The following is a 56,510-nucleotide window of genomic DNA, read 5'->3' as shown; positions in this document are numbered from 1 at the left end:
TGGACAAAGCTGGTAAGGAAATAAATCCTATTTCCTGTTCATGTGGAGTCATTTGTTCAAATCCCACCTCTAGCACCAGCGGACACTGACTGAGCTGGGTTACATTTGCAAATAAATGACTCATAAGTTGATTTTAAGTGTTGAAGTAAGACAATAACAAAATACATAAAATAAGAATGAGATATAACTTCCCAAAAGTACTGGAAACAGCCAGAATCTAGACACTCTAGACATGTCATGCGTCTGACGAAGTGGGTATTCACCCACGAAAGCTTATGCTCCAATACTTCTGTTAGTCGATAAGGTGCCACAGGACTCTTTGTCCCTTTCCACTGCCATAGTAAGTCCACCTCCCCAGGAAGTGGGAGATACATCGATGGAAGAATTCTTCCATCAATCTAGTGCTGTCTACATGTGGACTTAGCGTGGCTTAACTACATCTCTCATTGTTCACACCCCTGAGCAACAGAGCTAAGTTTTAGGTGTACACCAGGCATGAGAGAGCTCCCTAGACATGGATCACTTCCCCGTCTTCCCCATCTCAGCTATGCTGGCTGCTGTTAAGGCTCTACACACAACCACATGCCTACACTGCTCTCTCCTACTTTGTGGGTGGCTCATGCAGGGGAGTTCGTTCCACTTCCTTACTCACCTGTGTAGGTAAGTCCCATGGGTCGTAGCTTGGTCTTCACTGACCTGCCCAAAGTGACATAGGAAATTTAGATCACAGCCAGGAATTGAAGCCTGGTCTCCTGCAGGCCTTTGCCTTAACCACAAGTCTCCCCTTCTTCCCCCAAGAGCTCTGTGTGTTAATCTAAGAGCATGTGTTCATAGAATCATAGAATATCAGGGTTGGAAGGGACCTCAGGAGGTCATCTAGTCCAACCCTTTGCTCAAAGCAGGACCAATCCCCAACTAATTCAAACCTCCTAAACCACCAGGAAGACAAAACTCTGGGGTACTAGGTGGGTAGCTTTACTGCAGATGGGCGACACCTGGCTTAGTCCTGTTGTACAGTGTCTTAAATCCTTCCAGGCTGCAGGAGATACCTGAATTTCCTCAGTGCAACAGGCCAAAACTAAAGCTAATCTTAGGTCCCAAAAATCAGATCAGGACCTAGATCCAGATTTCAAACACACTAAAATTGGATCCAGACTTTTGCTTCAAGCCATTAAAAACCAGGTGATTTGCAAAATTCAGTTCCAGGTTTGGCTTCTGAGCCACTCACAATTTGTGGTAATTAGATCTGAGGGTCTGGTTTGAATCTTCTCTAGTCAAAACCATGAAGTGAGTTTGACGTGAAAGGGGTATTTTAGCAGATCTGTCCAAGGGAAACTGCAGGGAGACAGGCTGGGACCTTAAGCACAGTAAGCCAGTATCAGGGGGACACAGGCCAGGTTTACACCAGAAACTTTAGCTGGCATAGTAATGTCCGTTAAGGGTGATTTTTTACAACATTTCAATACCGGCAGAAGAAGAAGCCCTTGTGAGGATGTAGTTATACCAGCATGAAAGCTGCATCTACTGATATAGCTGTACCAGCAAACCTCTTCTAGTAGATATTAGCCTTGATATTCTGACAGGGGATTTAGTCTGTACAATCATGGATGTGTGGGGGGTGGGTGGGGAGGGGAGTTAGACTAAAACAAACAGTCTTTATCTTGATTTTCTTGCATGACTAAAAGTCTGGTTTGGGGGTATCCGTCTGAACCTTCTTTACAAAAGAACAAGTAATAAAAGGCATTTTGGGTTTGGGAAGGAACGATTAGCTTCTCCACTAGTTTGCTGGAGCTCTATGTGGCTATATCATTGCTGCCTCAGTAGTATTCATCCCACTGGGCTTTAGGCAGTGAGTAATATTGTTCTGAGATGAATTGTTCTCTGCCATATAGATTCTCTAAAGGGATATACACATGGAGTGAGGGGGGCCTGATTCTCAGTTACATTTAGGGTGACCAGATGTCCCAATTTTGTAGGGACAGCCCCGATATTCGGGGCTTTGTCTTATATAGGCACCTATTACCCCTCACCCCCCTGTCCCGATTTTTCACACTTGCTGTCTAATCACCCTAGTTACATTAAGGCCTTTTTATGGCACTCTAGCAGCATAAAGGAGCCATAAACTGGGCTAAGACTACTACCTGTGCAGAAGGCTTCCCCAACCAGTGCAGAGCTGTCATAGAGGTGCTATCATGACCCTGCTTCTGGATCCCTGGTGTAAGGGGTAGATGGAGGGTGTGGGTGGACTGCTCTGTGAGGGAGGGATACCTCAGTGGTTTGAGCATTGGCCTGCTAAACCCAGGGTTGTGAGTTCAATCCTTGAGGGGGCCACTTAGGGATCTGGGGTAAAATCAGTACTTGGTCCTGATAGTGAAGACAGGGTGCTGGACTCAATGACCTTTCAAGGTCCCTTCCAGTTCTAGGAAATAAATAAATTAAATGATGTTAAATCATCCCTGAGTCTGCAGTCTAACTTATACCAAGAGCCAGCCAGCCTCCTGCTAAGCCCTAAACTTGATCACGTTCATTTTGACAACCTGAAGAATTGAATTAGTCAGCTCATGAGGGACTGTCCTATCCGGGGACACTGCCAAATCCATTCCAGCAGCATGACTCCTCTGTTACAGGATATCTCCTCTGGCCTACAGATTGTTCCCATGGCTGTATACAGGTTGCAGCCAATGATTTTTTTAGTATTCATTTATTGTGTAATGTGATAATTAATGTTATATTACATTAATTAACATACAATGAATGTTAATTAGAGTTGATTTGTAGAATTATAAAAGTATAAGATTAATCAGGATTTAGAGGAACCAAGTATTAGACATAAGTAAGACAAGCTGAAATGCAAGACCTGTAGGCCAAAGCCTGCAAGACTTTAGCTTAGCTATTTTAGGCCTTGGAGACAAGAAATGATGGCTCAAGACAATAACCAAGAAATAACCCAAGACATAATGGAAAAGAGGCATTAATCGGTAACATTGCAAAAGTATAGCTGGAAAGATTAAAATTAAATCATTAAATGCTGTAATAAATACGGTCTCTAACACGTGCCCTAACTGCTGACAAGGGTGGTACGTCAATATTGATCGGAACCTACCCAAGCTATAAAATTTGGGGTCCCCTGTGTTTCCAGGGGACAAAGCAATAAAAAAAAGAGAGGGCTGACACTTTCATGTACATGTGCAGAATGTAGGTATAGACAAACTCACAGTATAAAAAGGGATGCTCAGAGTAGGAAAGTGGGCTTCCTATGGGAAACTCCAGCAGGAACCACTCTCATATTGATGGTCAATCCATGAAAGGGCCAACAGACTACCACCATCTAGGACAAGGGTGGGCAAACTTTTTGGCCTGAGGGCCACATTGGGGTTGCAAAACTGTTTGGAGGGCCGGGTAGGGAAGGCTGTGCCTCCCTAAACAGCCTGGCCCCCACCCCCATCCGCCCCCTCCCATTTCCCACCCCGACTGCCCCCCTCAGAACCTCCAACCCATCCAACTCCCCCTGCTCCTTTTCCCTCTGACTGCCCCCTCCTGGGACCCCTCACCCCTAACAACCCCCCAGGACCCCACCCCCTATCCAACCCCCCCTTCTCCCTGTTCCCTGACTGCCCCGACCCCTATCCACATCCCCACCCCTGACAGCCCCCCCGGGACTCCCACTCCCTATCCAACCCCCCTGTTTCCTGTCTCGTGACTGCCCTGACCCCTATCCATACCCCCACCCCCTGACAGGCCCCCGGGACTCCCACGCCTATGCAACTCCCCCTTGTTCTCCATCCCCTGACCGCCCCCCCTTGGGAACCTCTGCCCCATCCAACTGCCCCCTGCTCCCTGTCTTGTGACTGCCCCCCCAGGACCTCCTCCACTTATCCAACCCCCCTGCTCCCCTCCCCCTTACCATGCTGCTCAGAGCAGCATGTCTGGCAGCCACGCCCTCCGGCCGGAGCCAGCCCTGCCGCCGTGCTGCCCGGCAGGAGCTCGCAGCCCCGCCGCCCCCCAGCCCCTCGCTGGCAGCACGGCAAGCTGAAGCTGTGGGGAAGGGAGGGACAGCAGGGGAGGGGCTGGGGGTTAGCCTCCCCGTCGGGGAGCTCAAGGGCCAGGCAGGAGGGTCCCGCGGGCTGGATGTGTCCTGCCGGCCGTAGTTTGCCCACCTCTGATCTAGGAGGATGGGAGTATGTCTGTAGGTATAACTAGTTCATTATACATGTCTATAAGAATTGTATATGTTGTAACATTTATAGCTTTGTTGGTAACTTTAATAAAATTTCTAAAAGACAGATGCTCTTGTAATTGTATGCCTATGGTTTCATGTGTTCCTATGAACTCTAAATCTAGAGCCACCGGAGGGGATTCTGTTGAACTTGAGACTGAAGCTGCCAGAGCCGAACCTGCTGAGATATGATTAACATTAAATAAAATAAAAGGCTACAAGGTCCTACCGTGGCTGGTGTCTCTGGAAAAACAGAGACCAAGGCAGAACCAGCAAGAGTGGGGAAGACCATGCTGATGAGCCAAACGGAGACCAACAAATTGGAAGAGGCATGGGAGTAGCAGATAAAATAAAGCCCTACATCCTTGTTAGCCTGAGTGACTCTGTGCCTTATAAAAGGTTGTAGCTTTGCTGTTTCAATGTGCAACCAAATTCTATGGTAAGGGAATGGTTGGCTGAGTTGGCCCATGTGTTGTAATGAAGGCAGAAGTCAGGCACACATGAAAGCTGATGCTCTGCCTCTATGGTGTGCATAGGAGCTCACAGTCCCTGTACCAGAATAGGACATTGCTTTGGGGACACACTAGTGTCATGTTCATAAAGAATCACTAAGGACATAGCTGCTAGGTGGCATACCATTGACTTCAAAGGAGTGACACTGGTGTCAATCCAGAATCAAGTCAAAATCTGGCCCTTAGTGATTAGAGCAGAAAACCGCCTGGGTTCTATTGCCAACTCTCCCGCTGCTGATTAACTTTAAGCAAGTCATTCTAAACGTCGTGCCTTGGTTTACCCTATTGCAAAATGGGTTCCCATGTCCCTCTTCTCCCAGCAATGTTTTGAGGCTTAATTCATTAGAGTGCTTTGAGAGGTTCAGATGAAAGGTGCTTTGTGAGATTTAAAATATTAGTTCTATCATCCAAACAGAGAACCTGTGTATGTGTGAAAAGTAGAATTAATTGTTATTGTTGCTGTCAGATATGCTAAGATAAGACATAAGCTGCAATAGAAAAGTGGGATACTGTATGGGCAAAACAGGAGGAGGAATATTTTACAAGGGGCATTTGGCAGTGGTCCCTAATAACAGTAATGCCTAACTCTAATATAGCAGAAGTGGCTTGCCCAAACTCATACAGCATGTCAGTAGCAGAGGCTAGAATAGAACCTAGAGCCACAATACTGTGCTCTACCTACTGACTTCCCAGAGGAAAAAAACACTTCCCAGTCTTCCCTAAGGTTGGACACCTGTGGTTCATCAATTTCCCTCTGGAAAAGAGATCTAAAGTGTTTCCCAAAGCAGCAGCACAGAGGTAAATGAAAACAAATACCCCAACTACCAACCTTTCTTGGCTGCTTTCCTGATCACAACCCCCTGAGGATTTTCATAGCTTATGTGCATCTCAAGTCACTGGGAAATGGGCATGGGGAGAAGGTTGCTTTCACTTGGGCATGAAGTGCTGAAAAAGCATTTGACTGTGCTGAGTGGAGCGTTGCTCATGGGGTTCAAGACTCTGGCAACAAGGGGCTGATCTGAATCATTAATTTGCTGCAAGAGGAACACAATGGTGGAACCCCAAAGTTCCACTGTTGCTGGCAATGCAGTCAGAGTAATTGGCAAGAGACGAGTAAAGCCCAGCGGGGCCCTGAATTGCCTGTGGTAGCAGCTTGCTGTAAAAGAGCCTGCAAAGACACTTCCTAGTGATCTAGTGCATCCCTCTCCCAAAGGTTACCCATGCTCCCCACTACGTCCCCTCTCGTAATTCTATTCCATCCACCATCACAGTCTTTATTGTCCCTACTGACCCAGAGGTAGGTTGCAGCAGGGCATTGAAAAGAAGGGATCAGAGTCAAGGAGTCAGGGTTCACAGAGTTAAGATCAATACGGGGTGCGCAGCGCTCCTCCTCACAGCTGGCTATCACAAACAACTGCCAGTCTCACTTAAAATCAAAGCGCTCCATCTTCACAGAAAGCAACCAGCAGGAGATTCGTACAGCCCCCTTCCTCTCACTGCCCTTGGGCCAGCCTGCCGAGTTTGTACAGTTGTGTGGTTTTCTCTCCCTTTGTGACAATAACATAAAATGCCTTTCAAAAGGCAGAACAATTGTACTTTAAAAGGATTTACCAGTGCCACAGATTTTTCTTTCCCGCAGCCTTGAGAGGGGCTCAGGAGATGTAGAACTATTTGAGCAGCAATGACTATCTCCCCCATCACATACAAACATGTATGCACACTCATAACACATATACAGAGCCAGCCAATGAAACCCTGCATGGAACAGTTTCTTTCAAGCCCACATCAGAAAATAATACATCTCTCAGCTTATTGTTCTGAGCATGTTAAAGATCTCCTGTGTATCTAACATAGCAAGTGCAACAGGGGCATACGCTATTTCAAAATAGGTCGATGGTGATTTGGATGTACAGTAGAACCTCAGAGTTATGAACACCAGAGTTACAAACTGACCAGTCAACCACTCTCCTCATTTGGAACCAGAAGTACACAATCAGGCAGCAGCGCAGAGGAAAAAAAAAAGAAGCAGATACAGTACAGTACTGTGTTAAACATAAACTACTAAAAAAAATAAAGGTAAAAAGTTTAAAAAAAAGATTTGACAAAGTAAGGAAACTGTTTCTGTGCTTGTTTAATTTAGATTAAGATGATTAAAAGCAGCATTTTTCTTCTGCAAAGTAAAATTTCAAAGCTATATTAAATCAATGTTCAGTTGTAAACTTTTCGAAGAACCATAACTTTTAGTCCAGAGATACAAACATTTCAGAGTTATGAACAACCTCCATTCCTGAGATATTCCTAACTCGGAGGATCTACTGTATAGTGCTGATGTCCATCACTGCCCTCCACCAGGTAGAAGCAGAACTGCTTAGCTGTGGGTCATACGTCCATGAACTGCACAAAGGAAGCCAAGCCATCTGCGGTGCACTAGAACAGTATGTGGTGACACTTGAGAGGTGCAAGAAGGATCACATGCCCCTCCCCAGATGCCTGGTGGGGGCACATTCAGCAGGGATCCGCAGTGACAAAAGGAGCAGAACGTGGCCCCAGGCTGGGGGCAGGGAGGAGCCACATGGGGGTCACGTGGGGAGGTCACGTGTCCCCCCCTTTAGCTGGTGCCCCCCTTTGTGTCCCTCCCATGAGTCATCATTTCTTCAGTGCCATCTACTAGCACATATCTATTCACTGTCTACAGACAGACATCTCCTTTTCCTGGAGAACTGTCATAACAGTGTGCTGAAGTAAGCCACTGAGTTCTTGCAGTTTTGACTGTTTGGTTATTACTTTTTTTAGCTTTGTTTTAATTACATCACTAGATGCAATGCTAGTAGGGTTTTATTTTCAACCTCTAATTGGTATTTTCTTCTCTTTACTTTACTTCCCCCACCCCAATATGATTTATTCCTTAGATTGATGCTTCTTCTGATTTGAATTTGACAGCAGCGATTCTGCAATATTTTTGATTTACTGTTACTAACATCAGTCATGAAATTTTAATATAAAATGACTAGGCAGGTAGTGAGTGGGGATGAGGCTGCTGATATATTTATCTTGAAAATGTGGCTTTGTGTATTCACCTGCTGTGAACTTAGATAGAGGAGCACAGTTTACAGAAAGGAAGAGTTTGGAGGGTGCACCAGGAAATCAGTCTGTGCGCACATGGCTTGAATACCAGTTGCAGCATCTCTGTAAATACTTCTCTTAAGAAAGAGCCAATTTAGTGTTACAAGCATGGAGTCCTCATGTTGTTACACAGAGCACACTATATAGACAAACTAGCTGGTATATGCAAAAAGTGTCTTTGGTGTTCTGTTGCCCATTCCGGCCTCCCATTTGTTGAATTTGGGCTTGAACTTGGGTTCCAAGCTGTTTTAAGTGGCAGAGACTATCCTTTAACTATGTGTGGTAGGGCACCTAAGGCAACGAGTGCCTGAGTTATTTGCATGCCTCCATGATACAAATAATTTCTGAGACCTACTGTCACAGGGTGCTCCACTCACCACTTGTCTGGCACCTCCTCCTGGTCACTCTGGGGATTAGCTCTCAAGGTCAACACCTCTTCCTGCAGTTACATACCATCATACTATCTCTCTCAGGTCTGCAGCTCCTCTCTCATCCCAGGAACTGCAGCATCCTCTTCACATCTCACTCCTCCAGCAGGTCACTCAGTGTTCCCCCTTCTGAGGTATATCAAAGTCTTTCCTTCAGCAGCCCTAGGCAGTCTTCCCATTCACTACCTCAGGTACCACTCCTTCAGTGGCTGGTAAGGGAACCCAGCCTGCACTATACTCTGGGTCAAATCTGGGGACTCTCCACCCAGCAGTTCTGGGCTTCCTCCCCATCCCTCACTACTCCTTTCCTGGACTGCTTCACTCCTGGCTCCCCACCTTATCCTGGGAGTACCAGCTCCAAACCCTCCTCCTTCTTCCCAGGGAGTAACTACTGCCTGTGTCTGGTGCCAGCTTCCTGGCTTTATAGGCCCCGCCTGTTCCTGCCCAGTTGAGCCTGCTTGCCATCAATTCCCTGCTCCCTGGCTCTCCCTCCAGTTGCAGCCTGTGGAGTTAATAGGCCTACCTGGTCCATTAACCCCTCCCAGTCCTGGGTGGGTGGACACCCCAACACCCCTATAAATAAAAGAAAAGTATGCAGAAAATGTGTAATTCATATGTTTTTTTATAGGGATGGTGTTTTTGTTTCAAATAAGCTTTATTACAGAGAGACTGATGCCTTATTGTTATTATTTATGCTGCAGTAGTGCTGAGGAGCCCCAGCCACAGACCCAGACCCCATTGTAATAGGCACTGTACAAACACAGAACCAAAAAAGACAGTTCCTGCCCCCAAAGAGATTACAATCTAAGTCGAAGACAAGAGACACCAGATGGATACAGACAGATAGGAGAGCACAAGGAAACAGTTAGACAGTATTGGCCAGCATGACAGGCAGTGGTCTGAGCACACCAGCAGCCTAAGCAATGGCAGGTTTTTTGTAGGCATCACAGCAAAGGTGAATCTTAAGGAGGGATTTGAAAGAGCACAATGAGGTTGCTCTGTGGGTGTTTATGGTGCGCTCCTCCCAGCTTAGCACAGGTTCACTGCTGGCTGGCCTGCTGTGCTGTCCCAGTCACCAGCATCCACACCCCATAGACTTTGCCACATACTGCCCCCCTGTAGTGTTCCTCATTGACATACCCAAGCACTGCTATTCTCTCAATAGTGTTGCCACCATACAGCCGAGCATGCTGTAAAGGCCTCAATCCTGCTGGTGACGGGAGCAGGAGCAGGCCCCTTATAGCTAAATATGAAAGCCTCTGCCCCATCAAAGAGGTACTAGCCCATGGTACTTTCTGATGCTCTGGGGATGTACAGGAGCAAATGGCACCTCTCCTCCACCAGAGCCCTGGCAGGGCGTGCGGTGGTGTGTAGCACACAGACAGAAGCATAGCATTGTCCTGCACTGTTTCAACTCACATCCCACATCTGCTAACTCAGCTTTGTCAACACCCCCGTAGCTAATCAGCTCTATAAGGGAGAGGGAGTCAAGCAGTTTGATTCTGAGGAGGGGCAATAGAACCTCTGAGACCAGCTGGAAGGGAAAGTGAGAAAATGTGTCCTTCTGCAGTCATGAATGGAGCCAAAATTAGTCCCATTTGTGCTGAGTTTTCATGAGCAGTGCTGGCTCCTCTTACAGATCCCTCTGTGTCCTCTTCCTGCCCCCACCCCACCCCCAGTGCTGGGCTAGTCCATTGTTTCTGGCTGAATCTCACACACTTCATTCTCCATTAAAGAATCTCCCCAATAGCGAGACCCACGGGAAACTGGAATAAGAAGAAAGTTAAAAGATGTCATTTCTGCATCATCGGGCTCTGGACTATTGGGAGCTTGGTGATCAGAGCTGCATATGGCTTGCCATGCTCAGAGAAAAGAACATAAGAATGGCCATACTGGGTCAGACCAATGGTCCATCTAGCCCAGTATCCTGTCTCCTGACAGTGGCCAGTGCTAGGTGCCCCAGAGAGAATGAACAGAACAGGGCAATGATCGAGTGATCCATCCCTTGTCATCCAGTCCCAGCTTCTGGCAGTCAGAGATTTAGGAACACCCAGAGCATGAGGTTGTGTCCCTGACCACTTGGCTACAAGCCATTGATGGACCTTGTCTCCATGAACTTACATAATTCTTTTTTGAACCCAGTTATACTTTTGGCCTTAACAACATCCCCAGCAACATGTTCCATAGGTTGACTATGTGTTGTGCGAAGAAGATCCTAGAGCAGTGGTCCCCAACCTTTTTGTGGCCAGTAGCACATTCATGTTTTCAGAAGAGTGTGGCAGGCGCAAACAATTTTTCAAGGCTTATTTTGTATTTGTACATTAAATAATACGAAAAACATCATATTTAATATTACATAATATATTAATCCAGAGAGAAGAGAGAAGCCGCGAGGACAGAGAACACTGGCGCCCGCAGCCTAAAGCCCTGGAGTATTCTGTCCCCAGCAGGCGCGGGGCCCCGGCTTCTCTCCCCTGCTGGGCACTAGGTGGGCCCTGCACCTGCCGGGACAAGACCGGCTCTAGGTTTTTTGCCGCCCCAAGCAAAAAATTTTTTGGCTGCCCCCCACCCCAGCCTTGGGATCTCCCCCTCCCACCAGTGCCCTCCCCCACCCGCACCCAAATGCACATGGAAGGCATAGGGACTAACCCTCAAACTTGTACCTGAAAAGGGATGGGGATCTAGTAAAGAGGGTTCAGGCAGAGGAGCGGGTGTGGGGGTGCTTGGGGGCTCTACACTGGCAGAGAAGCAGGGTGTGATGTATTCGTGGAGGAGGGTGGAGGAGGAGAGGGGATATCAGGAGGGTTGCGGGAGAAGAGGTGCAGGGGAAGGGGGAGATGGGGGAGGAGAGGGCTGGGGGAGAGTACAAGGGGAGAGGTGTGGGTGAAGGGAGAGAACAAGGGGAAGGGGTTCGGTGAAGGGGCAATGGGGGGAGGTACAAGTGAAGAGGCTGCGAGCGGGATGGGGGGTGCAAGGGCTGAGAGGGGCAGGTGCTGACAGCTGCTTCTCCAGCCCCATGCAGGCAGAGCCGAGAGGACGGACACTGACCCCCAGGTGCAGAGCCGTGGGGATCCTCCGGTGGGACAGTATCCCCCGCTGCCCCGCTCAGAGCTGGGCTCTGCCTCTCCCCGCCCCTGGCGCTATAGGGACCCGGGGCAGGCAGTGTGGGGCTGAGGCGGGGGAGGTGTGCGGCGGGCTGCATCTGGGGGCAGGATGGGGCAGCTCCCTGGCAGCTTGGGCTGCCCAGCCACTCGCCCCATCAGAGTGCGAGCTGGGATCCGCGCCCCCAGCCCAGCCCGGCGGCACCCTGCCCAGCCCACTCGGGCGGAGAAACGCCGCACCGGCCTGGGGAGACTCAGAGCAGCAGCAGTGGCGGTAGTGGTAGCGGTGGCAGCAGCAGGACCCCTCCTCCCTCCCTGCATCCCGGGCCCTGCTTCCCTCCCTCCCCGGTTCCACACACACTCAGGGAGCCCCTCTCGAAGCCGCAGCCCGGGCTCGGCTCCAGGGGACGGTGCTCTGGCTCTCCAGCGGCAGGGCTCTGGCCAGGGCTGGCTCCCAGCTTTTTGCTGCCCCAAGCAGTTCTCTGTCCCCAGCAGGCACGGGGCCGCGGCTTCCCTCCGGCTTAAACCGCGGCGCCGCGCCTGCCTGGGACCAAGAACATGGCGCCCGCAGCCTGCAGCCCCGGAGCTTCTCTCCCCTGCTGGGCACTAGATGGGTGCACATAAATGCACACCGTGTTCAGGACCACTGTAGCAGGGATGCAGACAGAATCCATCCCCAGGGAGTATAGAGTCCACACCATGTTCTACATCTTCCTGGGACTTTAACAAATGAGCTCTTCCCCTCTTAGGTGGCATGTTCAGAGTCCACTGTAGGTGGCTCCAGATAACCAGTGTCAGAAGGCTGTGATGGATAGAATACATTATTTTTGTGAAGCAGCTTCCATGCAAAGAGGCTCACAGAATGCTTTCCAGACAAACACAGGCTGCTATTTGACATTCCTCTGCACCTTCCCTGATGAAGCATCCTCAAATGCTTTACAAACTGAATACACACACACACACACACACACACACACACACACACACTGAAATGCAGCTGTCTTTGAGGTGGAGAGTGGCAACCAACTGGCACCTAAGGACTCTTTAACCAGGGACACTGTGGCAAACTCCTGCTCTTCCAGAGTGCCCTGAGATCTTTAACATCTATAGTCAAACAGGGGCTTCAGTGTTTAAGACCCACCCACAGTAATCTGTGTGGGATTGAATTTAGCTACCCCGAAAGGACAGAGTGGCTCCTGCAGGGGTTTGATCTTGGAGTTCCAAGCAGGTCACACCTCATATGTGTACTAATAAGCTATCCAAGCAGAACACAGCCCCAGTTCTGTGTCAGTATCACATACAAGTCAGATGTATCCCAATAGCCTCAATGATAACTCTCTCCATTGCCTCTACCAGTCAGTGGCTAGGCACACCCAACAGGCTTAGCCTGTTTATAAAGGCTCCTGCTATGTGGTTACACCCTCCACATGTGATCCATGTGCCAGCAGAGACTCAAATCAAGAACCTTGTGGCCCAAAGGCAGCAACAGGTCCATCAAGAGACCAGACTCCCCACTGGGTAGCCAGCATGAGGTGTGCAGCACCAGTCTCTGCTGGAGCTTGCTCTTAAATGAATCACAAGGAATCACACTGGAAGCTGGATTAGAAATGAGCCACTTGCCCACTTTGAATAGGCAGAGTCTAGTTACTGCTGAAAATGTCTGGGTTAATATGAAACAAGTCAGTCTGCATGGCATTGTATTAAAGGAGGTCCAGTTCTTGTACAAGCAGGACACAGTCCCAGCCAAACTGGTGTAAAACAGAATGTAGCCATTTAAAACAAAGCAGGGGGCTTAGCCAGAGAACTCCAGAGGTCCTAATGACTCAAGGACTAGCCTACAGGGAGTCTAGGGCAGAGCAGGAAATGTAACTTTCCAAGTCCCAGGCTAGTCCCTAACCACTGGGCCATCCTGCTTCTTCTGGAGTATCCCTGTTGCAATGATGTCATAAAGTAGGAATTTGGGACAAACATTTTCAGACTTGGTTACCTCAATTTAGGTTCCTAAATCCCTTGTGAGGAGTTTAACTTTAGGCACCCAGGTTTGACCTTTGATTTTAAGCATGACATATTAAGCCAAACTACAAACTATTCCTCCAGGGGCTGATTGAATCTAGTTTTTTGTATGCTAGAGCCTCTACAGGCCCCAGCGAAGCTCATACAAGTTTCACTGTATGAAAATTTTGTGGACTGTGCAGGTCATTTCCAGGGAATTAATGGCTACTCCAGCAGCCACTTGGAGCTCTGTGTGGGAGATCTGGCCCCCCTCACACCCCAGCGTTCACTGAAGAAGAGGATGCTGTGGTAGAGGAGAATGGAGAGTTCTAGAATTCTACCCTGATAGATACTCTGCTCCTAGCGTGTGGGGGTGAGTTATTAGTTAGCTCTGGAAAGGCAAGGCAGGGTTTTTCTCACTTTCAGGAGGGAGGAGACTAGAGAAAGAGCTTCTTCAAAACAAATCTATCAGCTGGAAAGGAAAGGAAGAAAAGCACTTAGGGCTGTGTGTCGCTGACCTCAGATACACATATCACAACAGTATCCATGCTCAGCAGCACGGTGCAGTGTAAGAACTGCAAAGAACTGCAGGAGACTGGCCTGTGAGGCATTTACTATCTCTGTACAGCATCCAGTACAATGGGGCTGTGACCCCAGCTGGGGCCTCGAGGTGCTATTGTCATGCAAATAGCAATAAACTGGGCAGCCTTCCCAGCTGCTGGATTCCACCAAGACCCCAAACCCCCATCCACTGACCTCGAGGCCAACAGCCTAAGCTTCCTAAATGAGCAGAAAATGATTCAATAGGATCATCTGTGATTTGCTTATTTGCAGCTTTCCTATGGGAAATTTCCTATTCCTATGGGAATAGCCTTTCAAATACGCAGGAGGTCCAGCTAGCCGCCATGTTTCTGGGAAAAGAAACAACAGAGCCATGGTTAATGATGTTGACATTGTAGAGCTCCGAATTAGGTTTCAAACTTAACACCCCCTTAAGATGAACTATGAAATTTCACACCTTCAGCTACTGTTTGCGGCTGACAGCAAACTCAGAAATGCCTCCATTCACATCCAGGCTTTCCAGCACCAGTAGGGCTAGGAACTCAGCTTGCAGGCTGATGGGAATGGTTTAGAGGTCATGATGGCTAGATCCCACTTGCTGGCAGTGCCCAGATGGTGTTATCATCTGATGGCAGCACAGTAGGTGGCCTGGGTGAAATGAGTTGGTGAGTCTCCATCCAGGTCCCAATGGGCAGGCAGCCACGTCACAGCCACCACAAAGCTGGTAGGCTCCATAGAGAGGGCAAAGGAATGAATGGGCTGCAGGGACTGAACTCCCCACCTTCTCTCCCTCTGAATCTCGCTGGCAGGGCAGCAGAGAATGCTTGCTGGTTCTACCCCTGTTCTGAGAGCAAGGAGGGGGTCTTTAGTCACCAGGGCTTCTCTCACCACCAGCACTAAATCCACTTTTTAGATCTGTCAGAGAAGAGATGGATCAGGACAAAGTCTGAGGCTGCTTCAGCTCTAAGTTCCTGCTGTCAGCTTCAGAGTGCTCCCTGCATTGGGAAGGGCCTGGTGTGTAGCTGTCACCACGGCAGAGTGTGTGCTGAGAGCTCTCCTAGGAACTGAGTAACCACATTCCTGGGCGGGCTGTGAGTTGAGACTGTGTGGCTGCCAATCTGGAATTTCCCAGCTATGCAGTGGAACCAAACCTATTTACAAGGATCTAGTGCTCAAAACAACACCACTTCATATTTCCAGAGAGAAGCAGCCAGGTCTTCCACAATAAGAGCCTGTACAGTTCTGGCAGAACTGGGGGTCTGAGCCTGATGCAAATACCGCAGGACCCTAGCAACATTTGAAATCAAGATCTGGGCTTCACAGCTCAGACCCCTCTAAACAAAACCACAAGAAAGCATCAACTCAGCTGGTACCATTTACAAACACAATTCTATCTAGCTGAAGTTCTCATCTGACCCCAACTGCCAGAGCATCCAAGCAAGCTTGCAATACTTAATATATTCATCCTCACAACACCCCCTCAGGCAGAACAGTGCTTTTATCCCCATTGTACAGATGGAGAACTGAGGCACAGAGACATTAAGTGACTTACCCAAGGAAGTCTGGGATAAAGCAGGGAATTGAATCCAAGTCTCTCAGGCTAGCACCACAACTGATCTATTCTCATAGAGCAGGAATAGGGCTGTCCTGTATTAGGTGCACACACCCCTCCCACAGTGGGCACTCAGCAGGCTGTTGTTTGGAGCCCACTTCACCAGTCCCTGGGTGCCCTTTAAGCTTCCTGACTGTGAACAGAATCCAGGCACTGCCCCCAGCTGGGGTCTTTAGGCACATTCTTGGGGTGCAGATAGGGTGACCAGACAGCAAATGTGAAAAATCGGGACAGGGGGTGGGGGGTAATAGGAGCCTATTCAAGAAAAAGGCCCAAAAATCAGGACTGTCCCTATAAAATCGGGACATCCAGTCACCCTAGGTGCAGATCCTCTGTCTGACAGCTGAACAACCAGATCCGAGCTACCAAGTCCCTGCGACCAGTGCTGACCCAGTAGCTTAAAAACACATCTTTCTTCAGAGTTTGACCTTGTGGGCACTGCAGTTTTAAAGTTCCTCTCTTCAGAGGCACATGGAAGCGAAGCAGATACATAGATATTGCATAGGATTCTAAACAACATTACTCTTTACTTAAGTAGCACAAGAAATACATAGATCTACACAAAATAATAAAAAAAAGTCTATATATCTTTCCCTGCCTCCGTTTCCTCACCACCCAGGAGAGTGCTCTGGGCTGTGGCAGGCCCTTCCGAGCAGTCCTGGACCCCCCTGCAGTACACGGCTTCTTTTCTGAATCATGCCCTTTCTCTCTTGCTCTGACCTCTATCGTCAGTGCCCTTCCACTCTCCTGCCCAGGCTTTCACTGCTTCTGCTTGTGGTCACTTGTGCTTCTTAAAATGGCTGCTGAGAGACCCTCTAGTCTATAACCATCCACCCCCTTTGTCAAGTAGTGCTCCATTCAGTCTCAGCAGGTGATCAAAATCCCTCACCAGGTGATCCATTACTTAGTTACCAGCCCAGACTGGTTCTTCTGGGCAGCAGCAGCTCTATGTCCAAGGGTGCTTCTGTTTGAATAGAAGATGATCAAGATTTAACAACCCTCCAATATTAGACCCAGGATCCCATACTTTGGAATTTCAGTCCAATATGGAGAGGAAAGGACAACAGCATAGGCAGCAAACCATTCAAAATGGAGTTTGCAACCTGGCACAGAGCCATACAGAGTGTTCATAATCTCACTTGTACGTCGATAGATCCCCACATCATCACATAGGATTTGCTGCTCCAGATCAGAGCAGTGCCTCTACTGATCCATTTACAAAATGCTCAGTCATGCCAACCACTATATATAGGAGGGAGGGTATTTTTAGTTAGATATATACATCATTGTTCTACTTAGTCCCTCTAAAAGCTTTCCCGGTCCAATGCATTTCAAGGAAAAGAAAGGTCTTGTCCCTGTTTTTTTCTCCCCAGATGTTCCCATTTGTAGCTTTCTGATGTTGGCAGGTGTATCTCTGGTCCATCTAGTCTGGTTTCATGCCTCTGACAGTGGCCAATACCTGGTCTTTCTGAGGAAAGCTGGAGAAAAAAACAACAACCAATGAACCAAATTAATCCCTGCTGTAACTCTATAGACTTCTACAGGATTACACAGTGATGCATTTGCCTCAATGCACCTGTGCATGTGGAGGACCATGTCCTTCATGACCCCCTTTATTTATGCCCTGAAACATGAGCTTTGAGTGCCCTGAACTTAGACCCAGATCCTCAGATGTATTTAGGCTCCTAACTTTCATTGAAATCAATGGAAGTTAGGAGCCTAAATAACTTTGAGGAGTCTTTTTAACTCCCTGCCACAGCATTTGACTCAGTGACCTCCTGCAGCAGTGAGTTGCACACACCACCCAGGGTATGGAGGGCTTCTTTATATCTCTTTTAAATGCACCTGCCATTAGTTTCTGTGAGTGACTGTCTTGTGACTCTCTCTCATTACTGCTTAACTCCAGGTCCTTTTCTCCTATGTGCCCATATTCACCCAGTTCTGTAGTTTTCTTAAACAAGTTAGATTTCTAAAATCAAGTTAGGTGGCCGAGGAAACAGAGACCGAAAGCAGATTGGCTCACTGAGCCAAATGCAATCTCCTAGACAAGACTTATAGGAACTGATGGCTTGACAAGAGCAACTCAGACCAGAGGACCATATTGTCTAGTACCCCATCTCTGACAATAGTGAGCCCTAGTGGAAGGGCAAGAAACTGCCAGAGGGAATTATGAGATAATCTCTCTTTAGGGAAGTCTCCTCCTAACCCTAGAGATTGGCTTAAGCCTCGATGCAGGAGGCTTTGTGTCCCATCCAGAATCTATTTATTATTATAACTCACATTGACATCAATGGGAGAAAGACTGAGCCACAGAACTTTAAAAGTAAGACTCGTCCCCATAGAAACGGATCTGTGAAAGCATTATACTTAGTTGTTAATGTACAGTGCATGCTGTCTCCCCAAACATGGCTGAAAGCTGCCATCTCACAGCCCCCCGCCCCCCATGCATGTGGTAGCTTCTGGAAGGAACGTGCCCCTCTAAAGAGAACTTGGCTTAGTTAGCGCTAAGTTCTCTTTGAAGATCTGGATAATGTATAAGGGCCAGCTTGATGGAATATTCATATCTACTCTGCCTTCAAACACATCCCTTCCTGATACTGCCATCTCCTTAGGACTAGCTGCAGTCCCACCTCACACACACACTCCACTCCTCCTTAGTGCAGGGGCTGCCAACATCAGACATTTCAAAATGTTAACCTGCTGGCAGGGAGTAGCCGCAGGACTCTGTTTGGCTAGCTCACCTACAACTGTCAGCATGCTGCCATGTGGCCAGTGTCTTCAGCAGCTGCTTGTTTATAGCCTAGACAGTATTAATCTCTCATTGATTTTCAGTAGGAATTTTCCTGAATGAGGGCCAGAGGATGTAGGAGCTACTCGGGATGTAGGTATCCCATCTTTACAACTCACGTGATGGCCTTTGATAAAGAAGAAGGTAAGTTTGACCCTGTCTGACACCCACAGGTCCAGGAAGTAGCAGCTGCAGTAATACCTAGCTCTAACCTAGCACTCTCCCGCTATAGATTTCAAGGCACTTTACAAAGGACATTGGTAGCATTACCCCCATTTCAGAGATGGGGAAATTGCAGCACTGAGAGATTAAATGACTTGCCCAAGGCCAGTGACAAATCCAAGCATGGAACTGAGGCTTCCTGCAGCCTGGCCAGAAGCTTTCTGCAGCTCCATCCCCCAATGTGGTAAATGCATGTAACAATCACACCTCAGTCCTGCGCCTCCTCCACATCTTAGCTGGATGAAATCCACCACATCTGTGGGACTCTGGGAATGGAATGCTGGAACAATGCACACACTTCTTCCCCTGTATGAGAGGCATGGCCACACTCACCTATGGAAACACATCTGCTCCCAGCCCTGTGAATAACATGTTTTACAGCTACTTTTCACTCCATACGGGTGACATGAGGCTGGTCATCCCAGAGGAAATAACTCACTAGCTCTTTCCCAGACTGCAGACAGATGCTCACTTTGCTGAGTTAGCTGCACCTGTTCATGGTCAATAAACAATAAGTTGGCCCTTCTTACTTGTGGTTCTTCTTTGATAAGCTCTATATATACTTCCAGCTATATGTGCCTCCCTAAGAGATCAGGGATCTCAAGAGGTCTCAAATTGCTCTGTGGTGGAATTTGAGCAGTTGGCGTGATCAGTTCATGCCCTGGGTGGCCAGGAAGAGAGATCCAATCAGAGAAGCAGGGAGGCACCTCAGAACTGAGCAAACACAATGACTAGACCCCCTTCTTCCACTCAGAGCGGATGATCTCTTCACACTGGACAACATGAGGAAGCTCAGAACTGAATGAACATGGCACCTGGTTTCCCTGCTCACTGCAAGAGAGGGCGATCCTTAGGCTCTGCATCAAGGTTGGGAGATCCATTGTCAGAGGAAGGCAAACTCAGTTCTCAGAAAGCATTTCATGCAAACTTCCACCCCTAACGCCCTCCATGCGCGGATCTCAAAGCACTATACAAACACTAGGCATTCTCAACTCAGCTGGCCAATCAGGAGAAACTGTCACAAAGTGGTTATGTCATATGTAACCTATAAGATGGCACAGGTTGGGAAATAATTAGCCTAGATGTAGAGGAGTATAGGAAATTAAAGTTGCTAGTGTGAAAAAATTAGAGATAAATTGGAGATACAGTGTTATGGCAAAGTAAGAGTTAGAAAGGCTCTGACCCAGGGTTATGTTACTGTTATGTTAAGGTTATAACTAGTTTGAGCAGGATTATTAAGACTTGTGAATGTTCTATTAACATGCTATCTATATTTATAGTATGGGAAGGGCACTGGTGCAGATGTTAATTGAAATACATGTAATGTAAAGAGCTATTAAAAAGGGGCAGAAATATAATTATGATAAAGTGTAGTTTAATATTAATTAGTATTAATTAGTAGAAAAAGAGTAGGTTTGCTAAATTGAGGAGCGCTCCAATTAATACCCAAAGGGATCCATTAGGTGCCAGGGTAATAAGGCTGTACTTCACTCTGTTGTCAGTGGACTGAGCACTCCTTGATACGCTATTTCATCATTGAGTGTCAGTGGTAATTGCATGCCCATCTGCTTACCCAATCACTCTACTAAACACATTTTGTGTAACTGACATAGAGGCTTGAACCTGGGGTTTTATGCATCCTTGTCTTTAACAACTCAATACTGATTGGGATCATTTCAACCTAAAGGTTACTATGTGCCAAAGGGCACACCCAATGTTGACCAATAGGTGGTCTTGTGGTTAGGGCCAGAGGTGGATTAAGTTGTACTGGGGCCCTGGTCACAAAGAGCAGTTGAGCCTCCCACACCTTGGGGGCTCAGAGGTGCTGGAACTGGGGGAGGGCAGGGGGGCCAAGCCTGCCCACTTTTTAACATGGGAGTATTGACCTCAGGCTGGTGAGAAGTGGCGGTGCCGGCAAGGGCTGCCCTTTGTGGCAGTGGAGCTGATACGGTGATCAGCTTCCCTGCCATGAAGCGCAGACCCTGCTAGCAGCACATTCGCCGTGGTGCCCCACACCCTGGCCAGGCTGGAAGCTGGAGCTCCCCACAGCAGCACGGGCTCCCTGGGTGGCTCTTATCACAGCCTGGCTCTGGCTTCCAGCCTGGCCAGGGGGCAGGACCTCAGGGGGAAAACAGGGGGAGAGGAGGAGGAGGGAGCAGAGCCCTGGGGGAAAGAGGAGGAGCAGGGGGTGGGACCACAGTTCTGGCACCAGTGCACCCCGCCCCCACACTAGTTCTGGGGCCTCCAAATTGGCCAGAGCCCCTGGGCACGGGACCCATGGGCTCGTGCATTAATCTGCCATTGGTTAGAGCCCCGCATGGACTGCACTCTACCACACGATCCCTGTGGGACCGTGGGACAGTCACTTCAGCCCAGCTCCTCAGAGGTATTTAGGCACTTATCTCTCATTTAAATCAATGGGAGTTCAGCTCATCAGTAATTTTGAGAGTCTGTGCCTTAATCGCTCTGCATCTCAATTCTCCACTTGTAGACTGGAGAATAATACTCATTCCTTTCTCCCACACATTGTCTGCCCTGCCTCTTTAGATCAGAAACTCTTAGAGCAAAGGCTTGTCTCTTACTATGTGCATGTACCATGCGTAGCACACTGGGTCCTGCTCAGATGTTACTTTAATGTCAATATAGGGTTGCTCAGCATCCAGTTTTTGATGGGAACACCCAGTCGAAAAGAGACCCTGCCGGCTCTGCTCAGCACCGCTTACCAGGCCATTAAAAGTCTGGTTGACAGCGCAGCAGGGCTGAGGCAGGCTCCCTGCATTCCCTGGCTCCATGTGGTTCCTTGAAGTGGTCAGCATATCCTCTGGCTCCTAAGCAGAGGCACAGCCATGGGGGCACCACACTTTGCCCTCCGCCCTGAGTGCTGGCTCTGCAGCTCCCATTGGCTGGGAACCATGGCCAACGAAAGCTGCGGGGGCGATGCCTGTGGATGAGGGCAGCACGTAGAGCCATCTGGCCTCCCCTCCACCTAGGAGCTGGAGGGAAATGCCGGCCATTTCCAGGAGCTGCCTGAAGGAAGCAACACCCGGCACCTGCACCCTGAACCCCCTCCTGCACCCCAACCCCCTGCTCCAGGTTGGAATCCCCTCCAGCACCCTAACTCTCTCCCAGATCCCACACTCCTCACGCCCCCACACCCAGCCCCCTGCCCCAGCCCTGAGCTCCCTCCCACACCCAAACTCCCTCCCAGAGACTGCACCATCTCCCATACTTTGAACCCCTCAGCCCCAGCCCGACACCAGAGCCTACACCCCCAGCTAGAGCTCTCACCCCCAACACCCGAACACCCTGCCCCAGCCTGGAGCTTCCTCCAGCACCCTGAACCCCTCATTTCTGGCCCCACCCCAGAGCCCACACCCCCAGCCCAGAGTCCGTACCCCCTCCTACACCTTATCCAGCTGCCCCAGCCCAGAGCCCCCACCCACACTCTGAACCCCTAATTTCTGGCCCAACCCCAGAGCTCTCACACCCTCCTGCACCCCAACCCCCTGTCCAGCCCGTGAAAATGAGCAAGGGTGGGGGAGAGTGAGCAATGGAGGGAGGGGGGATGAAGTGAGTGGGCGCAGGACTGCAGAGAAGGGATATGGCAGGGGTGGGGCATCGGGAGGGTGCAGGGCAGGGGTGTTCGGTTTTCTGCAATCAGAAAGTTGACAACCCTATGTCAACGACTATTCTTGAAAGGCCCAGATTCTCATGCCTTTCTGGACCATGCGTGAGACATAAATCCATCCTTGTACACGATTCAGCTAGGCCCATCCCTTCGTCAGGGATGGTCTGAATGGAGTGGGGGAATCTCAGGTTCAGAGAGGCTGTTAAGCAAGGACCCAGGAGACCCAGATCAGAATGAAGGGGGTGGGGGCTTAGCCCTGCAGATCACAAATCACCAGCCTTGATGCTTGTGTTTATGGGTAGGGCAGGTGGCTGAGGGAAGGGCCATGTCCACATGCCCAGGCCCACCAGAACATTCAAACAGAAGCTAGGATTGCATGAGATCAGGAGAAAACCAGAGAGCATTTTTGTGCAGGTTGTTGTGGGTGCCTGGGTGTACGTGACAGTGTGAAAGGCAGGGCCGGCTCTAGGCACCAGCCGACCAAGCACATGCTTGGGGCGGCACCTCAGAAGGGGCGGCCAATGTTGGGGAGGCGGGGGGGCGCTCGAGGGGTAAAAAAAAAACTGTTTTTTTGTTTTTGTTTTTGTTTTGGCTGGGCAGCACAGGGGTGTTTTGGCAGCGCGGCGCTGGGGAGGGGGGGACGGGGGGCTTCAGCAGCGTGGTGCAGCACTCAGGGGGTTTGGCCGGCCCAGCCTGGTGCGGCACTCTGGGGGTTTGGGCAGTCCGGTCCGGCGCAATGCGCGGGGTGGGGTTTGGGCGGCCCGGCCCGGCGCTCGGGGGGGGCAGGGGTTTCGGCGGCCCGGTGCTCCGGGGATTTGGGCGGCCCAGCCCGGCCCGGCCTGGCACTGGGCGGGGAGGGGTTTGGGTGGCCCCGTGCGGCGCTGGGGGAGCGGGTTTCAGCGGCCCGGCGCGGCACTGGGGGGCGGCATGACGGCGCAGTGCTGGGGGTGGGTGTTACGGTGGGGCGGCGCTCTTTTTTTTTGCCTGGTGCGGCAAAAAAGTTAGAGCCGGCCCTGGTGACAGGGACTTGTGGAGGTGACTGCAGCTCCTGTTGCATGGCTGCTTTCAAATAAAGGTAGCTGCCTGCTTGTGACAAGGGAAATGCCAGGAGGCAGGAGTGCTGCCTAGCCCCTGAATAGCACAGCTGTATCAGCTCCGGGCCAGAGGTTAAATAGCTAATGAAAGAGCCCTGGTTACAGGCTGCCGTCTGGGAATACCGGACACAATAGGCGACTCAGCAACGAACTAGGGGGGCGCGGGAGGGGGATTACACTCTGACAATGGAGGCTTACAGACCCCAGTGGGTGTCACCACATAGCAGCGGGGCTAGTGTTTACTTGGGGAGCCTGGGCAAATGTTCTCCCAGGGGGACACAGTACTACAGTCTAAAATAAAACATCTGCAGGAGGAACCTAAAACCGGAGCAGCAGCCGGCTTGTCCAGCACCTCATCACCCATGGAGCTCCTCTTCCTTCAGACTAAATGGAGCAAACCCGATGGGTTCCACATGGCCAATTGCGGGGCCCCAGAAAAATGGGCACCCCGGCGCCCTGACCCACTCTGCCTGCCCGGCGCTCCTACTGGGGAGCAGAGTCAGGGTGCAGGGGCTTGTCCCACTCTGCCTGGCCAGCGCTCCTGCCAGGAAACGGGGGAAGCTCCCACACCCTGAACCTGTTCCCCGGCAAGAGCGCCAGGCAGGCAGAGTGGTGCAAGTCCCTGTGTCCTGACCCCATTTCCCCAGCAGGAGTGCAGGGAGGAGGGAGGGGGACTGCAGGTGGAAGGGGTGGGGAGGGGCCCCCAGTTGCTCTGGCCCAGGGTCCCACAAAACTATAATCCGCCTCTGGGAGAGTGGGGGGATTTTTGTTACAAATACTCTGGTCAGCACTAAGCAAGGCCTCAACAGCTCCTCCTGTAACACGGAGTAGCACAGAGACAGGCGGACCCATTGAAAAAAATCAGTTTGATGTAGAAACTCTTCTCTGTCTTAGACATGGTGTGGCCCAAAGGATCTCCCAGAGGTCAGTGAGATCACAGGAAGAGGGACTTTTCTCTGGGCATCACTGCCTCATGCCTAGTGTGTACAGATCATTTCAGAGCCACTATAGCTCCAGGACCTGTCAGCATTTGCATTAAAAAAGGGCTGTACCTCAGCCATGTTCATTTGCTTGGAGGAGCGACTTGGCCCAGAAGGCAGCATTAGTCCTGTCACAGCCCTCTCCCACCTCAGGTTTAATAGAGACATGCTTAGGAACTTGAGGAGGGATGGAGGGGCATAACCCTGAGCCATGGGGCTCGTTCGTGGGGCAGCATTATCAAGTTGATTGAAGTTGAACACAGGACACTCATTCATAAGCTTCTGGCATTTAACCCCACTCTCCCACTGCCTTTGTACTGTGACCTTCAGCAAGTCACTTCGGGTATGGCTATGCTGCAATGAGATACCCGCAGCTGGCCCATGCCAGCTGACCCGGGCTCACGAGGCTCAGGCTCCAGGGCTGTTTAATTGCAATGTAGATGTTCAGGCTTGGGCTGAAGCCTGAGCTCTGGGACCCTCCGACCTCGCAGGGTCCTAGAACCCAGGCTCCAACCTGAGCCCAAATGTCCACACACTACAATTAAAAGCCCCTTAGGCCAAGTCCCATGAGCATGAGTCAGTCGTCACGGGCCAGCTGCAGGTGTCTAATTGCAGTGTAGACATACCCTTAAGCTCTCTTAGTTTCAGCTTCCCCATCAGTAAAATGAGGCTAATGTATACCTCTGTTATATGAGGTCTCATTTGTAAAAAGTAATGTTTGAGGATGTAAGTATATGCATGTTAAGTGTGATCTTTTCATAGCTTTTAAATTATTTAGTATTTTACATTGGCTGTAGTATGCAATTGTGAAATGAAAATACTGTGATTAACTAGCCACAATGTATATGTGCTTCTGCCATCTAGTGGATGAAATCAGAACTTCTCAATGATATACCATAGGCCCTATACCGCTAAGAGAAACTCACCTTCAGCACAAGTGGTAGAGGGCTTGTGGTTTTGGAGCAGGAGGTCTGAATTCTCTGCTTGCCATCACAGTGAAGGAAGGAGCAGCTGCTGTGATAACCTTAAAGTGGTAGGTTGTCACAGCCTGTTGCAAAATATACCTGCTTGAAGACAAACGACAGTATTGATATAGACAATGTTTTCATCAGGCACATGAGCTAAACCAGTAGTACTCATTAAGGTTTGGCCAACAAGCCAATTATCCCAAGGGGCACTGCCAAGGGCTGTGTCAGTGGCATCCTTGGCTGAGGCTGCTAAATAATTCCTCTCTTAAATAAGTCTGAACCAAAATCCCTTCCCCGAAAACTTGGGAAATGTTTGGCTCTGAATCCAAGCTTTGCAGCTCTGGCTGTTCTAAGCTGGGTACAGGTTACCTAAACTGTCAAGCCCTATTAATAGAAGGAGGGAAAGGGTGGTCTAGTCTAATGGATAGGATCCTGGGACTAGGAGACTTCTGGCTCAGCTGTACACTTCCTTTGTGACCTTAAGCAAATAATTTAATCCACCCTAACCCCCGTTTCCCCATTGATCAAACAGTGGCTAGATAACACATCCCACTCTCACAGGGCTGTTGTGAGGATAAAATTCTTTAATGATTGTGAGGTGCTCAGATTCTATGGGGATGTGGGCCATATATAAACCCAGACAAATGAACGTGAAATGGGTTTTACACACTGAAGGAAACCTTGATCGGATCCATCCACTGAAAAGATCTTACCCAACAAACATGCCAACTTCTGGGCTGACAGTCACTGTGACTGGGGTGGTGTCTCTGGCATACCTCGGTATTTAATTTAATTTAATTTAATTTAACACTAATTTAACAACAGTATCCTTCTGTGTGCATCTCTCCTCTAGCTCCTTTCTACTCACAAGCTTTCCCCCAGGACTTGTTCCACCTTAAACTTCTTCTGCTGCTGGTTTATTATCAGACAAGAGCATAATAATGGACCATGCCACCACTTTCAGATTGGACTCATTTTCTATGGATTCCAACAGATTGACTTCTTTCAGTATCATTTCATGGCCTGAGGGCTCTGAATCCAGATTTCAGCCTCCTTTTCCCTACCCCAACCCCCCTTCCGTTTCTTTCTTTCTTCCATCCAAATTTACAATCCCTCATTTCCATTTTGCTCCACCCTCTCCCTAGAGACTTTGTTCTCTTGCTTGTATCATTGCATTGAAATTGTTCCATGTTTATTTCAAACATTTTGGCGGGCTATCACTCCAATGGAAATTTAATTAATTGCAGGGCTTGTGGACCTGGGACAATAGCATCTGAAAAAAATAAAATCATTAGGAACGGCTTTTGCAAAGAAAGAAAGAAAGAAAGAAAGAAAGAAAGAAAGAAAGAAAGAAAGAAAGAAAGAAAGAAAGAAAGAAAGAAGTTTTATGCTATGCTGATGAACAGGCTAATAACAGCAACAACCGGGTAATGAGGAACGCATTCCCTGTATGTTTTCAGAGCTCTTAACAAACCTGTAATGCAATTCTATTGCATTGCTACAGACAAAAAAAGGGTTGGCTCAGATACACAGTGAGCCAAATTTTGAAGTTCTAAGTCAGGCAAAAATCCTGTTACAAAGTTAGATGCTCAAATTATAAGAACCTTTCTTAAGATTGTACACAGCTCCATTGGCTTCATGCTCTGAATAAGGATGAAGTAAAAACTGAGCAGGGACATGAAATTTGGCCCTTTATGCATAATTTGATATTACTTAACTTATATTGTAAATACCATTTATAATTCAAACAACCTGCATCCTGATTAGATCTACCCAAGCTGGCATTTCCTGTTTAGCTCACCTCAGAACCACAGATTTGACAATCACATTTTCCAAGATAAATATTAGTCCTCGGGAGGTCAGATCCTATGTGCAAAAGGCTCATTGATTCAGTGTATTATTCATGTTGTGTATATGTGTAAGAGAAAGGGGTTTGTTTACAAGTTGTGTTCATGTATATTTTACCATTTAATCAATCAGCAGTATATATATATTTCCCCAAACCGTTCTCAAAAATTAAACATCCTCCTTCTCTCAAATCACTGTGCACACCAGCAGCTGTCTGTGTGCTGAACTCCTCGCATCTGGACAACAATCACTTCAAATCAGCTTTTTCATTCTTTTTTTTTTTTTTCTATTTCATTATATTTTCCTCAAATTCTAGTTGTTGATGGGGAAAGGGAGCCCACGCCTCATCCTTCTCTCGGCTCCGATTGGCTAAAAGTTTCCGAGCCCTGCTCCGATTGGAGAATCACAAATCATCTCCCTCCCCCCCCCGTCCCCCGCGCATTCACCCCTTAGTCCACCGTAGTTGAATTTGACCAGCAATCTGTGGACACCTTAGTCAATTTCACTATAAGCCTCTTGGTCACTTTCATCTCCACTGCTTTCCCCCTGACTCTGAATCACAGCATCACTCCGGACTAGCAGGAAGAAGGAGGGAAATCCTGCTTTGCATCCTGACAACTTTTGCGGCGGAGGCCTGGGGAGATGGATGGCGGAGACATGCAGGCGTTAATTCCCCACGCACATTCCAGCATGGTGTCTGTTGGGGAAGGATTTACACTAGTCTCTGGCATTTGATTCCTCCTCCTTCTGCTTTCTTGGGAGACGAGATCTCAGAGAAGATGCCTTTGGTACTGTGGGCTCTTTGCCTTGGTGTCCTGGACACGGTCCTTTGCAGTTACTCAGAAGACCAGTGCAGCTGGAGGGGGAGGTACGGACTTCGGTCCTCAATTAAAAATAAGTAACCATTGGCAAGGATCGCCAGAGATCGCACAGTGCTAAATGTGCCCTATGGTGGGAAACTATCTGCTTTGTCCAGAAACTCAGATAACTTTCTGTTAATAATGCAGCCTCAGATCCTCCAGCCCCATTGTCTTCAGTGGGAGTTTGGATGGCTGGATGGGTATTAATGAATAAAAGGCTGGTGCAGCCGGGGTTAGGGTGTCACTCTAAGAAAGGAGCTGGTGGATGGGATAGTGCATGTTCTGACTGAGCCGCTATAAGTATCAAGAGAGGGGGCCTGATTTTGTTCTCACTTATCCTGGTGTCAATCAGGAGTAAACCCACTGAAGTCAATGGTGTAAAGGAGAGGAGCTTTTAACCAGAAGTTTGCATTTTTCTTACTAACCTGTGCCCAAGGCAATATTGGATTTCCAACTTTATGTTTGAGAAAAGGAAAATTCCAATTCTTGTGGCTGCCATTTTTAGTCAGTTGAATTTAAGTTTCACAGAGCCTCTGGGGAAAATAGATTGCTTTCCCCTAAGGAGGTGATGGTTTGGGTTCTGTCCCCCATCCCCTGATTGCTATCAGAGGGGGAAAGTATCTCCCTCAAAGCTAGCTAGATGAAAGCTTACAAGGTTTTAACTTAAATCCAGTCTGAAAGAACAACATCCATCCTCCCAAACCGTGTCTCTGTGAGGGACAGCATCTTGTGTCCTCCGGCATAAGTTATGGTCTCTGCACCACATAAACCCTCCTGCTGGCTACCCCAGCTTCTCTGTGCTCCGTAGTGGTGGGTTTTACTTGGTGTGCTGATTGTTTTATTGCATCCTTGGGCTGCAGGCTTCTCATTGTTTCTTTGCAAGGTGGAGGTGGGGAGAAAGGAGTAAAGAACTGAAAGTGCTGGAGTTTGTTTACTTTTTCTCATTTTTATGGCATGTCCCCTTGGAAGATCAAAGCTGCCCCCTAGAATTAAACAGTGATCTTACTCCCTGCAGTGTTACAGGGACAAGTGAGAGTTACAGACCTCTGCCACTTGCAGTTTCTTGATTCCCTGTCGTCCCAACCTGTTTTGCACTTCATAATAATATCAATAGTGAACAATAAAATCAGATGCAGCAGTAGCTGATCCTTTCCAAATACACCATGCTGCCTGCTTTCATAGGAAAATAACTCAAGTGAAAGCCTCAAAATAAAAAGCCTCTGATCAGCCTGCTTTAATACATGAGCCAAATTGCTCTTTGACATGATTTTGTTGTGAGGTTGCAGAACTCCCATGCCAAGGAGCCATTTAAAACCACAAACATTGTTCAGAGCTGAGAGCAAAGCAAGGTTTGTCAAGCAGTTACTATAAGAGCCCTGGGGCTTGGAACACCTTTTCATTGTGTGGGTACAGTGCCTATAGGGTGACCAGACAGCAAATGTGAAAAATCGGGACAGGGGGTGGAGGGTAATAGGAGCCTATATAAGAAAACGACCCAAAAATCGGGACTGTCCCTATAAAATCGGGACATCTGTCACCCTAAGTGCCTAGGACAGTGGGGCCCGACTGAGGCCTCCAAGCCATGCTGAAGTACCAACATGGAAGGAGGCTGGATTGCCATCTGTCTTGGATGGTTTAGACACAACAAATCCTGTATCTTGGTAAGGGGTTAGACTATTTTACCCTTGCGGTCCCTTTGAAACCTATGGTTCTATATGATGAGAGACAACCTAACTGCTGTGAAAATACCTTTGCAGATAGGAGAGCTAGACCTACAGATGGCAGCACCATGGGCACTTTAAAAAACATCCGCAAGATAGTTCAGTGGCAGCATCTGTTTCTCAGTGTTTTTGCCTATGTGCAATTCTACAGATGAGTTAACTACAAAGGAGCAAAAACAGGTCAAATGACTGTCACTGGTTCAGTGTGGATTAAAGACCCTTCCACCTCCTGCTGAGATTTTTGCTTGCTTACCAGTGCGATAGTGCAAAGAATGGAGAAGTATGCATATTGTTACACTCTTACTGCTCCAAAAGCTTTGGAACTACTTTGGAAAAGTTTGGTTGTTTTTACAGCAGAGATTTAACAGAATCAGTAGCCTCCAAAAGGTTTCCAAATAAATGACTTGGTCCCTCTTTTGGATCATATGTGAATATCTAGTGAATGACTGAACTAGTTTTTCCTGCCAGGCTGTAACTGTGTGGATTTCACTGTTTGTTATGGAGCCTGGCTGCAGATTCACAATTTTGGGGGACCAACCTGGGCAGATATTTCTCTCCCTCCTTTCCCTAGTCAAAGACTCAACCTATATTACAATAGAACACTGGGGAAGACTTGCTGGCTGGTAGACTGCAAGCCCTACTAGCTTAATGTATGCACTTTCTCAAACTACTCAGAGTTGGGCTGGGTCAGTCCTTGGACGGGAGACCCCATTTAAAAAAACCTAAAGATTATTCTTCTTTCTTAAACCTCTTAGCACCTTTGAGATAAGATGGCAAACCAAGATCCTAGCCATTTGTTCTCATTAATGATCCCCTGGCATTCTTTGTCAGCATTAAGTGTGTACGGACCAAATTCCAAAGCAGGTAATTAGTGTTTGCCTTCCAAAATCTTACCTATAGTTTAAATCAGATACAGCTACAGTTTTCTGGACTTCAACTAACAGCACACAGTAACGCTACAGCTTAGCAACTGCTGTGTTTCATATCAAAGGTATTTCAATACAGGTGTGAAGTGCTCCTTATATATCCCTGCCTGCTTTGAGTTCTTTGGGTGGAAAGAACTATAGAACAACACAGTAGTTTTATTATATTTTTTTTGTTTTGTTTAAAAAACAAAGAAACAGGAGGTAGAATGGATAGGGCACTAAACTGTGACTGGTTCTATTCCTGTCTCTGCTACTTGGCAAGTCACATCCCTGCTCTGTGCCTTGGTTTCCCCTCAAATCCTTTGCCTGTCTTCTCTACTGCAAGCACTTTCGGGCAGAGACTGTATCTTGCTATGTGTCTGTATAATGGTCCCAGCTGGGTGCCCTATACATTAGTGCATGCTGCCTCTCAGAGCCTCCATTCTGTTTGCACATATGGGATTCTAATGTATCTTCATTTGCATTACAGATAAAATATGGTCTTGTGGGTCAGGAACGTGATTAGGAGCTGAGCTGCCTAGGTCGTGCTACAGGCTCATGGTGTGACCTTGCACAAGTCTCTCTGTGCCTCACTTTACCCATCTGATCCACCTCATTGTGGGGGAAAGGGGACCGATGATTAATTACTTGATTGCTTATCCTTAGCTAAAAAGGGCTATCAAACATCAAAGGAGAGATACAATCCTGGATCCTTAAAATTCTGCCTTCCCTGCAGGGGAATGTCACTGAGGGACACCAAGTTCCTGTACCAAACGGTTGTTCCAGGCAGGGGCGGCTCTATGTATTTTGCCGCCCCAAGCATGGCAGTCAGGCAGCCTTCAGCGGCATGCCTGTGGGAGGTCCATCGGTCCCACGCCTTCGGCGTACCCACCGCCAAATTGCCGCCGAAACCGCCCTCATGGTGACCAGCAGGCCGCCCCCCCGCGGCTTGCCGCCCCAGGCACGCGCTTGATGCGCTGGTGCCTGGAGCCGCCCCTGGTTCCAGGCCTGCAGGGAGGGGCTAGGTTAAGGCTCCAGGAGAGGCTATAACTTCTAAACATTAGCATGGAGAAAAGTGGAGGCCATAGGCCATCCTCCAGCAAGGGGGATTCCCCCCTGCACTCTCTGTTGTTTATTCTGTGCACACTCCGCGTGCCTAGAGATGTATACAAGGCAGCAGCATAGTAGAGCAGCAGGATTACTTTGCCCAGAGCAAGTATCTGCAGGCCTGCTGCTCAACTAAGTTTACTCTGAATGGCCTCAAATCTCTTCTTGCACAACAGGTGAGAGCAGAAGAAAAGCAGAGTAAATCCCATCTTGGATTCAAGAGAAAGCTGGGCTTTAATTTGTAAAAGACAACAGGAGGGCGCAGGGGCAAGCTATTCCCAGAGCCCCCACAACCTGCCCTCCCCTGAGAGCTCCCTCTGATGGACATCTCTTAGGACGGCTGTGTGGGGCTCCAGCCTTCTCCGTCGCTTCTCAGCCAAACCCCTCGGGTTGACCTTTGGGTAAGGGGAATACTGTACATTGCCATTTATTCTGGAAGGAAAGGCTTGCTGACCAGGGCCCCATGCAGACTTCCTGTACCGAGCTTCTGTCCTTTCAGTTAGGAAAGCAAAAGCCAGGAGACAACAAAAACTCTCAAGTGGTGTGTGAGGCCTGGGATATGCAGGGGATCAGACTAGATCTGGTGGCCACTTCCGGCCCCAAACTCAATGATTATGACAAAACCTTAGGCCAACAATGTCACAGAGGCCAGTGATTTGTAGGTACTCTCTAGAGGCACCTTGAACCAGGAGGTGCTGAGCATCCACAAGTGAAATCTCTACAAGCTGCTGGGGCCCAGTAGCTCAGACAATAAAGTGCAAGATATTAGCCCCCCGTACTCCCCCCCCCCCCCCCAAAAAAAAAAAAACCTGAGGGCCTCCCCTCACAATCAGAGGCCAGGCTTGAAAATTCTGGCCATGGGAGGGAGGAGTTTGGTAGTGGCCAGGCAGCCAAAAAGAGGAGCAGTCTTAGGAAAAGAGGAGCTGCATGTCCATCTCTTGGGAGGATCAGGCATAATTTGGATAAAGAAGAGCATGAGACGTCCAGGCCTGGAGCCTGGTATGCCATATATTCAAGCTTAGTGGTGTCTTTGGTTGGGAGATGCTGATATAATAGGCATTCCAAACCCATTGGAATAGGAGCAGCTTCATTTCCTGGAGCCTTTGCACCTCATAATGCTGAATCTTGGCAGGGGGTTAGACTAGCTGACTCTTGCAGTCCCTTCTAGCCTAGGATTCTATGATTGTCATGCTGCTTCTGCAGCGAGGTAGAGAAAGGGGCCCCCAGCTCTGTGTTTGCGTCTGAACTTCACCAAAGCATCAGGGTGTCCGGAGCCAAGGTCTGGGTTCAGCACCCAGAGAAAAATGGGGAACAGCTAAGAAGTTTGGAAGGGGGGGTGGATTTGGGGATCCAAGGTCTGACTCAGGTCCATCTCCACCTGGAACAGGTGATTTCCAAGCTGGTTGCATAGTAATTGAGCAGGCTGCTCCTCGAGGAAGGAGCAAGTAGGCATGAAGCCAGCCCAGAACTGGAGGAGGAAGACAAGAGGAGCAGTCAGGAGAGTGTTCAGCCTGACTCTTTGTTACCAGCCATACTCCGACATTCTCACTCCGTCATGGAGTGCCCCAGTCACTAAGACCCAGATCCTGCAAGGGAGTTAAGCGCTTAACTCCCACTCAAATCAATGGGATGTAAGCACCTAACTTAAATACCTTGGAGGATCAGGGCCTAATCCTACTCCCAAGGCTCTTGGGCAAGTGGGGTCAGTGCTGGTAGCTGTGGCCATTGGATGCTAGTTTAATCTGCTGCATGGTGGGGTCATTGGGAGCTGAAGTGCCCAGGAGCATGCTGGGATAGAGAGCCTTGTGCCAAAGGGCTAGTACAGTGGTTCTCAACCCGGGGCCTGGGGCCACATGCAGCCCAATTAGCATACAGCTGTGGCCCAGCTCAGCTGTGTGCTAAAGGCCAAACGCATGCCAGAGTCTGCCAGGTTCCCAGCGTGGAGGGATCTGGGCTGCCCCACCACCTAGCACAGCGGGGTCAGGGTAAGAGCTGCCATCCCGCCCCACATGGTGGGAGTCCAGGGTTTGGGCTGCCAGCCGGCCCCACGGGGTCAGGTGTCCAGGGCTGCCAGCCAGCCCCACAGGGTCGTGAGCCTGGGGCAGCTGCCTGGCCCCGCAAACTCTAGGGTCCAGGGCAGCTACGGGGCGGGGTCCAGGGTCGGGGCAGCCAGCCCACCCTGCGTGGCAGGGATCGGGGTCGGGGCAGCCAGCCCGTCCCACACAGCAGGGGTCCGGGGTCGAGGCAGGCGGCCGGCTCCGTGAGCTCTGGGGTCCAGGGCAGCCAGCCGGCCCCGGTCCAGGGAAGCTGTGCAGCAGGGGTCCAGGATGGGAGTCCGTCTTGCCCTGCAGGGTCCAGGGCTGCCGGCCCAGCCTCACAAGCTCCAAGGTTCAGGGCAGCCGTGTGGCAGGAGTCTGGGGCAGCCGCGCGGCAAGGGTCTGGGGTGGGCAGCTGGCCCCATGTGGCAGGGGTCCGGGGTCCAGGTCGGGGTCCGGGCTGCCGCTGCCCTGCCACCTGGCCCCCGCGGCCCAGCTAACACATTGTGGGCCACATATGTGGCCCACAATGTATAATAAGTTGAGGAGAACCACTGGGCTAGCACTATGGTAACATTAGTTTGTTCTCCCCTTGCAGTGGCCTGTCCCAGGAATCAGGCAGCGTGGAGCAGATCTCTCTACACTGTGCTGAGGGCTCACTGGAGTGGCTGTATCCAGCTGGGGCTTTACGCCTCAGCCTCTCCCCCCGCCTCCCCACGAGCACTGCAGCCAAAGGGAAGAGCCCCAGACAGGTCACCACCTGTATCAAGCCCTCCAGCACTTTCCGAGGAGCTCAGATCTATCTGGAGAGGAATGGGATCCTGGAGCTGCTGCTGTCTGAAGCAGATGCATCCCTCCGCCCCAGGGTACACTGTTTCAGCTGGCTGCCCCAGGAGAAAGTAGCACTGTTCCTTCAGTCTACCCTGCACCAGGACATCAGCCGTCGGATCGCTGCCTTCCGCTATGAGCTGCGGGGAGACTGGAACTCACGCCTCTCACTGCCCTCCAGCAACCTCAGCATGGAAGGTAAATAGCTAGTGGCATGGCTCCACAGGGTGGAAATGTAACACTGACAGACCCTGGTCATCTGCGGGTGGGATTGAACCTGGGACCTCTGGAGCTAAATGCATGAGCCGCTACTGCATGAGCTAAAAGCCATACAGCTGTTAGCTAAGTCTGTAAAGAAGACTCATTAATCTCTCTCTCTAAGTGGCCTCTAGAGGGAACAGAACACCCCACCCAGGAGGTGTGTGGGTTACACCATGACTATTAACCAATTTCGCTGCTAATCCGTATTGGCCTCCTGTCCTGTTCTGTGACTTTGCCAGGCTCCTCCCTCACTGGGCAAGGATGGTGAGATCCACCATAGCAGTGCCCTCCTGACACAAGCTGCTGCTCCAGCAGGATAAGATTCCTTACTGCATTGTTCTACCAGGGCCAGCTGAAAATCTAGGCTTGTGCACATCCTTTTAGAGAGGGAGGCTTGCTGGAGCAGGGCACAAGGACCCAGGATTTCTGGGCTCTATTCCTGATTCTGACACTGACTCACTGTGTAACCTTGGGCAAATTGCTTCACCTCTTTGTACTTCAGCTTCCCTCTCTGTAAAATCAGGGTACCACTGCTGACGTACCTTACAGGATAATTAGTTAATAACAGGCCAGTCCTCAAGGCCTTACTTAGTTTGTGCTCAGGCAAAATTCTCCTTGATTACTGAAGACAATGGGAAGTTTTGCATGAGTCAGGTGCCAGGATTGGGCCCATTATTGACAGCGATAGCAGGACCCTGAGCCACGTGGCTGTTACACAGTAGGAGCTCTTTGATCAGTGGGAATCTTCTTGGGTGTCTTGCAGCTCCAGGCTGCAAAGAGGCATAAGCTGCAGGAGGTTCCAGCCACTGGATGCTAAAGGACCCGCATCATGTGGGCCTCCTGTCGGGGACAGGGAGAGGACAGTAACCCAAGCTGGCCTCTCTGCCTGAGCATGTTCAGAAAGCGAAGCCAGGAGCCAGAGGAGGATCGCAAAGCAGCTCCTATCGGCATGTTTAATCGGCACCATCTTGCCTCATGGCTGAGCTAACAAAAGTCCACTGTGGGGCCCGCAAGAGACATCCTTGCCATTCAGCCACCCCAGAGATAAGGGGCTCTCCTGGTCACCATGGCAACCCAGGCATTCCCCCCACAGGAACCGCAAGGGCTGCTCTCTCGCAGCGCCCTGGGAACCCTAAACATGGGATTAGTGTGACTGTTTTTTCAGGAGAGGGGATTTGGAAAGAAGTAGCCTGGCCCTGCAGCAATGGTTCTCTTCCCCCTCTTCACCTTTCCAGCCATAGGAACAGCCTCCAATGGCAGCAGAGCTGGCCCCTGGTCAGGGAAAGAGCACAAAGATCTGGAAGCTGTGGGCTGGGTGAATTAGCAGTATGTTGCCACAGAGCTAGCAACAGGCCAAGCATCCCTTCCCTGCCTGGGGAGCTAGTCTGTCCTAGTCAGGTTCATCACCCCATGTAAAGGTACCATAACACCAACACCTGCCACAAGGACTTGTCTGGGAACCTCGAGCCTAGATACAACCTAAGCCTGTCTGCATAAGAGGACAGAAACCGACTGTTGAATCCGAGGCACCTTGAACACTGGGAAAGTTCTCCTCCCGCTCTTGTTCTCAGCCCTAAAGCTCAGCAGTGTTTGAACCAGGGAGGCACATGCATGTCGTAGGGATCATCCAGACCAAGGGAAACTTGGGCTCAAGCCAAATCCCTGGCTCCATCTCTAGCCTCACAGAAGGGGAGTATGTCATTGCCTTCCTCCACCGCCAGCTGTAAGTCACTGTGTATTTCCGATTATTAAAGAACACTGGGGTTGGGGTAGAGGAAACATTTCCCCTTAGTGAGAAATAGCATTCATGGTCCTGTTCAGAATGTCCCAAGAATGGCTGGAGCTGCCCCTCTCCCATCATGGCTGTCACCAGTTCAGTTTCAAAGGGACTGGTTTGAGGTTAACAGATGGTTAGTGCTGCTATGGAGCACATTTGGCTCTTACCTCCCAGTTTGTACAGGTAGTTTCTTCAGTAGAAGAGCCTCCTCCTCAAAGGGCACACAGTGGTCCCATGAGTGTGCTCTGAGTCAGGGACTGACTGATTCTGTTCCCAGGGCAAGTCATTGAACTGCTTGGTTTCCTGCTCTCTGCACTGGGGATGCCAACAATGAACTACCATACAGGGGAGGGGCAAGGCTACATGAATTGCTGTTTGTAAAGCACTTTAGATTGACAGACTGGGGGAAGGATAAACTGTACTGGGAGGAAGGCTGGTCTTGTGCTTAACACAGCACGCTGAGAGTCGGTTCAATTCCTGGCTCGGCCACAGACTCCTCGGCTGACCTTGGGCAAGTCATTTAAGCAAGGCCGCCCAGAGGATTCAGGGGACCTGGGGTCTTTGGCGGCGGGGGGTCCCTGCCGCCGAATTGCCGCCGAAGACCCGGCACTTCGGCGGCGGGTCCCGGGGCGGAAGGACACTCCGCCGCCGAATTGCAGCCAAAGACCCGGAGTGGAAGAAGCTCTGGGGGCCTGGTCTCCGGGGTCTCCGGAGAGAGTGAAGGACCCTACTCCAGGGGCCCCAAAAAACTCTCATGGGGGCCCCTGAGGAGCCTGGGGCAAATTGCCCCACTTGCCCCCCCCGGGGCGGCCCTGCATTTAAGCACTTTGTTCCCCAGCTGTAAAGCAAGGGTGGTCATGCTTGCTTTCTCCCTCTCCTTGTCGATCCTGTCTGTTTAGCCTGTAACTGCTTTAGGTTAGGGCTGTCTCTTGCTATGCGTACATACAGCACCTAGCAGAAAGAGGGGTCTGTGAACATAAGAACGGCCATACTGGGTCAGACCAAAGGTCCATCTAGCCCAGTATCCTGTCTTCCGCCAATGCCAGTTGCCCCAAAGGGAATAGACAGAACAGGTAATCACCAAGTGATCCATCCCCTGTCGTCCATTCCCAGCTTCTGGCAAACAGAAGCTAGGGACACCATCCCCAACCCATACTGGCTAATAGGCATTGATGGACCTATCCTCCATGAATTTATCTAGTTCTTTTTTGAACCCTGTTATAGTCTTAGCCTTCACAATATCCTCTGGCAAGGAGTTCCATGGGTTTACTGTGCATTGTGTGAAAAATACTTCTTTTTGTTTTAAATCTGAGGCCTATTAATTTCATTTGGTGACCTCCTAGTTCTTGAGTTATGAGAAGTAGTAAATAACACTTCCTTACTTTCTCCACACCAGCCATGATTTTATAAACCTCTATCCTATCCCCCCTTAGTCATCTCTTTTCCAAGCTGAAAAGTCCCAGTCTTATTAATCTGTCCTCATATGGCAGCAGTTCCATATCCCTAATCATTTTTGTTGCTCTTTTCTGAACTTTTTCCTATTACAATATATTTTTTTTGAGCTGGGGCGACCATATCTGCATGCAGTATTCAAGATATGGGCGTACCATGGATTTATATAGAGGCAATATGATATTTTCTGTCTTATTATGTATCTATCCCATTCTTAATAATTTCCAACATTCTGTTCACTTTTTTGACTGCTGCTGCACATTGAGTGGATGTTTTCAGAGAAATATCCACAACTCTCTTTCTTGAGTGGTAAAAGCTAATTTAGACCCCATCATTTTATATGTATGGTTGGGATTATGTTTTCCGATGTGCATTACTTCACTTTTATCAACAGTGAATTTCATCTGCCATTTTGTTGCCCAGTCACCCAGTTTTGTGAGATCTTTTTGTAGCTCTTCGCAGTGTGCTTGGGACTTAACTATCTTGAGTAGTTTTGTATCATCTGCAAATTTTGCCACCTCACTGTTTACCCCTTTTTCCAGATCATTTATGAATATGTTGAATAGGACTGGTCCCAACACAGACCCCTGGGGGACACCACTCTTTACCTCTCTCCCTTCTGAAAACTGACCATTTATTCCTACCCTTAGTTTCCTATCTTTTAACCAGTTACCAATCCATGAGAGCACCTTCCCTCTCATCCCATGACAACTTACTTTGCTTAAGAGCCTTTGGTGAGAGACCTTGCCAAAGGCTTTCTGAAAATCTAAGTACACTATATCCACTGGATCCCCCTAATCCACATGCTTGTTGACCCCCTCAAAGAATTCTAGTAGATTGGTGAGGCATGATTTCCCTTTACAAAAAAACATGTTGACTCTTCCCCAATGAGTTATGTTCATCCATGTGTCTGACCATTTTATTCTTTACTATAGTTTCAAACAGTTTGCCTGGTTCTGAAGTCAGGTTTACCAGCCTGTAATTGCCAGGATCACCTCTGGAGCCCTTTTTAAAAATTGGCATCATATTAGCTATTCTCCAGTCATTTGGTACAAAAGCTGATTTAAATGATAGTAGTTCTGCAATTTCACATTTGAGTTCCTTCTGAACTCTTGGGTGAATACCATCTGGGCCTGATGACTTATTACTGTTTAGTTTATCAATTTGTTCCAAAACCTCCTCTAATGACACCTCAATTTGGGACAGATGCTCAGATTTGTCACCTAAAAAGAATGGCTCAGGTTTAGGAATCTCCCTCACGTCCTCAGCCATGCAAAGAATTCATTTAGTTTCTCCATAATGGCCTTATTGTCCTTGAGTGCTTCTTTAGCATCTTGATCATCCAATGCCCCACTGGTTGTTTAGCAGGCTTCACTGTGACCCAAGGACCACTTGATGCCAACTGACAGAGGTCGCAGAGGGAGTGCATAATAATACTACTAGAAATTGGAGATCAGGCAGGGCCAAAATTCATGTGTGTGTGGACTGCCCAGCCTGCAACTCAGGTGTACACAGCTTGGAACATCCCACCAGACAGCCTTACAGGAAAGATACTACAGTACTGTAGGATGATGGGGCAGAACACATCAGCCTATGAGTGTGTTTTTGGGAGGGCACCATGCCACAGAAATGAAGCAAGTGTACAAAGTTTTCCATGGGGAACATGATACACAAAAGCTGTGTGGTCTAGTGACTTGAATTTAGGGCTAATAGTCAAGAATTTGTGAGCTCAGTTCTTGCACTCTGCTGCCAATTCACTGTGTTGCTTTGGGCAAGTCACTTTACTTCTCTTTGCTGCCAAATGGAATAATGCTTCCCTGGGTCCTTGGGAAGGGAGATGCAAAGATAAATTAATGCTTGAGAAATATGAATGCTAAATATTATTCCTCTTTTGGCCAAGTAGTGTATGGCCCAAGCAGGGTTAGCCCATGAGATCCAGGGCTGCCCAGAGGGTGGGGGTGCAAGTAGGGCAATTTGCCCCAGGCCCCGCAGGGGCCCCGCGAGCCCTGGCTGAGAATCCCTTCCCTGGCTACTCACCCGGTGGTGGTCCGGGTCTTTGGCTGCACTTCGGCGGTGGGCCCTTCAGTGCTGCCAAAGACGCCGAGCGAGTGAAGGACCCGCCGCCGCCGCTGACTCAGAGTGCCACCCGGTGAGTACAAGCGCTGCAGCGGGTGGTACCTTTTTTTATGTCCGCTCCTCCGCTTTGCCCCAGGTCCCCTGAATCCTCTGGGAGGCCCTGATGAGATCTGGCAAAGCTCAGAGAGGGTTATGAACAGCAGTTAGTCCTGTTGCACCTGCCCATCCTCATGGCCTCAGCACAGAGGGCAGCCTGGCTCAAACAGATGTGCACCCCAACTTAAGGATTTCTTTCAGTCTCTGCTCCAGAGTGTGAACTCCAGGGGCGGAGGGATGGGCAGTGGTGTCTTGACTTGTTTTTCTGGTTCCGGTGGCTAGAGCACCAATTCTGAAATGTGGTTTCTCTGGTCTCTTAACTCCTTATGCCGGGGTGGGCAAACTTTTTGGCCCGAGGGCCACATCTGCGTGGGGAAATTGCTTGTAGGGCCATGAGTGTATGGCTGGGGCAGGGGCTTGGGTGCGGGAGGGAGTGCGGCGTGTGGGAAGGGGTGCGGTGTGCAGGAAGGGGCTCAGGGCAAGAAGTTGGGGCAGAGGAGGGGTATGAGGTGTACAAGGGGGCTCAGGGAAGGGGGTTGGGGTGAAGGAGGGGGTGCACAGTACGGGGTGGGCTCAGGGCAGTGGTGCAGGGAAGGGTGCAGGGGGGGCTCAGGGCAGGGGTTTGGAATGCAGAAGAGGTGCAGAATGAGGCAGGGTGCTCAGAGCATGGGGTTGGGGTGCAGGCGGGGGGCTCAGGGCAGGGAGTTGGGGTGCAGGGTGCAGGAGGGGTTCGGAGTGCTGGCTCCGGCCCAGCGCCGTTTACCTGGAGTGGCTCCAGGGTNTTATGCCCAAATAAATCTGTTAGTCTTTAAGGTGCCACCAGACTCTTTGTTGTTTTTGTAGATACAGACTAACACGGCTACCCCCTGATACTTGACAGTCTTGCACAGCCATTTGCTCAGTGGAGAGCTGCCCTGCACTATGGAGAAAGGAGGGGTTTTGCTGAGAGTGACCTTTGCCAGTGGCGGATTACCCTTGTCCAGGGGGCCCAGCAAACTGGGGGGCCCTGGAAAAATGAGCACCATGTTAGAAATCCGCTATGGGGTGGCAGAAGCCGGGAGCCCTGGCAGAAGCCGTGGGGCAGGCAAGGGAAGCCCCAGTGCCAAGACCTTGGTTCCCAGCAGAAGCATGGGGCGGCAGGGGAAACCCCAGCACCTGGAGCTGCAGCCCTGGGACTTGAGTAGTTCTCACTCGCTGCTGTGGCCCCGGGGCCGTGGCAGAGGGACAGAGCTTCTCTGGTCTTGGGGCCACAATGGGGGGGGAGGAAGGCGCGAACGGGGGCTAGGGCCACAGTGGGCGGGGGCGGAATGGGCTGGGATTGTGGGCGAAACAGGGGCAGGGCCGCCAGAGAAAGGGGCAGAATGGGGGCAGGGCTGTGCGGGAAGGGGTGGAATGGGGTGGGACCATGGGCGGGGCTGCAGGCGGAAGGGGCAGAATAGGGGCAGGAACCCAGGCAGAAGGGTGGGGCGGGGCCACAGTTCTGGCACCAGGGTCCCTCCACTTGCTCTGACCCAGGGCCACAGGAGACCTTAATCCGCCTCTGCCTTTGCATACCATAATCAGAGCATGGATGAGCAGCAACGGGAGGATCTGTTATCTCAGCAGAGCCTGGGGCAGTAAGGAATTGGGATGCAGTCTCCCAAACTGGTACTATACCAGAGATGGAAGGCAGCAGCTAGAGATCTAGGGAAAGGGAGCCAGGATAGAATGGAAACCAATATGCCCAAAGACTGACCATCACCTTCCTTTGGCAGGGCGGTTGTATTTTGACTGAAGGGTAAAGCTGGACGCTTGATCTAACTCTCACAGGTGTTGCATATGTGAGCACAAGCTACAAAGTACAGAACAAGGCAGGGAGAGTGCAGCTGCCAACCTGTGGCTGCCCAGGAGCAGGAGTGAGGCCTAAGAGGGGAGAGTGTAGCTAAACAGCTCATTAGCATGATGAGGTTCACACTTCAGCCCACATTTCCTCCAACACACTTGTTCTCTGCCCACAGAGGGCACGATGCTCTGTCCCTCAGTGCAGAAGGTACTGTCCAGCACTGCTTATGTTCTGCATGCATAGCCTCTGCCTGCAATGGCCCATGGGCCCCTTGCACATCCTGTGGACAGGGCTGGTGCAAGGAAGTTTCGCACCCTAAGCGAAACTTCCACCTTGCGCCCCCCCCCCGCCCTGTGGCAGCTCCCCGGCCCCCCCGCCCTGAGGCGTGCCCCCCGCGGCAGCTCCCCCCTCTGCCCTGAGGTGCCCACCCCGCGGCAGCTCCCCTCCACCCCCGGGGAGCCGTGCGGCAGCTCCCCACCCCAGCTCACCTCTGCTCCACCTCCTCCCTGAGCACGCCGCCCTAGCTCTAATTCTCCTCCCAGGCTTGCGGCGCCAAACAGCTGATTGGCGCGGCAAGCCTGGGAGGCGGGAGAAGTGGAGCGGCGACCGCGCGCTCGGGGAGGAACGCTGTAAAAAAAAAATTGGGGGCACCGCTTTTTGGTGCAGGATACCAGCAACCCCCATCTTGTTCTTCCCTTCTCCTGAGCAGTTCATTGCAATCCTGACTCAGCCAGAGGGATCACTGCAGAGCTCCCCCAGAGCACATTGCCTCTGCAGTTTTCCCCACACAAATCCTAAAGCTCTGAACTTGACTCTGGGACCTTTGTATTTTCTCTGCAGAATCCACATCTCTTGTGCATGGTGCTATTGCAGGGGGAAACTGCATTCCACCAGGCCAGCTTCCAAGGAGAGGGAGACCCGAGAGGGCACTGGGCAGCAGAGCAACCCTTATGGGAACAAAGGCAGAGCCCCAGGCACCCAGTGGTCTGAGGAGGCCAGATGGTGATGCTGTGTGGCACCTGCAAACAAAAGGGATTAAGCCAGCATCCCCACCTCGGGAATATCTGAGCAGGAAGCCTGGGACTCACTTCTAATGTAACTTTTCTCTGTTTGGATGCTGCAGGGGCATGCCGGCCGTGTAATGACACCGAGATCTTGATGGCCATTTGCACTAGTGACTTCGGTGAGTACAGCTTCTGCCATTTCTGCATTCACTGTTGCCCTCTTCTGCTTCACATTCTCTTCCCCCAAGGGTTCTTTTTCCCAGGAATTGGGGGTGTTTGACATCAGTGGATCCAAGAATTAAACACAAAACAAAGAAAAATCCAGTCTCTGATGTCCCCGTGATAAAGATACATGCTAACCAGCACATAATAAACAGTACTATTTACCACTGGCCTCTACTAGAGAGAATGAGAAAAGCTCAGTTATGTGTCATAGGCCTTATGACAGCTAAGGACATTCTTCCTTATCTCAAGTGGTAAGGAACTGTGTTGATGGATTAAAAGGCCTTGAAATCTATTCCCCGTGTTGCCAAGGAGTTCTGGGAGATCTCTGGCAAGCACTAGAGCTGTGCAGAGTGCAACAGTTTCATTCTTTGGCAGCTCTCAAGGTTCTGAACTTTATTTTTGTTCCACATTAGAACATTTCACACATTTTAGCTAAACTGAATCATGTTGAAACATCTGTTTTTGGATGGAAAATGTGAGCTTTTCGATCTGGCTTCCCTTCCCTCATCAGATGTGACCAAAGAGCCCTTGGCCAAAAAAAGCTTTCCCTATGAAAGCAGGCTAAACTGATACTTTTCTGCAAAACGTTTCCGCTTTGACAAAATTGCATATTTCAGTAAAAGTCATTTGATCAAAAATGTTCCAACCCGCTCTAGTAAGTATTGGAATGAAAGCTGGAATACTGTGTGGCCAGATCTGTTACTTACTATACTCTGTGTTGAGTCTTCAATACATCCCTGCATTCCACAGGTCTTTCCAGTGAAATAATTGGGGCAGAAATAAAAGACAGAGGTAGAGGGAGAAATTCAACAGCATAGGCAAAGCAGAAAAGCCCCTTCCCTCGCAGCACAGGGGCAGGGCACTTGGGAAGGAGGGACCATCTTTTCATCCTCCCCAACCACCTGCAAGCACACACAGGGTTGGGCATAGTCTAGATCTGACAGAGCATGTGCATGGGAGCTACTCACAGTATGAACTTTCCAAATGCTGAGCAAAACATGGGGCAGTTCCTGTGGAATCACAGAGAGCCCAGTGTGGCAGTTTTACAATGGCAAACAACCCAGCCATTGCCCTTTGTTCCTGCCACTTAATTAGCTGACTCATAGCTGGCAAGCCAGGCCACGGTAGGGTTAATACCACAGCAAGTAGCCTGTGGTAAGAGCTGCCGTCATTTGCTCCCAGGCTGTGATCACACAGCCGAAAACAGCCTTGCTCCCATTTAAATGTCCACACATGGCTGCGCCACAGTGGACAGTTGCCAATTATTCCTGCACACGCTGTTAGCCTCCTGATTTGCATCTCTAAACAGTAGAAGGAGGGTCAGGGGTCACTGACTGCCCAGTCCGGAGTTGCCATGGAAATGAAGAAATCAAACGTAAGGGCAAGGGATTTGCCATGCTAGATCAGATTATAAATCCATCAAGTGGTCTGGCAGAGGCCAATACCTGCTGATTCAGGGAAGGCCAACTGCACTAGAATGCACCCAGCTAATTGTGCAGTATTACACATAATACGTGCAAGGAGGGGGAAATCCCTTTCTGACTCTCATAGGTGATCAGTGCATGCACTGAAGTATGAGGCTTCATAACCTTTATCTCAGTACATAACTGTGAATGCTCGGAAATGCCCATGAGTATCCAGCCTATGTATTTGATTCAATGACCCCCAGCAAAAGCACATTCCCCAGGTTGGCTGTCCTCTGTGTGAAGGGGGATTTTCTTTTATGTTCTCTCTAAACTTACCAGCCATTCCTTTCAAGGAGTGACATACCAACTAGAGCAGAGGGGGAAGGGGTGGCGATGATCCCTTTAGAATACAACACTTGACATCCATCTGCTGCATTACAAGGGGATTAACACAGGAGAACCCACTGAGCCCTGGTCTATACTAGACTTTTTGGGGGGATGCAGTTCCAGTAGTGGTACTAAGGATAAGAGCACAGCATGGATAGAGCATGGGTATTTTTGCCACTGTCCCCTAGACTTGCTCAAGTATCTCCCCTTCTTATTTTGGCCAGTGAACCTCAATTCTCTCCTGCAGCTCCCCCTCCCCGCAAAGCACTGCTAACTGGGCTCAGTGCAGGAATCCCTGGGAGAGTTTCTCTGGCCTGTGTTATGCAGGAGGTCAGACCTGATGCTCACAGTGGTCTCTTCTGGTCTTACAAATCTATAATGCACCTACATTGTGATCTGCAGTCCCTTCAGCTATTCCAGCACCACATCCCCATGCAGACCTGCCAGTGCACTGAACATGTAAATACATCAGGCTTTGGGCCCAGGTCTCCAGAGACAAGAGCCTGGTGCACTGACCCCCCTGGATCGCCTGTGCCCCTAGACCTAGTCAGTTTTTCCCAGATAGCTAAGTGTTCCCAGTTAGGGATGCAGAAGTCACAGCAGTGCAACAGTTCCCAACTCTGGATCAGTGAGTAATTGTGTCTGTCCTACCACCTTTCCCCTCAGTCATTCGTGGCAACATCCGGACTGTCTCCAACGATGTTGAGATGCAGGAATCCATCATCAGCGTGAGCGCCATGCGCATTCACCGGCAGAAATTCACTTTGTTCCAGCCTGTCAGCAAATCCAGCAAATCCATGGGCAGCATCCACACCCTGCTGCAGTGTGGAGTGAAACCGGGACCTGGCAGCTTCCTCTTCACGGGGTGGCTGCACTTTGGAGAGGCCTGGCTCAGCTGTGCTCCCCGGTACAAAGACTTCCGGCGTATCTACGAGGATGCACACCAGGCTCATGAAAACCCTTGCGAAGTCTCGCTGGACTGAGCGATGAGGGCAGGGGCATTCAGCCTGACCCTTGGGAATGGGGATCACCAGCTGCAACAGTGTCACCAAGGGCTCACATCCACCAACCTGGGGCTAGCAAGAGTTCACCCCATCCCATACACACCTGCAGTAGTTCCCATTCCTGCTTCACTTGCTCTGTGCTGAAGAAAGTTGTAAGGCACCTTCTGTGCTAACAGGAACCTGGCCCCGTCGGAGGAGATCCCCAGACTTCTGATTAGGATCGGGCACACATTGAGTAACATAAAGGGAATTAGACCTTCCCCGTGTGGGGAACAGTAACACACACAGGACTGACTAATGGAGAGCAGGACTTCTAGTCAACCCTCCCGTCAAGCAGCTTGAGGGGACAAAAAATGCCAGTGAAATGACACAGTCTCTCCACAGTTGCTAAGTCATCCTTGCTATCCCAGGATTCATTTCCAAGCGAGTCCCAGCACTGAGGGACTCTCTTCCTGTACTGCAACTGTTCAGACTAAGCATGGGAGTGGGCTGAGCGCAGGGAGGAGATGATGGATCACCAGAACTGGAAACCAATGCTTGAGCAACTCTGCTCCTCATTTTGCACTGAAATACACCCACACATCGTGAAAACGGCTTTGGCAAAACCAGCCAATGGTGTGGGAGCCTGTCTGAAAATCCTGCCCGAAGAAAGAGGCCATTCTAACTGCACCTGGTTTGATCCATAGGACCTGATTCAGCAAAGTTCTTGAGCACATGCTGTCAGTCCCATTGACTTCAAAGGGACTAAGGCCTAGAGCCTCAAAGGTATTTAGGCATCTGTGAGCTTTGTAGAATCGGGGCCTTGTTGTCTTGACAAAGTTTGGTTCTGAAATAGCCCTGCTCCCTCTCCTTCCCCCAGAGGAACTTCACCCCTCTAGGGAGGGGAGGAAGACCTAGGAAGTGGCAGATATCATGTTTACATTCCATTTAGTATTTGGGTAGAAATGTGAAGACACTGCTTTGTACATAGCATGGGAAAATGGGGGATAGCTGAGCTATGGGGGAGAGTCGGAGCAGGGTTGGGGATATCCGCTGGGTGGGCTCTTGAAAGGATGTACATTAATGGATCACAGCTAGAAATTTGCCTATCCGTGGCTCTGAACTTAGCTGCCAAAAAGTTGCCCCACGGAGTCCTCACAGGCAGCCCTAAGACTTTGATTAAACCGTTATGTGAATGTATACGCAAGCTCAGTGCTGCTCTTCAAGCTCTTGCCAGCAGAGCCCTCGCTCAAAGCCCCATGCACAGACTTTGGAGCCACCTCTCTCCACACATTTACTTCCATCCCTCAAATCTGGCATTGTCCCTGCCTTCAGCAACACCCAAAATGCAGAATCACCAAAAAGTTTCTAGGAAACTTTAAAGCAGAGGCAGGCCCAGGCTGAGATTAGCTCTAACCTTCCCCAGATTCAGGGTTCTGGTTCTGATGTTCCAGTCTGGTTTCATCTCTGCACTAAAGAAGCTGACACCATTTTCGCATCACTTTTGTGCTGTCTCTGGTCTATGATCATAATCTACGGGCCTTGACAGGACAAGAGGGGTGGGAAGAACCTCTGTGAAATTCAGCATGAAGTGGTCCAGAAGGCAGTCCAGTGTGACTCATAGAATCATAGAATATCAGGGTTGGAAGGGACCTCAGGAGGTCATCTAGTCCAACCCCCTGCTCAAAGCAGGACCAATCCCCAACTAAATCATCCCAGCCACAGCTTTGTCAAGACTCCTGTGTGAACAGCAGCAAACTCTCACCAGGGAAATCTTTGCTAAGGCATTTATTCTGCTTTTTTAAAATGAAGATTTGGATAGACTGTAGTTTGAAGAAAAGGCTCCTGTATAATAGACCCCATAAACTAATGGCACCTGTGGGAGCCAGAGTGCATGGAGGAGATGTGACTGGAGAGCACAGGTTTGTCTTTCTGAAGCTTGTGTATTTCTGAGTTGATGGAATCTCAACACACTATAGATATACAGCATTGCCAACCATGTGTGTATTATAGGAGATGGACTTGCAACATTGTGAGGAGTCCCTATGGAGAATCTGTATGTGTGGAACAGAGCTTGTCATGCCATCCCAGATCAGTGTGCTTCAGCCTTAATCTACTACTACTGGTGGTGGAAAGTGGAGAGGCAACAGCTGCTGATGGAAACATTCAGGCAGAAGCAAAGATCTTGGGAGGAGAAAGCAAGAAAGCAGAAGCCTGTTATTGGAGAACAGGAGATAGGACTAAGGATCAAGAGATTCAAGAGACTCTTCTTTTCTAGGTCATTGCTTTACAAACAGTTGGAACTTGGACAACTGCAGAGAAGAACAATCTCTTGGTTTGATTATTGGGGTATGTGGGAAGGAGATCTGGGTTTTCAGTTTTAAGCTGACACATCCACTTTGGGGTGCTCAGTAGTTGTAGAACGGAAATTTTGAGTTAAAGGAACAGGTCTGAGAGGTGTTTGGGATGAAGTCAGTCACACCAGTTAACTATCAGCAAGCTCCTAATTTCATGTGGAAACTGCTGCTAAAAGCCCAGTTTTAGGCCTAGGCTACACTACAACTTCCAATTGAGTTTGTAACTCATTAGTGGCACAGCTGACTCTAACTATGGCTTGTGTCTACATACACAACACTATTAACACTCAGTTAATAATCATGGCAGTTACCTAGGTAGTTTTGGCTCATTTAGGATCTAGCCTGGAACATGGTTGGCTTCTTGTCACCAGTTCGTAACATGTTTTTGCTGTGCAGGTGGACAGCCCAGCATGCTTTGGTCCCCCTGCTGCAGCATGTCCTGTACTCTAGACCCTGTTGAGGTGTCATGAGAGCGGCCCAGATTTTCCCACAATGCACTGCCTAGGTTTGTGTGTTCACACCTAGGGTAGGTGTGAACACACAAACATAGGTAACATGGTTGCACTGTGAAAAATCTGCAGCACAGAGACATGTCTATTGTAAAGGGTTAGATGAGACAGTTACAACACCATTGTTTCACATGTAGTGTGGATGGGACCTGAGGCCAGTGAGTGACAGTTTACATAATTCTGGCCCTCTTCCTATCCAAAAATGCTTATTTGGGAGAGGAGAGATATTTGACAATGGAGTGGAGACATCCTATGTGCACTAAAGTTATAATGATGCCAAATTTGTGATTTTTTTAAGACTAAAATTTATGTGTAAAGCATGGTTTTGTTTTGTTTTAATTTGAAATCTTAATATAAAGTGCATCGCCACAGCTGTAAAACACTGCCAGGCACATTAGCTGTCACCGTTCTGTAGGGTGTAGTCAATGGCCATGAGAAGCTTTGTAATTGCGTTTGTACATATAATGTCAATTTACAAGATAAGGAAGGAAGCCCTGATTCTGTGTAGTTTGTAATAATGAGATTTCTTGTCATCTGTGGTTTTGAAACACCATATTAAAAAAAAAATCAGTATTTCTAGCAACTCTTGCGTCCGTGATTTTTTTCTGGGGACACTGAGTCAGGCTGTGCTCCTGTCTCACTAGTTTTTAAACAAAACTGAGTTTGTGGAAAGTTAACAAAAACTAATAACTGAGATTTTGTAAGAGCTTAACAAGTTGGAGAGAGGCTTTCACAGGGCTTTCTAGGTGGATAGCAGCTAACAAACTTAGCCCATGAAACGCCCAGGTAGAAGCATCATGTGATTGAAGCAAACTCAGTGCCAAATTCAGCCCTGGTGTATCTCTGTTTAACTCAATAGCCTTGGTCCTTTGGTTTAACCTATCCTGATGCCAATGAACCTGTCTGCTCTGAACCAGAAAAGGAGTCAGGGAGTAGCTGTAGTGCAGCATTCAGACCTCCTCGGCATTCCAGTGACAGCTGTGTTGGTTTCATTGTATAGTGTAGGTAGGACCGTCACCTTGTTCCTGAAATATGCTACAGCCTTAAGCCTTAGCATGCTTCTACGGACATTGCTTTGGTCATATCTACATTACAAACTGGAAGTCACACTTTATATTAAGGTTCTTTTAATAGCGGGTTAATAGACATTTTAATAAATGGTTGATTGTTATGGAGTCCAACAAGTTACTTATAACCTGACTTGTTACCCTCTGTAACACCTTCTGTTGATGTGTGTATAATCATCAATAGCACAATACTATTCATGTCTGTAACATGCTTATACCTCTACCAATAATTTATTAACCCTTTATATACAGAAGGCTGTTGTGCATGTGAGAGGCAATATTGTGGAGTTGTGTTATAAGACAGGAATGCCCTGACCACCTGTGTAATAACATAGATTGCTTTGGCCCTTGCAGATTGAACCAACCCATAGGAGAGTTTGGTTACAGGACTGGAACTGGTAGTGAGGAGAACATGTAAACAGTGGTTACACTTTCAGAGATTCGAGCCATAGAGTGGCAGCTAAGTGGCTGTCCCCTTAGATCTCTTGTCTGTTAAAAGGAAGGGTTCTGAATGGGAGGCTAGTGAAGTATATGGCCAGGTACTTCGCCCCATGGCATAAGGCTTCCATTCTCTTAATCATCAGGTCCCCTTACCCCCTCCTGCAGGAGCATCTGCATTGAAATTTCTGCCTTTTTAACAGGAGCTAGGGGCCTGGCCTTAAACCAACAGAAGTGAAATGAGGAGCAGGACAAGGACCTTGCCCCCTACATTTCTGATTCCCCCTCCCCCACACTTCTAACAGGTCCAGCTGCAGCCAGGCTGTGGAAAACACATTCTTTGGAAGTGAGCAGCATAAAGGGGTAGCTTGGAATTAGGTTAATGATGGCGACTTGGTGGTGCAGAGAGTCTGGCTCACATTGCGGGGGAGGAGGGAGGGTCGCATTGCTGAAATAGCTCTGGTGGAGGAAGGGTGGGCAAGAGGCGAGAGAGACTCCCATCAGAGGTGCTGTCAGGCCTAATTCTTGTCATACATCACAAACCACAAGGCCTTATTGTGCTGGGCTGTTAAACCCAATTTTCTCAGTGAAGCACAGAGATCACATCTTGACACTTCCATGCTCCCACATTTCCAGCCCTCCTTTGGCCTCTCCCAATCTTTTCTGTAAATGAATTCATACCCCTAGTTTTTGCTCTCTCCTTCCCATACACTTCTCCCAAAGCAGATGTTTCCCTTGGACATGACTTGCTGTGGGGGGTGAGGAGATAACCATGGTTGTCTGATAGCACTCCCACTCCTCCCTTGCCCCTTTCAAATTTTCCTTCTGGCTTCATCAACCCCCTTGACCCAGGGATAAAAAAGCTGCAAGTCTCCCTGCTGGGAAAGAGAAATTTGTAATGATTCCCAAATGCTTTGGCCTCCCCACATTCTCATGTGCTAGCACCAAACGCTTGCTCCTCTGGTCAGCCCCTCAGCCTGACAATTCACTTCCTGGCCCATCAATTCTCAACTGGGGCTGTAACATGCTGCAAACTCTCTCACACAGATAGGCCAAATCCACTGTCCCACAGCTGTTCACACAAGGAAGGAATAAACAGAGGCTGCTTTACAGAGAGAGAGAAAGAGAGAGAACCAAATAATTCCCAAGCCTCCAACACAGTACTCCCAGGATGGGGCAGAGGGGGCTCTGTGGGCAGGAGGGGCAGGGACACCCCCTCCCAGGGTGGGGCAGAGGCACCCCTCCTGCTGTCTGCTAATAGTTATCATCATCATTTGCTTTGTGGCACTGCCTAAGAACTCCATGGGGCCAGGTGCCACACAGCCAAGAAGCCAGTCCATTGTGGTATTCCCTGTGCCATACAATAGTCAGCAAGTGCATGAAGCTGGTGAAAGGGACTGAGCCAACAGAAACCCTCTAATAATTGTCAGATCTGGTACAGCATAAGCAGCAGCAGTACCCGGTCCCTGTGCTGTTGCCAACATGCTGCAGCCCTGACTCAGGGCCCATCTATACAAGTCAAGCTAATTTGCTCTCTGTGGCCCATTAGTTCCTTGACCTCTCTGCTGAGAAACTGCCACAGTAGGAGCCAACTAGTGCCACATGTGAAGGTGCAGTATGTGATGTGGACACCATGGGTCAGATGCTCAAGTCCTCTGCTCAGCTCAGCACACCAATGGGGGAGTAGGTGGCTTTAAGCCATTGTCTGCCAGAGCCTGCCTGGTTCCTGATGCAAGTTGCCACAGGGCTGCTTTAGTTTAAGCACTGGCTACAGTGGTCTTAGGGCTGCCCAGCAGCCGAGACCGGCTGGATTCAGGCTATCCCCCCTCTATAGTACATGTCTACACTGGGAACTGCAAATATGAGCAGCATAAAGCCATTGTGACAACTCTAAATTGTCCATGGAGTGCCCTTAAGCTGAGGCTATTTCCCTCCTAGAAGGAGGCTCTATCTCCTTTACACTAACAGAGGCCAGAATCAGGATCCCTGTGCATCGGGAACTGAACAGAAAGCACCAAAACCATTTTGCACCAGGCCCAAATCACAATCAAAAGGTGGCTTTGAATTGAGACCCAGGAGGTGAAAGACTCTGAATCTCACTAACAATTGGAAACCAAGTTTTATCCTACAGAAGTGACACTTCCACTGTCTTCCGTGGAGGCCAGAGAGAGATGTGCGCCCCTGGTAGGGAGTAATTGAGGTGATTCAGATGGTGCCTTTGGGGACGGACAATCTGAGTTCTGGTCCCACTTCTACCACCAAGTGGCTGTTGTGCAGCATAATGACAACACATAAGAAGTTCATCTAGGACTGCAGATTTGCTACAGTGGTTTGCAGGGCCCCCACCTTTCATCCATGGATCTCAAAGCACTTTACAAACAGGAGTGAATGAAGCCCTGCATGGCAAGGTAGGTCTGTATTAGCCTCATTTTACATGTTGGGCAATTGAGGTGACATGACTTGTCTGATGTCACAGAGTGAGTCAGTAGAAGAACCAGACAGAAAATCCAGAACTGTTGGCACCTAATCTCCAATTCTAAGCACTAGACTAGACACACACCTGTGACGGATGGCTAGAAAGGGTTAAACAGCTTGCAGGCTGAATGACCCAAAACCCACCTTTAAAGTCATGTTCGAATGGTATGCGAATGATAATTAGGGCCATTCATGTTAAATAGGCTAGAACTTTGAAATGCAAACCTATATTGTTAGAAGTAATACTAATTGTGTGTATCTTAGACGCTACCCCTAAAAAGACAGTTCCTGTCTGTCACTATAACTATTGATTCAGAGATCAAAAGGGAATACTAACATTTGGATGAATCTTGGGTAAAATAATGTCATTGTCTATATGTCTCTTAGAAGTTTGTAATAGACTGCCTAATGGATAAATTGCCCTATGTTAATTTGTGTAACTAATTACTGATGGTGTTTAGAAAGCAAAAGGTTACATCAATTGTTTAACCAGGACTGTGTGATCAAGTTGATGCTAGGACACTGTATAAAAAGACCCTTGGGTCCTGATCCTGTTCATCTCAGATCTGCTTAAGTTTCATCAAGGGGATGTTTGAGTTGCAAGACTGAGGTCCCAGTTATGTTGGTATGCCCTGAATATGATATTTGGGTATTGGACTATAACCTATTAACTGAATTCTAAAGGAACTCTCTGCAACTACAACGTTCACCATCTCTGCTATGAATCTGAACCTCAATGGACTGAACTCATGTCTGTATGTGTATTGATCTTTTAACCATACTCTCTCTCTCTTTTGTTTTTTTAATAAATTTTAGTTTAGTTAATAAGAATTAGCTGTAGCATGTATTTGGGTAAAATATGAAACATTAATTAACCTGAGAGGTAATGTGTCCAATCCTTTGGGATTGGTAGAACCTTTTCTTTTAAATGATGAAATAAGATTTTCAGAAATCATCATATTTGACTTAGGTACCTGGAGGGAGGCCTGAGGCTGGAGCACTTTAAGGGAACTGTGTTGTTTGGACTTCTGAGTAACTATTAAGGTAATAAAGAAGCTGTTTTATGCTGGCTTGGTAAATCTAAATATTGGAATATCCTCCAGTTTTTTGGGGTTTGTCTGCCCCATTCTGTGCAGTTCACCCTAATTGAGTGACCATAGCTGGCCCTCACTGGGACCCTGTGTCATGGACTCACAGGTCGTGCCCACTCTTGGCCCATACAGTCCCTGGGGGGAACCCTTTTCAGTGTGACAGCCCTTCTCAGGGATCCACTCTCTCTTGGGGGTTAAGCCCCTCCAACTCCTGGAACTGCAACTCTCTGAGCCTTAGCACACCTGTCCCTCGGTGTGGACCCCCTCAGGGAGTCCACTCGCTCTGGACCCCCGGGGTCTCCACTCCCAGAGGGAATAATGCAATCCTGTTCTCTAGTCTGGAGTGACTCTCAGCCAGCGTAAAACAGGAGGATTTATTGAGCATTTGAAAACAGCATAGGAAACTCTCAGGGCCCACATGCCTGGCCTCCGTCAGCATAGTACATCTAACTCTCTCCTGCATCCAGGGTGGGCTCTGCCTGCTCTCTCTCTCCAGTCCCGAGCCCTCCTCCCCCTTTCCAGCTGGGTATCAGATATCACCTCCTGCAAGTCCTGCCTCTGTCCATTGTCACACCCCTCTGCTGGAACCGGCTGGTGACATCACCGGGGTCCTCTCTCTGCAGCCCATTGTCCCCCCACTGGCCAGAACTGGCTGTGACTCCCGAGCTGGGCCTCCTGGTCACCAGGTTACCAGTTGCTGGGGTATCCATTCTCCAGGCCATTGGCTGGGGTCCCAAGTTCTGTTGCTGGTACTCTGTAACAACAAACTCCCTCTCCCATCATCTCATTAAACCAGTAACACCCAGGGAAACTGTGTCCCACCCCCTCTGCATGCAAACCATTGAAAAAAATCAAGAGAACCCCCCACTTCGTCACACACCGATCACAATACCCCTATGACATCTAAAGGCTGGCTGGACATTGAACAAAATAGACCGCTCCACAATCTGAAAATGCATGTGGCAATGTATAAAAAAACTACAACATTGTGCCTCCATGAGGGTTTAATCACACAAGCCTAATGACTCATCCAATTCATGAGGCGCGCACACACACACACACACACACACACACACACACACACACACACACACACAGGCTTGTTACTAGCACACTTAAGCCACAACTGGCTTTTTGGCCTGAAGCAGAACAGACAGACTGCCAGGTGGAGCACTCACAGCTGGTCTAAAGGACAAAACAGATGACAGAGAACAACGGGTTGGTGCAGTGAGACACAGGGAATTCCGTTAAAGGATTGTTGTGACATAAACCAACAGTGCTGAGCCAAAGTCCTCATAGTACGGAAGTGGGAAACCCTACTGGCCATAGATACATGCAGAAAGGAATGAAGGTGTATTGATTAAAGAGCTGGTAATCCTATGGGAAACCTTTTATACAATCTCTTTTAAGGATGCCTTACCCAGGTCCAGGACAAATAGGATGCTAAAAGCATCTGATGGGGAAATTACCTGTATTTTTGCCTGGTCTGTTCAAAGCCAGTTAATGTTCCTAAGTGACAACAGTGTCCTTATCTATCCCATCATTTACTGAATCCAAGCACTTAAAAATTATTAAGGCTAGTATTATTCTTATACCGAGTATATAATGAGCAAGCACATTCTTCTTATGACGTATAAATAAATGCATCTCTTATGACAACACAATCACCTTAATTCTGACCCCTGGGGTGCTGTTTTATATTGAATTGTTCTTCAGAGTATTTTTGTCATCTTGATTTAGGTGTTTGCATATTTTTCTTTAAGGATTACAATTATATAGGAAATATTATCAGTTTATATTTATCAACCAGCAGAAGAATATTGTGGTAAAGCCCTTGCAATTACTGATCTTAAGAATGATGTTGTATATGTAGTTTAAAAGGAAAGTGAGTAAGGTTATAAATTTATGATAAATTATGTATGTAGTCTTGCATTTGAGATTAATATGTTTATTACACACACACACACGGGTTTCAGAATTTGTGTGCATATTATGAGATTACAGAGGAAAGAATTATATTTATTTTGGTTCAGAATTAAGGCTGTTGTATTATGATAAAATATGCCCTGCTTTGTGCATCAAAAGAATGTGTGTTTATTATGAAGGCCAGGTCCTGCAAATCTTTACTTACTCAAGCCATTCTTACTCCCTCTTGGTTTCAACAGGACTCCTCGCATGATAAAAAAAATGTAGGGTTGGGCCCTAAAACTGATGTCATGATACTGGAATCAAACTGAAAAATGACAGAGAGACATAGGGACAGGGGCCTCTATGCTGTAAACACATAAATGTACTTAACACTACTACTGGATCAATGGGACTACTCACAGTAGTAACATTAACCATGTGACAGTGTTTGCAGGATCAGGGCCAGAAAGAGGAAAAAAGGTGAAATTTTTTTTTGGAAAGAGTAGGAAAGAAAGGGAGGAGGCTGAAAGTGAAAATGGAAAGACAATAAATGAGAGGCACAAATAAAGGGAAATGCACTATCCACGTGGCCTTTTATTTAAACCTTATATAAATGTTTCTTTGACCCCTACCTCTATCTAATACA

General features: G+C 48.9%; 1 protein-coding gene across 1 annotated transcript; it reads left to right on the top strand.

Moving 5' to 3' along the window:
• Positions 1-18,455: 18,455 nt before the first annotated feature.
• On the top strand, positions 18,456-49,468 carry METRN (meteorin, glial cell differentiation regulator). The gene is made up of 5 exons (XM_034783712.1): positions 18,456-18,477; positions 27,551-27,941; positions 34,301-34,728; positions 43,138-43,197; positions 45,703-49,468. Exons 1-5 carry the CDS (start codon positions 18,456-18,458, stop codon positions 46,017-46,019), a joined length of 1,218 nt encoding a protein of 405 aa, XP_034639603.1. The 3' UTR covers positions 46,020-49,468.
• The last annotated feature ends 7,042 nt before the right edge of the window (positions 49,469-56,510 follow it).

The sequence above is a fragment of the Trachemys scripta genome, chromosome 10 (assembly GCF_013100865.1).
Source record: "Trachemys scripta elegans isolate TJP31775 chromosome 10, CAS_Tse_1.0, whole genome shotgun sequence".
Taxonomy (NCBI): domain Eukaryota; kingdom Metazoa; phylum Chordata; order Testudines; family Emydidae; genus Trachemys; species Trachemys scripta.
The sequence above is the reverse complement of the archived record's forward strand: the minus strand, read 5'-3'. Positions and strand labels throughout refer to the sequence as shown.

What these genes read in the sequence shown, in the direction of transcription:
- METRN (XM_034783712.1), top strand. Translation starts at nt 18,456, where the DNA reads ATGGCCTTTGATAAAGAAGAAG. An exon ending in GGCCTTTGATAAAGAAGAAG is followed by an intron (nt 18,478 to 27,550) that starts GTAAGTTTGACC and finishes GAATTTGACCAG; the next exon opens with CAATCTGTGGACACCTTAGT. An exon ending in CAGCAACCTCAGCATGGAAG is followed by an intron (nt 34,729 to 43,137) that starts GTAAATAGCTAG and finishes TGGATGCTGCAG; the next exon opens with GGGCATGCCGGCCGTGTAAT.